At 37.1% G+C, this 55,679-nt stretch overlaps 1 protein-coding gene and 1 long non-coding RNA gene across 2 annotated transcripts; one reads left to right on the forward strand and one right to left on the reverse strand.

Moving 5' to 3' along the window:
* Positions 1–12,781: 12,781 nt before the first annotated feature.
* LOC140815464 (uncharacterized) lies at positions 12,782–14,389 on the forward strand. The gene has a single exon (XM_073174566.1). The coding sequence runs from the start codon at positions 12,782–12,784 to the stop codon at positions 14,387–14,389; it is 1,608 nt and encodes a 535-aa protein (XP_073030667.1).
* A 9,918-nt stretch (positions 14,390–24,307) lies between these two features.
* On the reverse strand, positions 24,308–27,955 carry LOC140814265 (uncharacterized). Its single transcript, XR_012114084.1, has 3 exons — positions 27,689–27,955; positions 25,083–25,262; positions 24,308–24,405 (listed from the first exon to the last, which is right to left on the reverse strand). It is a non-coding gene; the product is annotated as an uncharacterized lncRNA (long non-coding RNA).
* Between the last annotated feature and the right edge of the window lie 27,724 nt (positions 27,956–55,679).

Genomic DNA, 55,679 nt, shown 5'->3' on the forward strand with positions numbered 1-55,679 from the left:
AAATCAAAATAACTTATTTTTTTAACTGAACTTTAGGATTTAATAATGAAAATTTGATAATTGAAGTGGTTAAACTTATTTTTTAATTCAGTGTTTTATCGTGAATACCTCTTGGTTTCAAGTAATTTTTTTTTTGACATTTTCAATGATTCCGGACCAAAATAACAAATTTTAAATTTGATTCGATCTGTTTCATTTTGATAATTAATTTGGTCAGTTTGGTTCGCTCTGGAAAAAAATTTGAGACATTACCAAACTTTTCCTTAGTGGCTTTCGCACACATGGAGATTATTGGTTTCCAGCCTATATACCATTTTCAACTCAAATTGAGCTAAGAAAAAGAGAAATTTAAACTCCAGAATAATAATGAATATAAGATTCTTGTTTGGAATTTTTACAAAACATAAAAGGATTTACGAAAGATATTCCAGAGAAATTAAACAACAGAAGATTTATCGAGGGCCCAAAGAATCATAAATTCATAAAAAATCACCCATAAACGCCTTAAACGCCATTTCTCGGCTAAGCAGGCTGAAGGGCTACAACATGAATTTAATCTTCCCGGATAAACTCGAACCTTGTGTTAATCATTTCCTGGTTCATCTTCTTACCTTATGTTCTAACCAAAGACTCTTATATTACATTAGATTCCAGAAATTTAAATAAATCTTTTATTATATCAATCTGATTCCAAGTTACAAATAAATATAGATCATGTCATAGTAAAGAAAATAATTTAGCACGAATACTTTAGCCTGTCATTCAGGCTAATCACTGAAATATTTAAATTAAAAACAAAAATAAAAACAAAAAATAAAAACAGTAAACTTACAAGGTTGTAAACAGAAACTTCAAACTTTAATTGATAACTTCAGAAGGGTTGTGTACAAGAGAGAGTAGAGAGGGGAGCAAACTCGACCGTGTCCTCCTAAGAACACAGAAATAGCCTATATATAGATAGGAAAGCCGGACATCAAACCCGGATTCCATCTCAAAATAAAAATAGTAAATGCTTTATTAAAGCAAAAGTAACATGGTTACAAAATTCAAAAAGTAAATAGTGATATGCCACCCATTTTTTGTCATGATATGCCATGATGATGTGTTATTCCACCAACTCTTAAATAGTGAGATTCCACTTTCAACGATTCTATTCATCTTTGGTATTATCTTTGAGAGATTTCTTCAAACTTTCAAATATATCCTCAATTTGAGATAATTGAGGAATATCCTCATCTGGATCCTGTGCATCATGCATCTTCATTAGATGTATGAATTGATTATCACTGGAATCTGAAGCCATTGATTGGTCTGATTTTGAATCGGAGCATCCCATATTCTTATAAGATCTTTTTTCATTTCATCAATGTAGATTTCTACCATCTTTTCTTTAGAATAGATCTCTGAATATTTTTGAGTCACAATTTTAAATGGACTCATTGCATCTTTTTCTTTTTGTTGTTGATTCAACAAATCTTTCTGATATGAAGAAATTTTTTCTTCCATTTGAAGTAAGGTGTCATGACCATGAAGTTTTCCAGATACTGGATCTTCTCGTAACATTTTATCCCAAAATTTTGTAGAGCTAGTTCTCCATAGACAAGGGATACCTTCATCTGTATAACCAAATTCTGGCTGCCATTTCCAGATCCATGGAATACCGAATTCCATGAAGAATAGACATAAAGTCTTTCCATCAATCCAATGTTCAGAAAAACTTTTTGTAATAATTGGTGCAACATTCAACCAAGTATCGAATGATTTTATAAAAACCTCTGGCAAAATCTTTGCTGATGGACTAAATATTTTCCACCAAATAAAAAACCAATTTGGGATAGGATAATGGAAAACATTTTCACAAATCTTAAGAAACCATGTATGTTTCCTTTTTTCATTTTCATATAATAAAGTTTTATTAAAACTTTCAATATAATCCCAGAAATTAAATTTAAAACTGGTTTTATGATTTTCTGAGTAAAACTCTTTTTCAACCAATGGAGATATACCCCATTCTTCAATAGATATAATCTTTTTGATAATAAACTTAGAGAAGTTATAACTTCCTTTTTGTTGAGTATTACTGAAAAAGTGAGTAATATCAACACTTTTTGTAGATATGAGAAGATTCTCATAATATCCTCTTTGCTTATAAGCACCATATACATATGATGTATTGGTAAAATATCTTTCCATAATAATCCAAGGAGTTTTTTCCCATTGGATATCTTTTTCTTCTATAAGAAGAATTAATTCTTTATGTTTTGACTCTGTATAAAGAGCTGTATCATTATCATCTTCTTTGATGATATTAGCATATGATGCTGAAGACTGAGAATCAGAATTATTTTTCTGCTTTTGTTTCAAGAATTCTTGAAATTCATTGTATAATTCATTCTGCTCAGTATTACTGGCTGATGAACTTGATAAGTTTTGGGCTATTAGCCTCTGTTTTCCATGTTGTGCTATAATATTAGGGGGTTTTCCCCTACCACCTCGCCCTCTATAAGAGGAATCTCCTCTGCCTCGAGAGTACATATCTGTAGATGAAAACATTAAGATAAATATTCTCGAGTTAAGAAATCTGGTAGATGATTATCTTCACCTTTTTTATAAATGATCTCAAAATCAAAAGGAGCTAAATGAGCCTGCCATCTAGCAAACATTTGCTTAGAAACATCATGTTTAAAATCTTTATTAAACATAAATTTTGCAGATTTACAGTCAGTTTTTATAATAAACTTTTGATTATATAAATCATCTTGAAATTTTAAAATACATCTAACAATAGCTAAGATTTCTTTTGCTACTGTAGAGTAATTTTTCTGAGCATTATTCCACTTCTCAGAATAAAATCTTATAAGATATTCTTGTTTTGTTTGAGGATCTTTTTGTTTTAAAATTCCTCCAAAACCTATATCCGAGGCATCAGTTTCTACAATTTTATCCCATAAAGGATTTGCCAGCATAAGACAAGGAATATTTTTAACTTTATCTTTAATAATTTGAACAGCTTTAGTATGCTTATCTGTCCAAGGTAAAGGATTTTTCTTTAGTCTATCATATAAGATAGCAGAATCTTTAGTAAGATTTTGAATATAAGGAGAAATATAATTTAAACTCCCTAAAAATCTTTGTAACTGAGTTTTATCAGTTATTATATCTGGAAATTTTGAACCAAATTCAATACTTCTTTGGATAGGAATTATTTTCCCTTTTTCAATCATATGACCAAGAAATCTAATATTAGTTTGAAATAAAATCATTTTAGATTTTGAAATAACAAGACCATTTTGAATAACAATATTTTTAAACATTTGTAAATGTTTAAAATGTGTTTCAATATCATTAGAAAACACTAAGATATCATCTATATAAACAATTATAAAATTGCTATAATTATAAAAAATATCATTCATAATTTGTTGAAATTCTGAAGGGGTATTTTTAAGTCCAAATGGCATTACTGTCCATTCATAATGTCCTATAGGAACATTAAAAGCAGTTTTATACCTATCAAATTCTTTTACCTGAATCTGCCAAAATCCTGATTTTAAATCAAATTTTGAAAATATGATTGCATGAACTAATCTGTCTAATAAATCTTTTTTATTAGGAATAGGATGCCTAATCCATTTTAAAACCTTATTAAGAGGTTTATAGTTTATTACTAATCTAGGAACTCCTCTTTCCTGCTTACAATGTTTATTAACATAAAAAGCAGTACATGACCAAGGAGATTGAGAAGGTTTTATTAAACCTTTATCTAACAAAGAATGAATTTCATTCTTACATAATTCTAAATATTCAGAATTCATTTGACAAGGACGAGCCTTGGTTGGAATATTTCTCTCATCAAAATTCTCTTCATATGGAAGAGATATAATATGTTTTTTTCTATTCCAAAAAGCATTTGGAAGATCATTACATATTTCTAATGAAAATTTATTATAAATAATTTTTATTTTTTCCTGTAATTTAGGATTCTGTAATTTTTCATCAATTGTAAGAAATTTTATTTCTTCTTTTAAAGAGTTTATTTGAAAGGTTTTTCTTTCAATCTGTTCTTGTAGTTCATTTAAAATTTTATGAACAGGTTTAGTTATAAACTGAAAAGAAATAGGATTACCTTGATAAGTTCCTATTATACCTTTATCATCAACATGAGTTAAAGGATAAATTTGATATATAAAAGGAAGACCAAGTATAAGTTGGCTAGAAATATCTTTCGCTAATAAAAAACTGGTTTGAATACAGTTTTTATCTTTGCAAATATAAACTTTAGGTAATTTATAATTTATTTCTAAAGGTTCTCCTCCTGCATGAGAGAGAGAATGAGTAGTTTTATGAAAATATTTTGTAGGAATTAATCCTTCCTGTATTACGTTTAAATCTGCACCACTATCTATCATAGCAATGAAATTCTTTTTATAAGAATTATCAATTAATAAAGTAATATTAGTATACCATTTTTGAGATATAATCATACTCAAAACAGATAAATGTTTCTGATTATTATCAGGAAAGGAAATATCTTGAATATTTTCAAAACTTTCAGAAATTGAATTATTATGATTTTCAATGACTGAAATACGATAATTTAAACTATTATTATTATCATGTAAAAATTTTATTTGTTCTTTAAGATTATTAATCTCTTTAACTAAATCCTGTATAGTAACTGGATTTTGTTGACTGTATTTTTTCTGTAAAAGGTTTTTAACTTCTTTCATAGAATAAGCTTGTTCTTGTTTAACAAGAATGTTATTATCATTATTGCTCTTTGAAGCAGTATTTTCCATTTGATCAATAATTGTAGATTTTAATATTGGGTCTTTAATCATTTTAAGGAATTCTAAAATATTATTGTTAGTTAAAACATTAATATTTAAATCTTGAAATTGAGACATAAGTTTATAAAACTCATCATTTTTATTATTATTATCCTCTATAGGATTTATACAAGATTTTCCTTGTATACAATTATTGCATTCTTCTAAATCAGAAATATCTGATTCATTATCCAGAATTTCTTCTGAATTATAGGATTCTGAAGAATTCTCAGTTTCACTATCATAATTATTATTTGAATCCATTATTATTTTAAATAATGTTTCTTTTAGATTATCATCTATATTTAAATTATTAATTTTGTTTTTAGCCCAACATTGATTAGCATAATGTCCTGGCTTTTTACATTTTCTACAAATTATTAATTTATTTTTGTATTTATCTTTTTTCCTATCAGCTTTAGTTGATTCACGAATTTCTTTTCTTTTCTTTTTTCTTTCTTTTTATCTTTCAGACAAATGTCTTTTCTTATAAATCTTATCATCCCTATCTTTAATTTTCTTCTTACCTTTATTAGGTAAGTCCATACCAAATTGATCACAAAATTTACCTAATTGTTTTTTCTCTAGTAAATTCTGTCTTTTAATTTGATTATTTAATTTTAATTCATTACAGAGAGCTAAACCCTCTTGAATACAAGTATTAATCAAATTACCATAAGTATAATTATCATAAGAGATATTTATATCATCTTTTCTTAATACTTTTCTAACCCTTTCAGCAAATAAGAAAGGTAAACCATCTATGAATTTAGCTTTCCAAAGACTATTATTACAGTCTGGAATCTCATAAATTCGAGATAAGAAAGTATCTTTATACCATCTAAAATCAGTAAGTGTTTTACATTTTAGATTACTTAATAAAGTTCTAATTTGTTCACTATTATCAGTGAATTTTCCTGTGAAATGTTCAATCATAGTTAGTATTAATGTATATACTACATTTTCTGATTGAATATTATTTTTCATTTTTATGGAATTAAAGATTTCCTCTTTTTGAGAATAATGTAAATAATTATCCCACCAACCTTTAAGTTGGCCAGTAAATCCTGCTGTTATCATTTTAGCAATATTCTTATCAGTATTACCTGATGATTTACACACAGTACTATACATAAGCATTCTGTGAGCAGTATTATAAATTTGCCTATCACTATAACCATCTATATTCCATTCATAAATATTTTTCCCATTATAGCTATTAGAATAAATATATTCATTTTCTTCAATGAGAACATCTATGGGAGTAGGTTTATTATAGTAATATTTAGATGTAGTAGGTCTATCATCCCATTTAATTTTATTAATTTCATCTTCAGAATGATTATTAATCTTATCTAATTCTTCAAATTCTTCATTAAGAGTATTTAAATTAAGATTTCTAAATTTTTCTTCTAATAATTTTTCTATATCAGAAACAGAAGATTTAAATTTAAAATCCTTAATATCAGGAGGTGATTGAATAGATGAAGTGGCAACAGAAACAATATTATTTTCTGGTTCTTCGATATGAACATCTGGTTTAATTTTATTAATAGCTAAAATAATTTTATCAATACGATCTTTAAGAGAATTAATCTCTTCTCCTATAATCGTAAGATATAAATTTGTATAATTTTGTTTTTCAATTATCTGATTAATATGTTTAACAGTAATTTGTAACATATCATTCTCAAATAATTTTGAAAAAGCAGTAAAATTTAAAAATTTTTTATTCTTTTCTATTATAAAAGATTGTTGAGGAGGATAAACAGATTTTTGAATCTGTCCTGAAGAAAGTTTATAATTTCTTTCAAGAATAGAAATATAATCTATAATAAATGTTTTAAAAAACCAAGGAACAAAATGTATCAATTTATTCTGGTTTTCACAATATTTATAAAATGTGGAGACAATATATTCAAACTCTTCTTCAGAAAAACTTTTAAAGTACCAATTTCTGAAAGATTCCCATTTGGGTAAATAAAATTCTGCATTGATCTTTGCTCTAGCAGAAGATCCTTTAGTAAAATCAATTTTAGATTTACTATCCATTAAATACTGAAATTCATTTCTGAAACTGTATCAATTTCTCTAACTTTTTGAAAGTTACTTTTATGAACAATATTGTTTTGATTTATAATTAAATCATCTACTGTATTAGTAGATTCTAATTATTCTCTAACTTGAGAAGTAGATGCTCTAGAAGTTTGTGGTATATCAACCATATAATCTAGAGGAGAAATAAAAGAATGACTAGATCTTGATCTAGCATAAACAGAAGAGGGTAATAATCTTCTTTGTTCATTATTAAACTGTATTTGAACAGATCCTTCATTAGTTTGTATGACTTGTTATTTTTAAACATTTCTAAATGTTTAAAATGTGTTTCAATATCATTAGAAAACACTAAGATATCATCTATATAAACAATTATAAAATTGCTATAATTATAAAAAATATCATTCATAATTTGTTGAAATTCTGAAGGGGCATTTTTAAGTCCAAATGGCATTACTGTCCATTCATAATGTCCTATAGGAACATTAAAAGCAGTTTTATATCTATCAGATTCTTTTACCTGAATCTGCCAAAATCCGGATTTTAAATCAAATTTGGAAAATATAATTGCATGAACTAATCTGTCTAATAAATCTTTTTTATTAGGAATAGGATGCCTAATCCATTTCAAAACCTTATTAAGAGGTTATAATTTATAACTAATCTAGGAACTCCTCTTTCCTGCTCTGAATGTTTATTAACATAAAAAGCAGTACATGACCAAGGAGATTGAGAAGGTTTTATTAAACCTTTATCTAACAAAGAATGAATTTCATTCTTGCATAATTCTAGATATTCAGAATTCATTTGACAAGGACGAGCCTTGGTTGGAATATTTTTTTCATCAAAATTCTCTTCATATGGAAGAGATATAATATGTTTTTTTCTATTCCAAAAAGCATTTGGAAGATCATTACATATTTCTAATGAAAATTTATTATAAATAATTTTTATTTTTTCCTGTAATTTAGGATTCTGTAATTTTTCATCAATTGTAAGAAATTTTATTTCTTCTTTTAAAGAGTTTATTTGAAAGGTTTTTCTTTCAATCTGTTCTTGTAGTTCATTTAAAATTTTATGAACAGGTTTGGTTATAAACTAAAAAGAAATAGGATTACCTTGATAAGTTCCTATTATACCTGTTTCATCAACATATGTTAAAAGATAAATTTGATATATAAAAGGAAGACCAAGTATAAGTTGGCTAGAAATATCTTTCGCTAATAAAAAACTGGTTTGAATACAGTTTTTATCTTTGCAAATATAAGCTTTAGGTAATTTATAATTTATTTCTAAAGGTTCTCCTCCTGCATGAGAGAGAGAATGAGTAGTTTTATGAAAATATTTTGTAGGAATTAATCCTTCCTGTTTTACTTTTAAATCTGCACCACTATCTATCATAGCAATGAAATTCTTTTTATAAGAATTATCAATTAATAAAGTAATATTAGTATACCATTTTTGAGATATAATCATACTCAAAACAGATAAATGTTTCTGATTATTATCAGGAAAAGAAATATCTTGAATATTTTCAAAACTTTCAGAAATTGAATTATTATGATTTTCAATGACTGAAATACGATAATTTAAACTATTATTATTATCATGTAAAAATTTTATTTGTTGTTTAAGATTATCAATCTCTTTAACTAAATCCTGTATAGTAACTGGATTTTGTTGACTATATTTTTTCTGTAAAAGGTTTTTAACTTCTTTCATAGAATAAGATTGTTCTTGTTTAACAAGAATGTTATTATCATTATTGCTTGTTGAAGCAGTATTTGCCATTTGATCAATAATTGTAGATTTTAATATTGGGTCCTCAAATCATTTTAAGGAATTCTAAAATATTATTGTTAGTTAAAACATTAATATTTAAATCTTGAAATTGAGACATAAGTTTATAAAACTCATCATTTTTATTATTATTATCCTCTATAGGATTTATACAAGATTTTCCTTGTATACAATTATTGCATTCTTCTAAATCAGAAATATCTGATTCATTATCCAGAATTTCTTCTGAATTATAGGATTCTGAAGAATTCTCAGTTTCACTATCAGAATTATTATTTGAATCCATTATTATTTTAAATAATGTTTCTTTTAGATTATCATCTATTTCTAAATTATTAATTTTGTTTTTAGCCCAACATTGATTAGCATAATGTCCTGGCTTTTTACATTTTCTACAAATTATTAATTTATTTTTGTATTTATCTTTTTTCCTATCAGCTTTAGCTGATTCACGAATTTCTTTTCTTTTCTTTTTTCTTTTTTTTTGTCTTTCAGACAAATGTCTTTTCTTATAAATCTTATCATCCTTATCTTTAATTTTCTTCTTACCTTTATTAGGTAAGTCCATACCAAATTGATCACAAAATTTACCTAATTGTTTTTTCTCTAGTAAATTCTGTCTTTTAATTTGATTATTTAATTTTAATTCATTACAGAGAGCTAAACCCTCTTGAATACAAGTATTAATCAAATTACCATAAGTATAATTATCATAAGAGATATTTATATCATCCTTTCTTAATACTTTTCTAACCCTTTCAGCAAATAAGAAAGGTAAACCATCTATGAATTTAGCTTTCCAAAGACTATTATTACAGTCTGGAATCTCATAAATTCGAGATAAGAAAGTATCTTTATACCATCTAAAATCAGTAAGTGTTTTACATTTTAGATTACTTAATAAAGTTCTAATTTGTTCACTATTATCAGTGAATTTTCCTGTGAAATGTTCAATCATAGTTAGTATTAATGTATATACTACATTTTCTGATTGAATACTATTTTTCATTTTTATGGAATTAAAGATTTCATCTTTTTGAAGAATGGGGTATATCTCCAATGGTTGAAAAAGAGTTTTACTCAGAAAATCATAAAACCAGTTTTAAATTTAATTTCTGGGATTATATTGAAAGTTTTAATAAAATTTTATTATATGAAAATGAAAAAAGGAAACATACATGGTTTCTTAAGATTTGTGAAAATGTTTTCCATTATCCTATTCCAAATTGGTTTTTTATTTGGTGGAAAATATTTGGTCCATCAGCAAAGATTTTGCCAGAGGTTTTTATAAAACCATTCGATACTTGGTTGAATGTTGCACCAATTATTACAAAAAGTTTTTCTGAACATTGGATTGATGGAAAGACTTTATGTCTATTCTTCATGGAATTCGGTATTCCATAGATCTGGAAATGGCAGCCAGAATTTGGTTATACAGATGAAGGTATCCCTTGTCTATGGAGAACTAGCTCTACAAAATTTTGGGATAAAATGTTACGAGAAGATCCAGTATCTGGAAAACTTCATGGTCATGACACCTTACTTCAAATGGAAGAAAAAATTTCTTCATATCAGAAAGATTTGTTGAATCAACAACAAAAAGAAAAAGATGCAATGAGTCCATTTAAAATTTTGACTCAAAAATATTCAGAGATCTATTCTAAAGAAAAGATGGTAGAAATCTACATTGATGAAATGAAAAAAGATCTTTATAAGAATATGGGATGCTCCGATTCAAAATCAGACCAATCAATGGCTTCAGATTCCAGTGATAATCAATTCATACATCTAATGAAGATGCATGATGCACAGGATCCAGATGAGGATATTCCTCAATTATCTCAAATTGAGGATATATTTGAAAGTTTGAAGAAATCTCTCAAAGATAATACCAAAGATGACTAGAATCGTTGAAAGTGGAATCTCACTATTCAAGAGTTGGTGGAATAACACATCATCATGGCATATCATGACAAAAAATGGGTGGCATATCACTATTTACTTTTTGAATTTTGTAACCATGTTACTTTTGCTTTAATAAAGCATTTACTATTTTTATTTTGAGATGGAATCCGGGTTTGATGTCCGGCTTTCCTATCTATATATAGGCTATTTCTGTGTTCTTAGGAGGACACGGTCGAGTTTGCTCCCCTCTCTACTCTCTCTTGTACACAACCCTTCTGAAGTTATCAATAAAAGTTTGAAGTTTCTGTTTACAACCTTGTAAGTTTACTGTTTTTATTTTTTGTTTTTATTTTTGTTTTTAATTTAAATATTTCAGTGATTAGCCTGAATGACAGGCTAAAGTATTCGTGCTAAATTATTTTCCTTACTATGACATGATCTATATTTATTTGTAACTTGGAATCAGATTGATATAATAAAAGATTTATTTAAATTTCTGGAATCTAATGTAATATAAGAGTCTTTGGTTATAACATAAGGTAAGAAGATGAACCAGGAAATGATTAACACAAGGTTCGAGTTTATCCGGGAAGATTAAATTCATGTTGTAGCCCTTCAGCCTGCTTAGCCGAGAAATGGCGTTTAAGGCGTTTATGGGTGATTTTTTATGAATTTATGATTCTTTGGGCCCTCGATAAATCCTCTGTTGTTTAATTTCTCTGGAATATCTTTCGTAAATCCTTTTATGTTTTGTAAAAATTCCAAACAAGAATCTTATATTCATTATTATTCTGGAGTTTAAATTTCTCCTTTTCTTAGCTCAATTTGAGTTGAAAATGGTATATAGGCTGGAAACCAATAATCTCCATGTGTGCGAAAGCCACTAAAGAAAAGTTTGGTAAAACAATGCCATGTATCATATTCCTCTTTGATTCCAAGCCTCAGATGGTATCATAATTATTTATATGATAAAATATTTAATTTTATATTCGACAAAAATTGACCAAATCAAAGGCATGTCACATGATCATGCTACGATGGTCATAAAACACTTCCACACTTAGAATTATTTATTTATTTATTTTCCAAATACCACTGGAGTCAGAGGTTTGACTAACTATTTATCAGAAAAAAGAAATATATTAAATAGAGGATGGGATCAAAAGCTCTCCAGAAAGCAAATTACATGAATTCAAATTTTACCCGATAAAAAAAGTACCATTTATTCTGTCTAATTTACAGAGGACGCTTTGAATTTATTGAGCGAAACAGTGGACAAAAACGAGATTTCTCACTTCTCGTTTTTTCCACAAGTTATATGATACCCCTATAAGGATATGGGTTTGTTCATCTGAAACCCATGTGTACAAACCGGGGTACCGGGTAGTTTTGTGAATGTCCGGGTAAGTTTTCCCTTCCCGGGTGTGATGGCTTCATCCGCAGTCCTTTACCAGTAGCCTGGGTCCTCATAGAGTTGGCCGGGTGCTTCTCACCTGTCCAGGTAATGTTCTCGGTTGGATACCCACTTGGGCAACCTCGAGAATAGCGCTACCTCGATAAATGAGCCACACTCGAGTGTAATCATTACAGGCAATCTAATCCGCCAGAGCAACTTGGGTTTGGAGTGTCCGAGAAGTCATCAGAAGCTGGTATGGTAAACCGACTTAGTAGGTGACGCGGGAATCGAGGTAACTACCCATTCCTCTCCTATAAATAGCAGGTATTAATGTCATTAAAGGAGGCTGAGAAAAAAAGAACCTTTGAACTTTAAGCATTCTACATATTTTTCCTCAAATATTGTTCGAAGTTCATCATCATACAACCTGCTGATTTTATCATCGGAGTGGCTACGTCGGAAACTCCTCCGGCGCCCATTCACGAGTTCTTTTTATTGTTTGCAGGTGTTGTTCAAGCCATTGTCTTCGTTCAAAATTCCCAAACATTATAAATTGTTGATCTGATCAGTTGGAGCTCCTTACCCGGCTCACCCATTTCAACAGGATCACATCATTGGCGCCGTCTGTGGGAAATTATATTGAGCTCGAGGCGTTGATATGGCTCGTACCAGAAGAACAGACCAAGATAACTCCCGGGCCCAGGCGGACGGGGGACAATCTTCAAGACAAGTAAACGTTAATAATACCGACCAGAATCTCGTAACCATGACCCGAGAGGAATTAAAAAAAATGATGGCTGATGCAATGGTTCATGCTATGGCCCGGAAAGAAGTTTCTCGACGTAACACACCACCAGATCAGGAGCAGGAGCAAGAGCAGGAGCAAGAACAGGAACATGGGCGAAAGGAGGAGGAGGAAGGGAGTGAAGAGAATGTAGATTATAGTGCCGGGTCGAAGGCTCCGACTACAGCAGAGGAGTTGAAAGATTTAAAGCAGAAAATGAAGGTCCTAGAAGGACAGCTGGAAAGTCGCAGCTCTGCCCGAGCCGCGTCAAAGGGATGTCCATTTGCCGATATCATTGTTCGGGAACCTCTTCCTGGAAACTTCAAGTCTGCCAAAATAAAAGATTATGATGGCAATGCGGACCCGGAGGAGCATTTAGCCATATTCGAGAACATGGCCATGTTACACTGCTATACTGATAGAATCAAGTGCAAAGTGTTCTTGACCACTTTGGTGGATTCCGCTCAAAGGTGGTTTGAAGGTTTGTCCCCCCAAAGCGTGCATTCGTTCCGATATTTCCAAAAGGTATTCCTACACCACTTTAGTAGTAGTAAGAAATACAAAAGGACCGCCTTCAGTCTTTTTGAGGTAAAGCAGAGCCCTGAGGAGAGTTTGCGGGCTTACATCAGAAGATTCAACAGAGTGGCTCTGGACGTCCCGTCTTATGCCACCGAGACCAAGACTACTACCTTCACCCAGGGTTTGAGAGAGGGTGAATTCTTCAAATCACTAACCAAAAAGGTGCCCGGGGATTTTGAGGACCTGTTATCCAGGGCAGAGAAGTACATAAATATGGAGGAAGCCCAGAAACAAAAGAGGGAAGCGGTGAGGAAAGAAAAAGGAGACCGGGTATCTAAGCCCGAGAAGAGGGGACAAAAGAGGGGCAATTCAGGGCATTTCTCTCATCATGTGCCTCTGAAGATTGCCCAAGAGAGGGAGGTGCAGGAATGTAGTAAGGATTTAGCCCCGGATCATCAACTGGCCCGGCCAGAGAAAAAGGGATTTTGTGCGCTTCACAAGTTAGGCTACCATAACACTGAGGATTGCAAAGTTCTGAAGGGAAATTATGTTGCGCCTTCCCTCCCAAGGCCCATTATCAATACCCAGATGTCTAGGGTGCCACCATGGACATCCCGGCAGCCCGGATCTAGTTCCCGGGGAGGGGGTGTGAGAAACAATCCTAGAATCGAACCCGGAAGGAGGAGGGGGCCTGAACCCGAGCAAAGAAAGAAGTCACCCCCGGTTGTAGGGACGATTAAAATGATATCCGGAGGCTCTACTGATGGAGACTCCAATCGAGCGAGGAAGTCAAGGAGTAGGAGAGAGTGTTTGGAGGTGGAAGGATCGAGGAAGAGTGAAGCAATCATCAGTTTCGGCCCGGAGGATCTAAGAGGGGTGAATCTACCCCACAACGATGCCTTGGTGATCCAAGCCCGAGTGGCGAATTATGACATTCTGCGGGTTTTCGTGGATTCAGGCAGTTCTGTGAATGTAATTTTCAAAGATGCCTTTGAGCAGATGGATTTACAGGGCTATCACCTTGAAACAGTGGAAACTGCTTTTTTGGCTTCGCCTGGCACGTGGTTTATCCGGAAGGGGAGATTATTTTACCTCTGACCCTGGGCTCTCACGATCTCAAGAGAACAGTGATGACTTCCTTCACTATGGTGGACTCCCCCTCATCGTATAACATCATCCTTGGGAGGCCGGCCATGAATGAGTTAAGGGCTGTAGCGTCTATCTACCACCAGAAAATAAAATTTCCTGTGGGAGCAAGGGTAGGAGAAGTCCGGGGAGATCAACCCTCCTCTAGAAAGTGTTATGTAGAAGCGGTCCGGGCGGATCAGAACAGATCCAAGAAGGAGGGGAAGAGGGCTAAGATAGGTGAGACATGAGGAAGGATAGTGGAGGAAGGGGAGATACACTTTGTGGCCGAGGAAGAACAGGAGGAGGTGGAGATTGGGCCAGGACAGCAGATCCGGGTGGCTCGGGATCTCAGCACGACCACCCGGGTAAGTTTAATTAAATGTTTAAAAACTAACATCCATGTGTTTGCCTGGTCCCAGCAGGAACTTACGGGGATTTCCCCCTTTATATTGGAGCATCATTTAAACATCCTCCCGGGGTCTCACCCCGTGAAGCAGAAAAAGAGGCACTTTGGTCCTGAAAAGGACAAAGTCATAGCAGAACAAGTCAAGGAGCTCCTGAAGGCGGGGCATATTCGGGAAATTCAATTCCCTACTTGGCTTTCCAATGTGGTTTTAGTACCTAAATCCACTGGCAAATGGCGCATGTGCGTAGACTTCCGCGATCTAAACAAAGCGTGCCCCAAAGATCATTATCCGCTGCCCCGGATTGACCAGCTGGTAGATTCCACCTCGGGCTATGAGCTGTTGAGCTTTATGGATGCATACCAGGGGTATCATCAGATTCCCTTGGCCAAAAAAGATCAAGATAAAGCTAGCTTCGTCACCTCGGGAGGTACATTTTGTTATATTGTAATGCCTTTCGGGTTGAAGAATGCAGGGGCTACTTATCAGCGTCTTATGGACAAAGTGTTCGAGAAACAGCTGGGGCGGAACGTGGAGGTATATATGGATGATATCTTAAGCAAGACCCGGGAGGTCACTACTTTTATTGATGATCTACAGGAAACTTTTGCCACCCTCATGCAACATGGGATCAAGCTTAACCCGGCCAAATGTATTTTTGGCGTAAAAAGTGGCAAATTTCTGGGATTCATGGTAACAGATCGGGGAATTGAGGTAAACCCGGAGAAGGTAAAGTCTGTCTTGTGTATGCCCTCTCCCCAGTCTGTAAAAGAGGTGCAAAAGCTGACAGGAAGGATTGCTTCCCTTTCTCGATTTATATCCCGATCAGCACACATAAGTTATCCTTTCTTTCAAGTCTTGAGAAAGGCCAAGCACTTCGGATGGGACGATAAATGTGAACAAGCCTTCCAGGACTTGAAAGCCCATCTTGCAGAGCTCCCGGTATTAGTAAAGCCCGAGCCCGGGGAGCGATTATTCCTGTATTTATCCTCTACAGAGCATGCTGTCAGTTCAGTGTTGATCAAAGAAGAAGGCTCTGATCAGAAGCCTGTCTATTATGTCAGCCACGCTCTAAGAGGGCCCGAACTCCGATATACAGAGGTGGAGAAGATTGCATTGGCTTTGATCGTGACTGCTCGGAAGCTAAGACCTTACTTCTTATCGCATCAAGTAGTGGTTCTTACCAACAGCCCTCTGGGTAGAATCATGACCCATGCGGAGGTATCCGGGCGAATGATTAAGTGGACGGTGGAATTGGGGGAGTACGATATCGAATACAAACCACGAGTGGCTATCAAGGCCCAAGCTTTATCAGACTTTTTATCTGAGATGATCCAGCCTAGCAGAGAAGAAGTGTGGAGAGTTTTTGTAGATGAGGCGTCTAGCCTTGCGGGGTGCGGAGTAGGAGTCGTGATGATATATCCCCCGGGAGAAAAAATCAAATTGGCAATAAGGATTGATTCACGTGTAACTAATAATGAGGCCGAGTATGAGGCTGTGCTAGCTGGAATACGAGCTGCTCGGGAAGTCGGGGCTTCCCGAATAATTATATATTCTGATTCACAACTCGTAACACAGCAGATAAAGGGTGTGTATGAAGCTAAAGATGATAGGATGCTGAAATATCTACAACTTATCAGAGCTCGAGCAGAAGGCTTTTCGGATTGGAGTATCGAGCAAATCCCCCGAGAAGAAAACGACGAGGCAGATATTCTGGCAAAAATGGCAGCATCCCTAAGTGAAGTAAGCACCCGGGAGGTATTGCATGTCTCCCGCTTGATCCTCTCGATGGACGAAGAAGGAACACCCGATCCAGAAAGCTCCTGGATGACGCCCTTAATCAGATTTATTGAAAAGGGTGCACTACCCGAGGACAGAGGTCAAGCTCAGAAGATCAAGAGACAAGCTCCCAGGTTTGTGCTCTTAAACGCAATCTTTTATAAAAGATCATTTCAGGGGCCTCTTTTAAAATGCTTGCCTAAAAAGGAGGTAGATTATGTACTCCGGGAAATTCATGAAGGATGTTGCGCGGAGCACCTCGGAGGAATGTCTCTAGCTCGAAAAACCATGCTTGCAGGATTTTGGTGGCCAACCCTTGGTCAGGATGCATCTCGGGTGGTTCAAACCTGCGAAGGCTGTCAACATCATGCAAATTTCAAACACAGCCCGGCTGCTCTTATGAAGCCTATTTGGGCATCCTGCCCTTTTGATCAATGGGGCATGGACATTGTAGGTCCTTTCCCGCTTGCCCGAGCTCAGAAGAAATTTTTGTTAGTAGCAGTCGATTACTTTTCCAAGTGGGTGGAAGCTGAGCCTTGGGCAAGAATTACTGAAACGGAGGTACTGAAATTCCTGTGGAAAAATATTGTATGCCGATTTGGAGTGCCCCGGAGATTAATCTCAGATAATGGCAGACAATTTCAAGGCAAAGGAATTGTTGCATGGTGCCAAGAAATGAAGATCACTCAATCCTTCACCTCTGTGGCTTATCCTCAAGCAAATGGCCAAACAGAGGTTGTCAATAGGATCATTGTACAGGCGTTGAAGACGAGACTTTAGGGTAAGGGGAAGGATTGGGTTGAAGAATTACCTAGTGTTCTTTGGGCCTACAGGACTACTCTGCGGATACCGACTCAAGAAACCCCTTTCAGCCTCGTATATGGCTCTGAAGCAGTTCTCCCAGTTGAGATTGGAGAGACTTCTCCTCGGGTAGAATCTTACCCACACGATAATGATGAAAGCAGAGCCAGGGAGTTGGATTTAGTCGAGGAAAAGAGAGACCGGGCATTTATCCGCATGGAAGCATACAGAGATCGAGTGATGAAATCTTACAATAAGAAGGTCCGAATCCGAGACTTTCAAATTGGAGACTTAGTCATGAAAAAGGTCAATCCAGCAGGAGAGGTGGGAAAATTAGAGGCAAAATGGGAAGGGCCTTACAAAATCACTCGGAGAGTCAGCTCCGGATCTTTTTATCTAGAGGATGCACAAGGACGCCCTCTCAAAAGACCTTGGAATGTATTTAATTTAAAGCAATTTTATACTTGACAGATGTAATCTATTCGCCAAAAGACGTAAATGAAATATTTGTTTTTCTCAGAAGTGTTGTGTTATTATCTCCCACATTCCGGAAGAAAAAGCCCAGGGCACTACACCCTGGCTCGGGGCCACACACCTCGACCATTCCCAAGTCCCGGGACATGCTCCCCGGCCCAAGGCTCCGCACCTTGGTTCTTAAAAGCCAAGGGCACTACACCCTGGCTCGGGGCAACACACCTCGACCATTCCCAAGTCCCGGGACATGCTCCCCGGCCCAAGGCTCCGCACCTTGGTTCTTAAAAGCCCAAGGCACTACACCCTGGCTCGGGGCCACACACCTCGACCATTCCCAAGTCCCGGTACATGCTCCCCGGCCCAAGGCTCCGCACCTTGGTTCTTAAAAGCCCAGGGCACTACACCCTGGCTCGGGGCCACACACCTCGACCATTCTCAAGTCCCGGGACATGCTCCCCGGCCCAAGGCTCCGCACCTTGGTTCTTAAAAGCCCAGGGCACTACACCCTGGCTCGGGGCAACACACCTCGACCATTCCCAAGTCCCGGGACATGCTCCCCGGCCCAAGGCTCCGCACCTTGGTTCTTAAAAGCCCAGGGCACTACACCCTGGCTCGGGGCCACACACCTCGACCATTCCTAAGTCCCAGGACATGCTCCCCGGCCCAAGGCTCCGCACCTTGGTTCTTAAAAGCCCAGGGCACTACTCCCTGGCTCGGGGCCACACACCTCGACCATTCCCAAGTCCCGGGACATGCTCCCCGGCCCAAGGCTCCGCACCTTGGTTCTTAAAAGCCCAGGGCACTACACCCTGGCTCGGGGCCACACACCTCGACCATTCCCAAGTCCCGGGACATGCTCCCCGGCCCAAAGCTCCGTACCTTGGTTCTAAAAAGCCCAAGGAGTTACACCCGGGCTCAAGACTCCGTATTTAGCAAGGTTCGCGTTCTTTAATTTCCTATCAAATATAAAATATTTGGTCCGCTAGAGATCAAGATATTGCGCAAGGAAAAATGATTTTTATAGCCAAAGCCCGGGGGCAAGAATTACACAAGGAAGTATGGAAATCTAAAGAAACAATCTTAAACTAAAAATACTACAGCAGACTATTCTCCTGTCTTTTCAGGAGCCTTTTTAGTCTCCTTGTCGGCATCATCATCCTTGGGAAGGGAGTCAATGGCTCGATCTATGTCTGGAAAGCCCTCCTTGTCTGCCGGAATCAAGCCCTCCTCCTCAAATTGCTCCCGGCATTTCGCAAAGCCAACTTTGAAGTAGTTATACGATCTATCTTCAACAGCCGGTTGGAAATCCGAGGATCGGAGGAAGACAGTCTTCCATTCCTCATGAGTGAGCTGGAAAAGCTTGAGTTTATCTTCAGCAGCCACAACCCGGTGTTGTTGAAGAGTGGCTTCTTCTTCAAGAAATCGAGCTCGGGATTCCAGAAAAGCAATTTGCCTTTGAGAGGCTTCTTCTCGAGCAAAACTCTCATCTCGAGCACGTTGAGTTGAAGCCAATTGTTGATTGGCTCTTTCCAAAGAAGCAAGGAGCCCGGCAACTTTCTCCTCGTGCAGCTTCTCGGCCCGGGCGATCTCCCCTCGGAGCTGGTCATGAACTTCTTGAGACGTCCTAGCCTGTCTATTCGTCCTGGTGGCCACTGCCACCACTTCCTCAAAGGCCGAGACCATCATTTGAGCCGCCTGGATAGAGACAAAAGTCAGGAAAAATAGGTTGGTATCAATATTAAGCTGTAAGACGAAGAACTTACCGAGAGAAGCCGGTTTGATCTTTCCAAAAATCTGTTAGTGGCAGGGATGCTCTTCAAAAATATTGCTTCAGTGGGGCTGAGCATTTGCTTGAAGCGTTTGGCACCACTAACAGTAGCTCCCTCGAAAAAAATATTGTTGGAAGGGAGCTCGGAGGTTGAGGCCCCAGTAGTTTGGGGGGGCGGCCGGGGCTGTGCAGGTGGGGAAGTGCAGGGATCACCCTCAGATGGGCTTTCCAGAACAACCAGCTCGGGCTCCGCCGTGGCTTTTCTTTTTCTTTGACTGAGAGGGGCGAGATCTTCAACATCCTCTACAGTCTCATCCATTTCCCGAGAAGTATCTTCCCGGGGAGGATCTTCCCCAGTAACTGCCACTCCTCGAGACACCTCCTCGGTAGCACGTTTCTTTTCTGCTTCGGTGGCTGCACGGCGCGCCGCAAGCTCCTGTTCCCGGGCGATTTTCTCAGCTGCTCGTCTTTTAGCAAAAGCTGCTTGCATCTCGGAATTGTCTGGACAAAAAGGAATAATGTTAAATAAATCAAGGAGGGAACAAGGAAGGAGGCGGCAGGAAAGAGGGGCGAATTACCGGGTTGAGAGCCCGAGCCTGCCACCTCATCAATAATGTGATCTTCGGGATCCTCAGCCCGGGGACTCAACCCATACGCGGTCAGATTATCATCAGAAATTAGTGTGGAAGATGAGTATCTGCGCCCCTCCACCAAATCTTGGCTCACAATGAAGGGTTCTTCGAATTTGTAAGTGCCGGGGAGGGAAGGTTGTGTAGGCAGAGAGGAGAGAAAACCGGTCAAGCAGGGAAGATCTCCCGGGAGTCGAATAAAAAAGTATCTTCCTTTCCACCCTTTTTGAGAAGAGGGTATATCATCAAGGAAGCGAGTATTGTGCCGGGCAGTCAGGGAAAAGGCATTGTCCCCGAAACGGCAAGAAAAGTAATAGTGAAGGATGAGGGGGTTAATAAGAAAATTGTTCATATTAAAGAGGACATAAGTGGCAGCCATTATTCTAAAAGAATTAGGGTGGAATTGGTTAACTGGTACGCCAAAAAATTTGGCAACTGCAATGTAGAAGGGGTGAATCGGAAACCTAAGACCATTCTTAATTTGGTCCCGGAAGAAAGTAGTATACCCTGGAGGGGGGTTTTTTGCCCTGTCAGAGGACCCGGGTATTAGGATAGAAAGATTGGAAGGAATGTTACCCAAGGTCCTAAGTTCCTCATCCGCCCCTGAGCGCAAGGTGCTACTCAAAGAGGAGAACCAGGGAATTCCCAGGGCCTCGGTGGGAGGAGGGCCCGTGGCCCGAGCTTTACCCTTACCTTTCTTCTGGGCAAGAGCTCGGGAGTGACTAGGAGGGAGGGGTTTAGAGGAAGATGGTACGATTGGAGAGGCTACTGGTTTCTTAGCGGGTTGGGTGATAGAGCGACGGGGTGGGGGAGATTGAGAAGCATCGGAGCGTAACGCAGCAGATTCGTCGCTAGGCGAGCCTCGCGCGTTGGCCCCCGACGTGGAAGAAGTAGAATTAGACATTTTAAAAGAAGAGTACTTACGAGTAAATAAGAGAGACAGCGGGGAGGTCGCCGGAGGAAAATGGTTGTACACGCCGAAGAAGTAGAGAAAACCAAGCGCGAAAGTTCCTCTGAAATTTGAATTCAATAGTGATTTTGGCAAAAGAGTACACCACTATTTATAAAGGGAGGTGCTTGATCTCTACCGTTGATTTGCATCTAAACAGGTGGTCGAGATAACCCTCGGGAATCGGATAGTACGTGAAGGGACACGCGCAATCATTAAAGTGTCAGGCCTACTGTTCCTCGGAATACGAAACAATACTGACCGTTGGAATAGAGTAACACGTGTCATTATGATGTTGTGTGGATAGGCCGGGAGGTTTTGAATGCCTCGGTGGGTTTGTTTCGTAGCTCGGGAAGCCTAAAGACTAGGGATGGTGATTTCTAGGACCGGGTAGTTCGATACCCTGGTATGTTGTTACAAATTCAAAGATTTGACTAGCTCGGGAGTATGTTCTAAGTGCAGGAGATACCAGATCCGAGGACCATATTTTCACCAAATATGTCACAAGTGTAATTTCAGTCTTAAAGATTGGGTTATCCTAATTTATGGTACGTCTGTTACTTCAGTTCGCATTAATTTGTACAGGATTTGTTTGCAACAGAATAACGAGGCAAGAAAAATCAATAAAACTTCCATTACATACGATGACGACGAAGAGTTATGGGATCCATTATATCAGATACAGAATCCTGCCACTCCGTTATCCAATTAGTTAACTCGTGAATACGGAGGTTGACAAAGGATTCATCCTTCATTATCTTGTCCAAAGCACGCCATTCTTTCCACAACATCATGTGCAGCAGAACCTCATCACCAACCAGATCTGTTACCCGGTTTACTGCAAACTCTCGGATATACTTCCTTGCTCTTGTTCTTTGTACTCGAGTAGGGGCGAGACGATTGCGGTAGGTATAGTCCAGGTCATAAACCTTGTCCCGCACGGCCATGAACTTCGCCCATATGCGTTGTTCAATTCTTCTCTTCAGCTCCTCCACATGAGGACGCATTTCCGGAGTCACCAGGACATGTGTACTGCTGCAGGCACTGGAACCACTTGAGCTCGACATTTTGGATTAAGGTTCATTTTGCATTTGTATCCTCTTATTTATAGGCAAGCAAGGAAGTCCAAGAGCCTCAGCAAGTCGAAGTGTCTCCTTTATTATTCAAAGTCAAAAGTTGATCGAAACCATTGAATCTGGACAGGTAGACGATCAGGATGCCCCTCGTAAATTGCGCTGGGCAGACGAAAGGGTCTGACGGTTAACAAAACATCAAATCTGATGTACCCCGGAATACAGAACGTTTTCGTTTGGCAGGAATTTAATAAATCGCATATCATTATGACACCACGTCAGCAGACCGGAGGATTCTTGGTCCTGGCTTATTCCTTTTCCCGGACTACAAATTCGGGACTCGGGCATATTGATTGATAGGGCGGGATTTCAAAAAACTCAAGCATTTGGTTTTTAGGTCTGAGGAGTATTAGTCGTGTTAATCTTCGTTATTTACTTATTGTTAATTTGGTTTTGACGTTCTACCAAATACATGCAATAACAGAGCGAAAAAGATATTTTATTAATTAAAAGAAGTGAGCAGAGAGTACACGAAGATGTTCCTTTTCAACAAACATCTTCCATTTGTGTAACCAGCCACTGAGATTCCCGGTAGCGGTCTTGCCAAAGCTATCTGACCCGGATATATCCTCCAGGATCTTCAGCTCCCTTTGTAGCATTAGTGCGTAGACACCATGGTGAGTAAAAATGTCCACGTACTCCGCAACACCGAGGCGTCGGCGATATTTCCGCATAAGAGCCACGTTCTCAGGAGTAGGAACCCCCTCTACATACTGAGAGGATTCCAGCTTGTATAATTTTTCCCAGAAGTGAAGTATTTTGTGAAAGACTTCGTCCTCCATAGTCGTTTTTCTTCTCTCTATTGCAGATGCCATGAGCTCTTCAGCCATATCCGGAACTTTCGAATTGCTTGAACATGCCATTGCACTGATGATACGGAAGAATAAGCAAGGTCATTATTTATAGGGAAGAGAATTAATCTCCAACCTCGATTCAAATCTAATCGGACGATCATATGACGCCTAGGAAATCGTGCGTACAAGTGAAGAGACGTGTGCGGTTATCGAGAGAACAGACTCATCATTACCTTGGAAAGCGAGTAATTTTCAGTAAAATCCTCGTTAATGTATACGTAATGATGTGTTCGATCGATTCTCTCGAGAATAGTAATTATCAGATTTTGAGGAGTCGGGGGTATGAGATGCAAGACGCTTAGAAAGTTCCCTCACTCGGTATTTATTCGCACTTGCAATCCGGGAGAGAGCAGGAAAGATTGAATCGGGACAGCGAGGCAAGCTCTAGCCCGACTATTTTAGGGATGGGTGGTGATACCCCTATAAGGATATGGGTTTGTTCATCTGAAACCCATGTGTACAAACCGGGGTACCGGGTAGTTTTGTGAATGCCCGGGTAAGTTTTCCCTTCCCGGGTGTGATGGCTTCATCCGCAGTCCTTTACCAGTAGCCTGGGTCCTCATAGAGTTGGCCGGGTGCTTCTCACCTGTCCAGGTAATGTTCTCGGTTGGATACCCACTTGGGCAACCTCGAGAATAGCGCTACCTCGATAAATGAGCCACACTCGAGTGTAATCATTACAGGCAATCTAATCCGCCAGAGCAACTTGGGTTTGGAGTGTCCGAGAAGTCATCAGAAGCTAGTGTGGTAAACCAACTTAGTAGGTGACGCGGGAATCGAGGTAACTACCCATTCCTCTCCTATAAATAGCAGGTATTAATGTCATTAAAAGAGGCTGAGAAAAAAAGAACCTTTGAACTTTAAGCATTCTACGTATTTTTCCTCAAATATTATTCGAAGTTCATCATCATACAACCTGCTGACTTTATCATCGGAGTGGCTACGTCGGAAACTCCTCCGGCGCCCATTCACGAGTTCTTTTTATTGTTTGCAGGTGTTGTTCAAGCCATTGTTCAAAATTCCCAAACATTATAAATTGTTGATCTGATCCGTTGGAGCTCCTTACCCGGCTCACCCATTTCAACAGGATCACATCATTATAGTTTCAAAACTAAACTTTATACAGGATTGAATAGAATAATTTGATCAGCAATGTCAACAGGAATCATGGTGTAACTTATCAAGATGTCAAAATCTGACACGACCCACCAATCCGACACGATTCGACGCGAAAAAAAATCAAGTTTGGATTTGGAGTTTTCGGATTCAGGTCAAATCAGATTGGACCCGATAGCTGATCCGGAAAAAAGTGATCGGGTTGGGTTCAGGTCAACCCGAGTTGACCCTTTTAATATTTTTTAAAAAATATATAATTAATAAAATATTTCTTACATTTTTTTATATATTGTATGTCTAAAAAAATATTTATTGTATATTTATATCATAAATTTTCATAATTAAATATTTATTTTAAACATTTTTTATTTTTTAAATAATTGTTTATTTAATTTAATAAATATATTTTATTTTTCTACAATTAGACTTTCAAATTTAAATAATATATATTTTGGAGATTTTGTATTATGTTTTAAATTTAAATATTATTATTATTATTATTATTATTGAATTTTATTTTATTTTCTTTAAAAAAATTCAAAATCGGGTTATACGGGTTGATTAGTTGATCGGATTGATTCGGGTTCAGGTTCGGGTTGGACAATTTTTGAATAGTACTATTGCTCAACCCGACACAACCCCCCAAATTGACACCCTAGTGTAACTTACCATGGAAGAAAACGAGTGTGGAAACATAATAACTTGTATAATACATCAAAAATTGACACCCTAGTGTAACTTACCATGGAAGAAAACGAGTGTGGAAACATAATAACTTGTCTAATACATCAAAAAGTCTTGGTGATATTGTCTTTGACACGAACACACAATGAAAACAAAAAAATTCTTTTATAAATAAACAAATAAGAATAGCCCTTCTCGTTTCCCTCTCTACCAGAAACCTTGCACCACCGACCCGGCTGCTCAAGAGCTTGTCTGAAAACCACAACATGATTAGAGAAATCAGAACGATCGCTAGTGCTTACTCTTGATTCTAAAATTGGGTTTCATGAACCCTTTCCTACTGCTCATATATCAAACACAACTTCTCATCATTGTTGTAAAATTATACTTCATCACATAAAGTGTTTCCTCATCTTTTATTTCTTCCGGAATCCCTGAAAATTCATACAAGACTTTCACAATAATTTAAGAAAATTAATTCTATAAATTCGATTCACATGTTTGTTTCCTGGGTTCTCGCCAAAAGCCGGCACACTGGCCCCCTTTTTATTTTATTTTTTTCACCAAGTACTTGTCTCTGCTGATAACATACTCCTACAAAAATTTGTATATACTGCTATACTGTATCTACCCGTCAAGTTTCGTGTGAGGAGTCAAAGTTTCAACACATATGGAGCCAAATGACCTACTGGCCCCGATTACAAGGATATTGTGGTCTGTAGGTGGCTGATAGATCATTGTAATTATCAAAATGTTTGGTATATAACCTTTTTCAAGACATTGTGTGCACCACAATAGTTATAAAGCAGTCATTGACACTAGAATAGGACCAATTTCAACACACATGGCATTGGCATTGGCATTGGCATCTATGCATTAAACCAAGACAAAGTGACTGATCCCAATCACAAGGATATTATAGTCTAGATGCTGGTGAATAGGGCATTTCTATACTGTCTCTACCGGTCAAGTTTCAAGTGAGAAGTCAAAGTTTCAACACATATGGAGGCAAATGACCTACTGGTCCCGATTACAGGGATATAGCGGTCCGTAGGTGGCTGGATAGTCGTTGCTATTATCAAAATTTTTTGTATAGAACATTTTTCAAGGCATTGTGGGCACCATAGTAGTTATAAAGCAGTCGTTAACACTAGAATAGGACCAATTTCAACACACATGGCATTGGCATCTAGCATTAAACCCAGACAAAGTGACCTACTGATCCTAATTATGATGATATTATAGTCCTATGCTTGTGAATAGGGCGTTTTTATTTTCAAAATATTTTATAAAGTGATACTACTCTTAAAAAAAAGTATTCACTTGCAAAGCTGGTTAAGATTTTAACTTCCTTGCAAATGTTTTCAGCAACACGTATTTGCTTAAGCAGTCGTAACTGCCCCGAAAACATAAGCAAAAAACACGAGGAATTTGGCATGAGGAATATATGGATGCATAAAATAAGAGAGATTATATACAAATTTGAAGGTTTTGCATTCATTTTGCTGCTGTTTTTTTTTGACCCGGAAGGAACTTTATAGAAGCTTTGATTCTTCAAAAACCGTTTACAATCACTCCATTCAAATTATGCGACTGAAAGTCCGACACTCTTAGCCTTATGCTCTTATACCTCGGTCAGATTAGATCTAAGTCGATAACTAACAAACAGATTCCACTTCGACTATGTTAAAGTTATTTAATGCTTAAATAACTGAGTCACAAGCCTCAATGATTGCTCAAGTTTACAACTAGGAATAGCAGACAGAAATATTAGTCACAGAAATTTATGTTCTTAGAATCTTCGTTATCATACACAATGTAGAGCGGCAACAAGAATACTAATCTGTCGGCTTTTCCCCTATTCCCCTGAAAAACCAAAACACGTCTTACAAAGTCGCCAGAGTACGACAAACCTCTGCATTTTATATGTCCGGTATTTGCCATAATTCACATGAACATTCTTTACTCATTGTGATAGGGGGGAGGTTGAAGGAGATGTGAGTTTTTCTCTCTAATTTTCCGTAAATAATATTTGACAGCAAGATAGTTGTTAACTAGTAATGCACGAGAATGTTTAGCATCGAAAGTTTCAAACCATCGGGTATTTTTCACCTCTTGAATGCAATGCCAGTAATTCCAGTCCATTTCAACTAAATCCACCTCCAAAATTATATCCTAGAATCTCAAATTTAGATGATATGAAAGTTCAAGCAATGTCACTACGATTCTCAATCCGAATAATCCCTTATGTCTTTACCTTAAAAGTTAGACAAAAACTCCTTTTCTTGGTTGATTACTATAGCTCCTGGACAAACATTCTTTGCAAAACTTCTTTGCGAATTTCATTTTGATAACTCGGTTGATTATCAATTCGTTAATCTTGAACCGGTTGTATCATAACTCCAAAAACCAAAAAAAAAAAAAAAAAGTGAATTCAACAAGACCAGATTTGCATTATGCCTTCCCAGGTTTCAGACAACTACTGTAGATTTATCCGGAACCTTTGATTCTTCTTCTCCGCGACACACAGAAACAAACATCGAAACAAAGAGGAAGAGCCGAAAATTAAAGACATACAACTACATAGTAGAAGAAAACCATAAATTGATACCAAAAAAAAAGTGGCATCAACCAAAAGTAATGGGCACAAAATGAGAAATGGGTTGTCGGAAAGTTACCTTTTTGAATCAAAATCCGGCCATTTTGTAGAGAATGAAGCCGAGGAAACCGAAGAATATGAACAGGAAAAGGTAATCTACGAAGACAAAGAATGTGGGTGACCCATGATATTTCTTCGCCGCCGATTTCAGATTCGCTTGATGGTTCAATATTGGTCCCTCTTCATTTAATCCAACGTTCGCCATAATGATTGTGCAGAGCAACAATGTAGATCTCTCGTCGTCTCTCCGGCGTCCGGAAGTAAATGCAATTGATCTTGCAACATATAAAACGAAAATTCATTAAATTCTTAATTTATGAATTTCTTATTATTATTATTATTATTTGAAGAAATATTTATTCTCATTATTTAATTATATCAATGAATATTTATTTGTAAAAAAAAATAAAATTCTTCTAATTCTTAAATCTGAGTATGTTTGGTTGGTGTGATTAACTAATGATAAATATATAATCACACTTTTATCTAATGTTTGATTCAACTTTTAAGATAGATTAATAATCCTTTTGACTTGGTTTAAAATCTAATTTTATGATTAATTGTTTGATTATTAATCTAATAAATTAGGTGGAATAAATTATCATCACATCACAAATGACCTTTTTCTCCTTCTCTTATTTCAAAACCCTACTCACGTCGTCTAAGGCAGCTGAATCTGGTATCTCTCGATTTACCTCAATCGATTCTTCATCTTGGTTTTCACCTCAATCGATTCTTCAATTACAGGTACTCGATTGTTTATTTTGTTTAAATAACCCTGTTGGCTGTTACAAATAAACGCTGAAAACAATTTATTTGATAAATGTTTGCGTTTTCTGTTCAATCCTCGTTAATTCTAATCTTGTATTATTGTTGGCATTCCAGCACAATTGAATGCCGCTTTTTCAAATATGAATGCCACTTCAACTGGGGGTCCAAGAATTATGATATTTTAGGGAAATCCAGAGAGCGCAATTGCTTTATTCTTGATTATCTGGGATTATTATTTCTGTTTTTAATAAATGTAAATTATAATTACAAATATTTAATTAGCTATCCAATTATTTTAAGAATATATATTTAATTAGCATTTGAGGGCATTTTTGGTCATTGTAATAAAATTTACAAAATTAATCCATCATTTTAAAATAATACCAAACACCATGTTATTTATCCCACCATACTATTAATCTATATATCTCATTTTTTAATGACTCTAATTATTAATCATTCACTTATCCTATCACACCAACCAAACACACTCTACATATACTAGCAGCCATACATACGCATTGTGCGTGAAAATTTCAAAAAATGAGCATTTTGTATTGAAAAAAAATCTATGTGAGAAGAATCTTTTATTTGGGTCATTTATGAAAAAATATTACTTTTTATGCTAATAATATTATTTTTTATTTTGAATATTGATAGGGTTGACCCATCTTACAGATGAAAAATCTTGAGATCGTATCATAAGATGCCTACTTTTTTGTATTAACAACATGGCAAATAGACAAGGGAAACTAAACAAACACGCCGAATAATATTCAAATTTCAACCAACTAAATTCGAACACTAGTACTGGGCACAACACAATGTTCATCAAGCAGAAAGAAAAACTTCATGGACATTACAGTAATAGTAACATTGTTTCAACTAATTTTGTGACCCAAAAAAAAAACCCATCCATAAAATATATTTCATACACTACTAAACTAAATAAAATATTAATATAAATAATTTTTACTCTTTCTAAAGATGGGTTAGAAAAAAATACAAATGTAGAAGAAAATTGAAACATATGAATTAACAGAAAAATCATTGAACATAATTATCGAAAAAAATAAACAATTCCTGAATTACACGTATGCAAGAAAATCGACAAGTTGGTGTAGATGTCTCAAGCTTAATGATTAGTAAACAAATTATAACGGCCCGAAAATTCATGTTTGTAAATTTGCAGAAAAATTTGAAATTTTCTTTTGAAAATAATATAATCAAAATTGCTTCATTCACAAAACCAACTGATAAATCAAGTTTAAATGTTCAAAATAGCAGCGGAAGAAATTATTGCTTGCCAAAATAACAAGTTAATGTATTCAACAACTGATAAAATATTTGAGCATCAAAAATAAAATGGCAAGTGCTGAAACTGAGGTCCTCGGGTGTCACTACTGCCGACCCAAGCTAGCTCACTGGTCCCCGCCCTCGATCCCGACATCATCAACACCTACAACAATCAAGTCTAGTGAGTCTAAAGACTCAACATGCATATATCGTAAATAACGAGTAAATAATATAGTAAAATTTGCATGGGATAAAAATATCATGTCATGAGGCATACGTGAAAATAACTTGTCATGAGCAATTATAATACGTGTATAACTGAACTGAAAAATCATAGTAAAAATGTTTGCTCCTTGGAGCCCTGTACTGAAATAGCTAGTAATAATTTTCTGGTAAGATTATGGTCTACGCAAGTGGTCCCTGAACTGAACTAAACTGAGCTGACGGATACTGGGGACCGGACCGGTAACTGGTGACCGGATTTACGTCTGATCAGACTACTGCCACAGTATACTGGGTGAAACAACTGAACTGACCGGTAACTGGTGACCGGACCGGTAACTGGGGACCGGATTTAATCATGATAGTAAAGTGACCACAAGCAATATCGCATAAATCTCAAAATGAATATTTTTGCACGTAATATAATTAATGTCCACAATTAAATATCCTGTAATAATTTTACTGATGGATTGGATCGTTCCTAGGCTCGCTGCAACCTAAATATGCCATGAAAATATGCAATAGCTTTTACTTGACCAAACTATGCAACTAAATCCAAAAACTGAGACAAATGCGCCTAATGACTTCGTATTTAATCATGACTCCGAACCAACCCGAGCCAACACTGAAACATTATATAGTCATGATTAAAATACGCTTAAAATGATGAATTAATGCTCCTAAAATAGTTAGGACCGAAATCTAGGTGGATAGAGGCCAAAACATGAAACGCTCTTTCGAGAGTCAATTTGGCACATCGCACCGTAAATTCTCGTACGACCTCAAAAATGAACCGAATTACGAACGGTCAAAAACATGACCTTCCTAACTCAATGAGGCACTGTCCAGTCCAAGGCCATAGGCTAAAAGCCAACCTAGAACTCGAACGAGCCACTGAACCGTCACAGCAAGTTGCTGTCCACATAATACAGCAGCTGTGCTTTGGTTTCCTTGCGTCGTTTGCGAGGCTAATAGCCATTGGGGCTTGAACCACCGACCAGAACCTCTTACCAACATCCCAAGGAATGATTTGAACCATGGCTATGGGCCCTAGACCAGCCACAATTCGCACCACACCAGCACCAATCCGAAAAGTTCACCCGAGAGCACCTTCGCATGCGCGTGAGGTGTTTCGCTTTGATTGCTGTCTAGAGTCGTTCCAGCGGCCATTTGATTGACCATGGCACGATCTAGACATCTTGGGGTATGGTATGAACCGTGGCTAAGGGCCATAGGCCAAACAAGATCCACACCATTCCTCAAATCCAAATGTTACACTTGCTGAATTCGAAAGGGGCGAAGGGCTGTTCTTGTTGTTTGATTTAAAAACCGATTCAACCATGGACCAAGCCTCAAAAGGGCGACTTGGTCACATCTTAGACATCACTAGGAGATGTTCTAACCATGGCTATAGCCCTTAGGGCAGCCAAGATCAGATCCATAAACCTTTGACATCAAACAAGAAAATCGAATGCAAATGGTGACATGATTGGAGAGTTGCTGTCATCTCGATTTCCAGCAAGCATGGGGGCTGAAATAATGGACCAAAGTGTTCCTTATCCATCCTAAAACATGTCTAGATGTAGCCTTGGGAGCCTGAAACCGAACCAATACCTGAAACCCACAAAACAAAGCAACCCGTGAAGAGCATCATGAAAGCCGAAAAATTCTGCATGTTTTATTTAAAAATGTTCTTGACACATTTCGGTTTTTGCATGAAATGATGGTCATGTAATATAAAAATAATGATAGTAGGATTTGATTGAAGAGTCAAGGAAGAATATATGCATGACTGGTTTCGTTTGAAAGAAAAACGAAAGAATTAGACGATCCGGCGCGGAGGAGACGGAGTGATATACCTTCCTTCCTTCTACTCGATTTTCTCTCTATTTTTTCTCTAGTGCTAGCCACGATTTTTCTTTCAAAATTACTCCGAATTTCGTGAATGAGGGTGGGGGAATGATTGTTAAGAGAGTGAGGAGAATGGGTGCAAAATATAGAGAAAAAATCAAGACCAAGTCTCCACCTTTTTTAATTTTGAATTACTTGATATCAAATGATTTCTTTTGGAGGGTTTAGGGGTGAGGTGGCCGATTCCTCATGCTAATCTAGACTAGGATAATGTTCTAACATTACTTAAATGGTACTCCATAAATAAAGGATTATCCTACTTATTAAATAACAAAGAAATAGTCAAAGGTGTTGAGTTGGTAAAGAATGATCTAGCAATTAAGGGTGGCCGAAAATATGAAATAAATGTGAAGGGAAATATTGATTAGTTACTAAATTTATAACCCTTAAAAGCCTTACCTATCTTATTAAATAATTTAGTGAACTAATCTCTTAATTAAGGAACTTAAATGAATTTATTTTCTACTCACCTCAAGTTGCTTAAATAAATCCTCAAACCTCATTTTTAACTTAAATTAACTTACTTGCTAGCTAAAAATAAATTCTGGAAATGATTTCTAAATCTTAGATTTTATCTCTAAAACTCCAACTCCAGTCCGGCCTCACTGAAATAACTGAAATGATAAAAAATTAAACTACTACGTAAAATAATTAAATTTAAATACTCATGCAATAAAATCATTTTAATTTTAAATACGAAATTATGCATGGCTTATATGCGGTCCAATTTACGGGTTCTACACAAATACTAACCAAGCAACAGCATAAACACATTCATTCAAGGTGAAAAATTGATACATTGTTTCGTTAAATATTTTTGACAAAAAACATTTATTTAAAATATTAAAGTGCAATCATTGTCCTCCTTATTCGTAGATTACTAAATATTATGTCCTAATGTTAAGAGTATCAACAAAATCATCAAAATGTGTTTCAATTGTAACATGCAATGAATTAAAAAATTACCTTAAAAAATAGATGCCTTTCATCTTCTTCCAAGTTCATGAATAATATCTAAAAACACAACACAAAATAAGTTATTTTAGTTTTAAAACAGTATGCTGGCTAAGTCATAGTTCTAAGCAAAAAGATTGTTTTTTGTTTTGAAGTATGCTGGCTAAGTCATAGTCTGTGGAACAACTAATAAACAGATAAATTAGCAGTAAATAATCAAAATAATAGCAGTCCTCAAACAAAATAATAGCAGTCCCTAATTAAACATTATAAATAGTATATATTTCTCCCAAAGTATACAACTCAAATAGAGCAAATAAGAAGAAATGTATCTAATGACTTGTACATCCATGAGTATGTTGGTCTCAGGTGCGGCATATTGAGATATAATTATAAAAATAAAGAATAAAATTAGATATCGAGATTCATGTAGAAAACCGCAAAAAATTATTAGTGTAAAAACAATGGGCAAGATGAAAAGAATTTCACTATAATATTTTATGGTGTACAATCACTAACTGTATTTCCAAAGAGAACACATTCTCTTAATATAGGAGAACAAACACTTCACAAATATTATAGAACTAAGTACTCAAATGCCATGAGATAAGAGAAAAACTCAAATGGGATACACTGAAATGAGGTAATGGAGCACTATTTCAATGAGGTAATGGAGCTCTATATATAGAGCTCCATTATCTATGTGAAACATCGTGTTTCTTTCGTCAATTTTGCTATACAAAGCTACCGAATCATTTCACTGTATAATGATGGCATCCAACCACATCCATCAATGTGTTGTCTTCTAATTTTATCGACATTTCTCCCACTTGGAGATTTGATTGATAATCAAACGCATCTCCACACATCCTTTCAATCTTGTGATTACTTGTTGCTTACGTTTATGCTAGGCCACTTGAGGATCTACATCATTCAAACTTATCTGTATGAAAGGGATCGAATAAGGTGACCGAAAACGCAACGGAAGCTACAAAAATTTTCGAAAATCACATTTTCTTTGAAGGAAATTTTCGGCCACCTTGTGTACTAGTGTAGCATATACAAAAATCTCAACTTTCATGCATAGGGTGTTGAGAAAATTTTACCTATCAATCACAAGGATTGATGTATGGCTCCAACTAAAGTATAAACACTTTAGCTCTTGATGGATGAAGATCTACAAGCTCATCCTTTCTTTTGGACTCCTTTCTTCCAATCAAGCCCACCACCAACTTAAAAGATCCACCTTACACTTGTACTAGAAAATATAGGGCATTTTTCTTTGAGAAGTGAGTTGTTGCTTCAACAAATTGAAGAACAAAATTGGAGGAGAAAGGGGGGAGAAATTTCGGCCATGGTGAGGGGAGGAGAGAGGGAAGAGCATTTTCTTGGTTGAGGAAAAAGTGTGTTCTAGCATGTGCAAGACATGCCTAGTTTCTTGCAAAAGTTGTCTCCCAACCTTTCACCTCCCCATGTATATAATGTATGGTTTTAACAAATTAAAAACCATGGACTAAATATAATTATCTCAAACATATTTGAGACTAATTAAACATTACTTGAATTTACCCAAGTCACACTAGTTAAATAATTATTTTAATTGAGCTCTACAAGACTCAATATAATTTAATTAATCCAACACTTGAATTAATTTAATTATTTGGACTCTACTAGGTCCACTAGTGTTTAATTAATTCAACACTTGAATTAATTTAATTTAGTCCACAATAATGTTTATGAAAATCAAAATTTTCAAATACATTATTTACTTGGCCAAATTTTAATTTAGGAACACTTCCATAAATTAAAATTTACATTTCTCTCATAGAAGTCATACTTCTATTTCATTTACACTTATAAACTCATTTATAAGTCGTTCAACACATTGAACTAATTTCTCCTTTATAGAAGTCATACTTCTAATTTTCCTCACGCTTATAAACTCCTTTATAAGCCGTTCAGCACATTGAACTATTTTTACTTCTCAACGGGATCTAGAAAGCTAGTACTTGTGTGGCCCTCAATGGTTCATTGATACAACTAGCCGTGGGTTCACATCTCTATGTGATTCGGACTAAACATGTCCATATATGAGCATACCCCAATTGCTCCATTCTTATTTATCAACACCTTGATAATAAGAACGTCAGAACTCAAGTCTGATAGTACCCAACCAATCACGTTAAACGCCTAGCAACATCGCTTACGTGATTCCCTAGGTATCACATGATAGTGCCTGCAAGAACCATTCAATTATGGTTAGCGTACAGTACGGTCCCTTCAACTCATATATCCCGATCGATTCGACAACCATTGGTTTATCGAGAGTTGTCAATGAATCGATACTATGTGTCATGTCGTAGTTGCATCGATGGTGTAATCTATGAAACCCTTTCATAATTACCACCATACTCTGGCCAGAGATTTCGATCTACATACACATGATAACACATAGGATATCCATACCCGAAGGTAAGCGGTGAATCCCCGACTACAATGCATCGACTCCTATGTGTTTCGACAGAACACCCAACCTTGCCACCTAATGACCCCATGAGAGTCGGTAAACAAGTCAAAGTGTAATTCTAGCACATAGAGTCTCAATGTTGTCCCGGGTCATAAGGACTAATTCTGTACAACCATAAACTAGGACATTTCCACTCGATAAGTGAGAACCACTTGGAAAGTCCTTTTATGGAGGGTTGTTCAGTGCACTCTACAAGGAGCACCTATCTGCATGCTCGGACATCACAATGTCCCCTACCAATGAAACATGGTACTCACATCGCAGATACTAGTCTCTAACTCGAGCGGCCTATATCCTTCTTAGTGGCGGCTGAATCGACTAGGAACCGTTTAGAATATACAGTATTACAAATATGAGTTTCATGATACTCATCATATGAGCATCTCATATTCTTTCTACTATTTGTATATTCAAGGGCTTTATCTATGCAACTAGCATGGGTATACAGATAAAGATGTGCCAAAGTAATAATTTCAAATATTATTAAAATAAAGATTGCTTATACATAGAGTTTCATTGTGAACACTCGGCCAACACTTGGCTCGACGGGCACCTACTCTAACAATCTCCCACTTGCACTAGAGCCAACTACCCATATGCTTTAAACCCATTGATTCGCGATGCTTGTCGAATAATGGTCTAGGTAAAGGCTTAGCTAGTGGATCAATCAACATTATCGACGGAGCCGACTGTGTCAAAAGACACTTCTCCTCTTTCCACAATCTCTCCGAGGATGTGATACTTTCTCAATACTAGTTTGGATTTCTGATGAGACCTAGGCTCCTTTGCTTGAGCTATAGCTCCCGTGTTGTCACACAACACCGGGATAGGAGCAACTCCATTAGGAATGACGCCCAACTCTTGGACGAAATTCCTTATCCAAACAGTCTCCCTTGCTGCATCTGATGCAGCAATGTATTCGACCTCTGTACTGGAATCCGTAATATTGTCTTGCTTGGAACTCTTCCAAGAGACTGCAGCACCATTGAGCATGAATACAAAACCAGAGGTTGACTTCGAGTCATCGATATCGCTTTGGAAGCTAGAGTCGGTATAGCCTTCCAATTCTAGTTCTCCTCCCCATAGAACAAGAACAATTTATTGGTCCTTCTCAACTACTTGAGGATGTCTTTCACAGCTTTCCAGTGTGGAAGACCAGGGTTCGATTGATATCTACTCACTACACTTAGTGCGAAAGCCACGTCAGGATGTGTAGATATCATCCCATACATGATACTACCAATAGCCGAAGCATACGGAATGCGTGTCATCGCCACTATCTCTGCATCAGTCTTGGGAGACAGACTTGGATAGGGACACGCCATGACACATTGGTAGGTGTCCTCCCTTGGACTCATCCATCGAGAACGGCTTCACGATGGTATCAATGTATGTGGACTGGGTGAGACCAAGCAATCTTCTCGATCTATCTCTATAGATCTGTATTCTCAATACAAAAGATGCTTCACCCAAGTCCTATAACGAGAACTCACTTGCTAACCATATTTTAGTTGATTGCAACATTCCTACATCATTCCCAATGATTAGAATGTCATCAACATAAAGCACCAGGAATGTCACAACACTCCCACTGACCTTCTTATACACACAGGGTTCCTTAGGATTCTTAGTAAATCAACTCTTTGATTGTACTATCGAATCTAAGGTTCCAACTCCTAGATGCCTGCTTTAGACCATAAATAGATCTCTGAAGTTTGCATACCATATGCTCACTTCCGATAGATGTAAACCCTCCAGGTTTGAGACATGTAAATCTCTTCCTTAATATTCCCATTAAGAAAGGCTGTCTTGACATCCATCTGCCATATCTCATAGTCATACCATGCAGCTATGGTTAGCAAAATCCTTATGGACTTGAACATTGCAACTGGAGAAAAGGTTTCCTCAAAGTCAACTCCTTGTCTTTGAGTATATCCTTTTGCCACCAATCGCGCCTTGAAGGTCAATACCTTCCCATCCGCCCCAAGTCCCTATGGGAACCGTTCTCTCAGGTGGATCCACGAGATCCCTCACTTGGTTCGAATGCATGGAATTCATCTCAGATTCCATTGCTTCAAGCCACTTGGATGAATCGGCATCAGATAACGCTTCCTTGAAGGTCCTTGGATCACATCCATGGTTAGGCTCATCATGGCCCTCTTCAAGAAGCAGACCATACCTCATAGGTGGTCTCGAGACTCTCTCGGATCTTCTAGGAGCTTGTATCTCCTCTCTTGGCTCTTCGGGTGTGGGTTCTACAATTGTGGGTGTCTCTCGAACCTCTTCGAGTTCTATCATCTCCCTTTTTCTATCCAATAGAAATTCCCTTTCAAAAAGGTCGCATTCCTAGAAACAAACACTTTTGTTTCTTGGGGATGATAGAAGTAGTATCCAATCGAATTCATTGGATATCCCACAAATTAGCATAAAATGGATCAACTATCCAATTTATCTCCCACTATCTGCTTCATAAGCAGGGCACCCTCATATTCTAAGATAAGAATACTTAGGAGGCTTATCCATCCATATCTCATATGGTGTATGCCTTTGAATGGACATTTAGTGGAATATCTTTCAATTTTAAGTTATAGAGATCGTTTTCAAGTTCACCAGTACCAATCAAACATTCATTCATGTAAATGTTGCAAACACATTTGCAAAATAAACAAGAATATCCATTTTTATCAGCATAGAAATGGAAACAATGTTTTACAAAATTAGGTACAAACAAAACATATCATTAAATTAACTTAAACTATTGTTCAATAATAAGTAAACATCTTCAATAGCCTTGGCAGCAACTCTTGCTCCATTGTTCATCCTCTAGAAGGTCACACCTTCCTTAAGCATTCTACTTCTTCCCATCACCTATAACTCATTATAGAGATGTGAGTCACAACCGGTATCTAATACCCAAGAAGTAGAGTTAATTGAAACGTTTACTTAAATTTAGAACATACCGTTTCCAGAACACTTCTGGGCCAGATATTCCTTGCAATTTCGCCTCCAATGTCCAGGCTTCTTGCAGTGATGACATTCATCAGCAGTCTTGTCAGCCTTAACTGGTGTGGCTGCCACAACGGGATTCGGAGATTGCCTCAACAAGGGCACGTTCTTCTTGGGACGTTGGAAAGAACGCTTCTTTCCATTCCCATGCGGATCAATCTTCGTACCAGATGAAGAACCCACATAAAGAACCAACTTCTCTTTCTTGATGGTTGATTCAAACATAACAAGCATATTTACCAACTCCTCAAGGGTCGGCTCTATCTTGTTCATGTTGAAGTTCACCACAAAAGGATCAAATGAGCTAGGCAGCGATATGAGCAACACGTCGGTGGTCAACTCCGAAGGCAAGATCAGATCCATGCCAACGAGCTTGTCCACGAGCCCGATCACCTTTAGGCCATGCTCATGGACCGAGGCCCCATCTTGCATGCGTAAAGTGATCAGCTCCTTGACGGTAGCATGCCTAAGAGGACGTGTTTGCTCTCCAAAGAGCTCCTTGAGGTGCAAATGAATGTCAGCAGCACTCTTTGCACCCTCAAAACGCCTCTGCAGCTCATCATTCATAGAAGTCAGCATATAACACCTGGCTATCAAGTCATGGTCACACCATTCCTTGTAAGCCTGCAATTCCTCAGGATTGCAGTGAGTCGGAGCCTCAACAGGGGGCGACTCAGTCAGTGTATATGCTACCCTTTCCGAATTCAAGACGATTTTTAGGTTTCTTAGCCAAGTGAGGTAATTAGGTCCAGTTAATATGTTTTTGTCGAGTATTACGGATATTGGATTGCGAAGCGATGACATTGTCAATTTGTACTGTAAAGTAAAAACAGATAAATGTTGATGACTATTTTAAAATATTTAGTAAGATATGAAGTTTGGACTTTTACTTCATAAATATTGGCTCCCACTGTTTTGACATCTTTCACTACCCTCTAGTGAAAGCGGGAAACTCCTTTCCTCAGTAGGTACGTAAGGTCCAATTAGCGAATTATGATCCCGAATAATATCAGCCAATCACAATTCCTAAAAGGTAGTTTCCAATTGCATCACAATGCAACCCTCTACGTAAACTTTTGTCTCACGTTTGATTAGGACCCAATAATATGACGTCGTTCATCTTCACGTGTCAAGCCTTACCCATCGATGTTGAACCTTAATGGACGGTCGCCATGAGTTCCCTCAATAATATGAGCCGAAATCATGGGAGTTCTACGTAGTTCACATCACCATGTCAATGGATGTCACAGCTTTCCCGCACCCAAAGCTCCCCCAATAATATGAGCCGAGCCCCGAGTACGGGTAGCGTTCATCATGCATCCATTGTCGATGGAAGACAAGGAAATTATAAACAAATTTATAATTCCCCTTTTCGGGCTTGATATTAATTTTGAATCTTATTCAAAATGAGGGTTTTTAATTTTGAAAGATCTCATCATTAATTTTATTTTAAAAGCTCGCCATGTTTGATCGTATGTTTGCCGGATTCATGCAACTTTGTTATTATCATAATAATAACCCACATACTCATTATTTATAACATATCATGCATATATTATAAACAGTAAACAAACAAGGATGATCAATCGCCCCAATACTAACGGTCCGTGTGAGCTAAAAACGGACCTAGGTCCAATCCTAGGGTAAATGCACGGGATGCAAATGCAACCACATTATTACATTAGCATCCAATATTACATGTCTTCGATCTTCATAATCACCAAGGCCACCATCTTCCAATCTTGATCTTCCACTATTCTAATATTTACAATTAAATATCCATGGCACATAGGGATACATCTCATGGGGGATGAGAACGGGCCATAAACCAAGCCCACTTTAAATTGATAATTATTACAATCATACAACACAAATATCCTAGCATACACCTAGCAAATTGGGCTTGGGCTTTTGATCATCCTTCATGCATAATATCACATATCATACACCATCAATTAATTATCACAATAATTAATTGATCCAATATTATATATCTTGAACCAATCACTAACCGCCACGATTATAAACTAAATTAACAAAGTATACAAACACCTTTGTCTACTTTCAAATTAATTTATTTTTAACCGAATTTCTTGTAAATCACCATTTACTATAAATAATTAAAGTCCAACTTCAATTATTTATTTCATGAGAAAATATTTGCAACTTTTGTAATTTTAAACTTAAGGGCCCAAAACTTTATTTTTTACTAAAAACATTTTGGCCCATTTAAAATTCACAAATATGTTGACCATCAAATGACCCAACAACATCAAGGCCCATGACACTTGGATAGTCCAAAACACTTTTGGAAACCCTAGTCGTCATCGCCGTCGCCGGATTCCGGCCAACCAAAAAATTTTTTTTTTTTATTAAAAGATAGGGGCGTTCGGGCAGCCCCTCGGGCTGCCCTTGCTGCCCGAAATGGGCAGCCCACGGGCAGCCCGAGCTGCCCTAAATGGGCAGCAACAAGCTGCCCAAATTTTCCCCTCAAGACCTTGATTTTATGTTGCAAATTTTCATCCTCAATCGGTTAGAAATCGCCCTCAATATAATATTATGTATATGCTACAAAAAACTAGTAACCTTAGCTCATGATACCACTTGAAAGGGATCGAATAAGGTGACCGAAAACGCAACGGAAGCTACAAAAATTTTCGAAAATCACATTTTCTTTCAAGGAAATTTTCGGCCACCTTGTGTACTAGTGTAGCATATACAAAAATCTCAACTTTCATGCATAGGGTGTTGAGAAAATTTTACCTATCAATCACAAGGATTGATGTATGGCTCTAACTAAAGTATAAACACTTTAGCTCTTGATGGATGAAGATCTAGAAGCTCCTCCTTTCTTTTGGACTCCTTTCTTCCAATCAAGCCCACCACCAACTTAAAAGATCCACCTTACACTTGCACTAGAAAATGTAGGGCATTTTTCTTTGAGAAGTGAGTTGTTGCTTCAATAAATTGAAGAACAAAATTGGAGGAGAAAGGGGGGAGAAATTTCGGCCATGGTGAGGGGAGGAGAGAGGGAAGAGCATTTTCTTGGTTGAGGAAAAAGTGTGTTCTAGCATGTGCAAGACATGCCTAGTTTCTTGCAAAAGTTGTCTCCCAACCTTTCACCTCCCCATGCATATAATATATGGTTTTAACAAATTAAAAACCATGGACTAAATATAATTATCTCAAACATATTTGAGACTAATTAAACATTACTTGAATTTACCCTAGTCACACTAGTTAAATAATTATTTTAATTGAGCTCTACAAGACTCAATATAATTTAATTAATCCAACACTTGAATTAATTTAATTATTTGGACTCTACTAGGTCCACTAGTGTTTAATTAATTCAACACTTGAATTAATTTAATTTAGTCTACAATAATGTTTATGAAAATCAAAATTTTCAAATACATTATTTACTTGGCCAAATTTTAATTTAGGAACACTTCCATAAATTAAAATTTACATTTCTCTCATAGAAGTCATACTTCTATTTCATTTACACTTATAAACTCATTTATAAGTCGTTCAACACATTGAACTAATTTCTCCTTTATAGAAGTCATACTTCTAATTTTCCTCACGCTTATAAACTCCTTTATAAGCCGTTCAACACATTGAACTATTTTTACTTCTCAACGGGATCTAGAAAGCTAGTACTTGTGTGGCCCTCAATGGTTCATTGATACAACTAGCCGTGGGTTCACATCTCTATGTGATTCGGACTAAACATGTCCTTATATGAGCATACCCCAATTGCTCCATTCTTATTTATCTACACCTTGATAATAAGAACGTCAGAACTCAAGTCTGATAGTACCCAACCAATCACGTTAAACGCCTAGCAACATCGCTTACGTGATTCCCTAGGTATCACATGATAGTGCCTGCAAGAACCATTCAATTATGGTTAGCGTACAGTACGGTCCCTTCAACTCATATATCCCGATCGATTTGACAACCATTGGTTTATCGAGAGTTGTCAATGAATCGATACTATGTGTCATGTCGTAGTTGCATCGATGGTGTAATCTATGAAACCCTTTCATAATTACCACCATACTCTGGCCAGAGATTTCGATCTACATACACATGATAACACATAGGATATCCATACCCGAAGGTAAGCGGTGAATCCCCGACTACAATGCATCGACTCCTATGTGTTTCGACAGAACACCCAACCTTGCCACCTAACGACCCCATGAGAGTCGGTAAACAAGTCAAAGTGTAATTCTAGCACATAGAGTCTCAATGTTGTCCCGGGTCATAAGGACTAATTCTGTACAACCATAAACTAGGACATTTCCACTCGATAAGTGAGAACCACTTGGAAAGTCCTTTTATGGAGGGTTGTTCAGTGCACTCTACAAGGAGCACCTATCTGCATGCTCGGACATCACAATGTCCCCTACCAATGAAACATGGTACTCACATCGCAGATACTAGTCTCTAACTCGAGCGGCCTATATCCTTCTTAGTGGCGGCTGAATCGACTAGGAACCGTTTAGAATATACAGTATTACAAATATGAGTTTCATGATACTCATCATATGAGCATCTCATATTCTTTCTACTATTTGTATATTCAAGGGCTTTATCTATGCAACTAGCATGGGTATACAGATAAAGATGTGCCAAAGTAATAATTTCAAATATTATTAAAATAAAGATTGCTTATACATAGAGTTTCATTGTGAACACTCGGCCAACACTTGGCTCGACGGGCACCTACTCTAACACTGTATTCACAGACTTGGTCAGAAAATCAGATACATAGTTTTTTGTATGAATTTTCTGCATATCCACACCTTTTTCCTCTATTACTTCTCACACAAAATGAAATTGAACTCCAATTCCTTGCAATGTGTAAGGCACTCTGACTATCACAAAACAAAAGAACATTCTTTTGTTCGTGTCTGATATACTCCAATAACCTTTTATTTCATATTGTCTTCTTGCAAGTTTGAGTAGTTGTCATATATTATGTCTCTGTTGTTGATATTGCCTCAACTGTTTGCAATTTTAAAACCCAACTTATTGCTCCATCTGCAAGTGCAAACACATAACCAGCGATGTTAAAAAAACTAATCGAAATTGAGAGATAAACTCCTAATATGATCTATATGTTCAATAAAATGTAGGAATCTACAAAATATTAACATATACAAAAATAATGTTGCTGAAATATGAAGGAAGATGACTTGGTCATACTTGACCTATCAAACCTGCAAATTTTGAACTACTGAAATCTTGAATGAAAACTATGAAAATGATTGACTAAAGCTATGAGAATTCTGCAGGAAATTTGCTAGAATTTGTGCAAGGGATGCATGTCCTTTTCTACTGCCTATGATCTTTTTTTTTTCTTCTGAACACTGGGCGGTTCTCTCCATTCTCCCATGACTCACGATCTTCTTCATTTTCTTACCACGATCTTCTCATGTTTCAATGCTTCATGATTTATCTGAATCAATTTGAATTGATGGAAATTCATCTAACGTGTCTGCATGATGGTTTAGACAATTAATATAAGGCTCAAAATGCGATAATATAATCCAACTGCATGCAAATCTATGGAAAATAGAAAATGTCTAATTAAATTATTTTAATTGCATTAATCATATGTGGTGGACATGTTTACATGTTAAAATATGGTTTTCTATTAGAATGCATAAAACTGTGTTTTAAAAGTTATTCGAGACGCGACCGAAAACCAGATACCGGTGACCGTAAAGGAAAAATATTTTTATTAAATTATTGTTTTTAATTATCTGATATGTGGCATATGAAAAATATAAAAATTTCGAAAATGGTGTTTTTTGATATGTTTTTACATGTCAAGTAGTATTTTAAACAGGTAATCATTTTTGACGAAAATAAGGACTTTTTGGAGTCTCTGTTAATATTTTCAAAAACTTTCCTAAACGATGATACTAAGTTTTTTGGACCTAAGGTTCTAACTTATTATTTATAACCATAGGAAGTTTCCGAAGCCCAAAACTCTTCAAACCACACGCCTCAAACAATTAGAAACCTAGGGTTTCTCTCCCCTAGCAACACAAGCACACACCTACACGTCTAAGGCCACTTCACGTTGGTTTTTGAAAGAAAAACGCAACAAGGATCTTCCCCGTCTCTCCAGCAACGTCCCTGCGTGTCTAGAATTGAATTCTCTCTGCGTGAATCACACAAATGCACGTATTATTCTTTCTTTTCTCATCTTTGATACCATATTATATGCGAATATGTGTTCTTGCATTAAAAATCAGATATCTCTCTTTATATTTTTGTTTTTATGAAATATACATGCCAAAACTTGGATTTTCTTGCCTTATAATTCATGATATTGATGCATACAAGGGGATGCCAGGTTAGGGTTGTTAGGAGCTTGATTTAAGGGCTGTTTATGAGCCCTAGATGGGGCTTGACAAGGGCTGGACAAAAAGGAAAAAGGGGCTGCATGATTTTGGGGTTCAAGGAAAACTAGGGCATAGTTTTGGTTTCTTGAAGGGTGCGGCTGCGTGCTGCGGTTGGGGCGTGTACAAGGGTCCTAAGAGGGTTGCCATACGGTCCGAACAAGGGCTAAAAGGGTAGTCGCACAGCTTGGCCACTCGAGCTCTGCCGCGCACAAGACATGTTGAACCATGGGCATACTCATGCATGGTTCTTTAGGGTTGGTCCAGCAGCATGTTAAGGGTTTGGTTAGGGTCCTAGGATGGCTGGAAAAGGTCCTAGTCACGTTGGATAAGGGCTAGGGTCGAGGAACTTGGGAATTGTTTAGGGCTAGGATTTGGAAGAATTGCGTAGAAATTCCCAGCAGGATTCTATGCATTTTCGAGGGTTCTAAATGGCTTGAATTTGGTTGAAAAATGGTTGGTTATGTGTTATTAAGCTATAGTTAAAGTTTGGTTAAGATTCGAGTTGATTCGGGTTAAAACTGGGACTTCAGTTCAAGTTTTAGAATGAATTACGAATTTAGTCGATGTACCTAATTTTAAGTATAAGAAATGTTCGTGGGTGTGTTTTAAGGTATTATGATAAGTTTGGATGGATTCGGGTCGAAGTTTTAAGATCTAGGGGTAAAATGGAAAAGTTAGGGTTTCAGGGGCAAAACGATCATTTTACACCTGAAAAAAATTAGGAGTCCTGGCAGTGTCCTGAATGCTGTAATGAATTTTAAAGTGTTTATTTTGAAATAATAAGGAATTTTATCATGGAAAATGTTAAATACTAAAAGACGTGTTGTATTCTTGGTTTAAAATGAAAAATGATATCTATGCATGTATTTTTATAAAAGTGATGGAAATATTGAAAATGTTTTGAATGAAGTGACTTAATTGTGACTGTAAGAGAATGGAGATTTGTGAGGGACTAAGCCCAGTTGAACTCGTTTACAGGACTAAGCCCCATGGGAATCCAATACCGAATTTCCATAGGCCATGGGCGAGTAACAGAAAAGTGGTTGCTGGTGTCCCTGCCAACTATAGGCTAACGCACATAACGAAAATGTAAGGTCTAGGAAATTCGAGCGCAATCTAGGGTTTTACTAAATATGTGTTTAATTATTTTAAAGTATTAAATGCATGATTATTGCATGAATATGTAGGTTATTTCATGGTTTATTAAAATTTCACGTATTAGGGCTTTTAGTAGTATTTCGCACTCAAACGAAGAACGAAGACTGGGGATAATTAAGGAAATTATTTTAATTAAATAATTATTTAATATATGGTGTAACTAAAGGTGATTTTTGAAAATGGGCCTCGGTAGAGTATTTTTAGTCGTCAGGTCATATTTTTAGCCGGTAAGCAAATTTTATCAAGTCGGTAGACTTTTGAGTGTTCGGGCAATATTTTCAAAAACGTAACTAAACGAAATATTTTTTGAGAGTGTTTTTGGGCTTAATGAGATTATTTTATTGCTTAAGGGGCCTAAAATCTTTTTAATCTCTTTATTTTTAATTAAACGTCCATTAACACTTAATATTATGACTTAATCCTACACTTAAACCCTAAACCTATTTCCTAAACAACTCGGCCGCCCCTCCAGAATTTTCAAAAATAAACCAGCAGCCACCTTCGAATTCTCTCATGTTTTTGCAAAGAAATCCTTCCCCGTCTCTCCAGTGCAAGTTCTACGCGAATATCTCCAAGTTTCGAGCGTATATACGCAAAGGCACGCCCAAAATCTCATTTTTGTTATCATTCACATCATTATATGCTAATTTGTGTGTTTATGCACGAGAAATTATTAAATCGATTATGTTTCATCGTTTTTTCAAGGTTTGTCATGAAAATACCGTTTTACATATTACTCACGTTTTTCCATGGCTTCGTTCAAGGGATGATAGATCTATGTCCCAAGAGGCTAAACACATAGAGATATAGAAGGATAAAGGGTCGAGTGCACGTCGGGTCCTGGTTAGGCAAAGAGCGATCGGATCTTTCTTTGTTGAGGGAAGCTAGGGTGAGATCGGGTAAAGGGTGAGAGGTGGCCATGCAAGGGTCGAGCAGGGATATGGTGCAGACCCTGGAGGGTGCGAGCTGTGGTCCATATGCGCTAGAACGTGGCTGTCTAGGTCTAGGTTAGGTTCGAAAGTCATAAGGGCTAGCGGACGCGCGTTTGAGGGTATTTCAGGTGAAATTGCGCAAGGCTGCATGCATGGGACCTTAAAGCTGATTTAGATCTATCCAGGGGGTTCGAGCGTGTGCTGAGGGTAGCTGGTCAAGTCTGGGCCGAGCTGGTGTGGGCTAAGATTGACTACGGTGCTAGGAGTGCAACTAGGGCTAGGGTTTTTGGAGTGCACTGACTTCCAAATGAGCTGGATTAGTGTTGTTTAGTGTCTGGTAGGGTGTGATTAAGTTGTGATAAAAAATTGGGAAAGTTTGGTTAAGTTTCGGGTTGATTCGGGTTAAAACCGAGACCCCGGTCCAAGTTTTAAAACGAATCGTAAAAGTTATGGAACATGCTCAAGGTTACGTCTAGGAAATGATTATAATTATGTTTTGAGATGTTTTGAGGAGTTTGGTTGGCTTCGGGTCGAAATTTTGAGGTCCAGGGGTGTAATGGTCAATTAGGGTTTCAAGGGGCAAAATGGTCATTTTGCACCCGGGTCGAGTTAGCGGTCCTAGCAGCGCACTGAAAACTAAAATTGCATGTTTAAAATGTATATGATATTATGAACATGAATTTTTATGAAAATACGAAAAATACGTCGCATGCTTGATTTTAAGAAAATTTACGTATATGCATGATTTTTATAAGTGATGAATATGATGACAAGTTTTTGAAGGTAGGGAGTTGGTAGTGACTAATATGAACATGAGCACGAACATGTAAGGCCAAGGCTCAGTGGATAGGTAAAACTGTCGCTGATGTCCCTGTCGTCGGGTACTGCGGTTATACGTAGATGGATCCATCGATTAGAGCTGATACGAATGTCACAACTAATGATCTGAATTTAAATAAAGAAAATGAACACGTATATGTTGATGATGAGATATGTTATGAACACGTTATGGTTTGACATGCTAGGTTTAAGTTCATGCTTTTAAGATCGGGCAATGTATGTTAATTACAGTACTTTTCACTGTTGCATGTTATGTATATGTACTTGCTGTCACGGTTCATGTGTGTTGAGTCTTTAGACTCACTAGGTATGACTGCTGCAAGTTAGCACGTTGAGTTTGAGACCGGAGGCACCGAAGACTGAGTAGGCGGAGCTGGGGGTGCGCACGATGACCCGAGGACCTTGCATTTTTCCGCACTATATGTTTATGAGTCATGGATGAACATTGTTTTTTTTATACATTATATATCTTTTTATACGTTGATGATATGACATGCTTTTGATTGTTGCGTTTGAGCTTTTTGAAACAGTAGTCTGGGAATTTGATGATATTTAGGATTTGTTTAACTCCAGTTATTTTTATTCAGTGATTAATAAATTTTTTAATACGCATGGTGGACTATTTTCATTCGCATCATGTGTATGAGCATTTTAGAAATCAGCTTGTAAAGAAAAAAATATCTAGTAGTATTTTAGTAGTAGACGTTTTAGGAAAAGTGTTTATTGTTTCCCTGCTGACTGGTACCATGGTTACAGCTGATATTGATCAATCGACCGAAAGATGAAATGATGGTCACAATTAATGAATGGATTTCACCCAAAAGGAAATGTATATGTTTATGATGAAAGAAAAGTTTATGATGAAAGGAAAAGTATATGATGAAAGAAAAGGTTTAAGTTTATGCATATCATGAAAAAACCATTTTTATTAAAAGTATTTTCGCGGTTGCATGTGGATGTATACATATTACTTGTTATTATGGTTAAGGCTTGCTGAGTCAATCGAATCACTACATGTGAATGATGCAGGTGAGGATTTTACTGTTGAGAATGGATGGTTGGATGATTGAACTGGCTGGGAGGATGGTGCACTAACCCGAGGACCTTTGCTAGTTTTCCTGCACAGTTATGCTTTTACAGTACTTTAAAGATTTTGATGATTTTTAGAAGTAAGAGTGGTTTTTGAGAGGATTGATAACGTTTATGCTATTTTTGAAAAAAAAATGCTAGTTTTTATGTTTGGTTGACGTATATATATGTTTCGGCCGAAACCTAAGAAAATTTTCAAAAAATAAAATTTCTAGTATATTTTAAAGTAAAATGTGTTAGAGACATTTCAGTTGATATCAGAGCAATGTTCTTATAAGAGTTGTGCCACTGGCAGTTCCAGAAAGCTCAGTCGTCAAGCCTCAATTCTGTAAGTTTAAATCATTTAATTGATTTTAATGATGGCACATGCATGTTTATATGATTAATATTACAATAAAAATAGTTTCTCGCAGCGCACTATTAACAGCGCACAATAAAGGCACGCTGTTAATATTTTATTAACAACATGCATGTTTATGTGCGATGTTAATAGTAAAAAAAGAATTTAAAAAAACGTGTCTAGACATTAACGGCGTACATTAATCGCACGCCGTCAATATTATTATTCACGGCATGCATATTATTGCACGATGCGAAAAATGAGAGACCAATTTCATTTGATTCACGGCATGCATATTATTGCACCCTGCGAAAAATGGGCTGTATTTAGCGATGGTTAATGAAACCGTCACAATTTTAAATTAGCGACAGTTTAATAAAACACCGTCGATAATAGCGAAGATTACACCAAAACCGTCACAAATTGTTTATATATATCCGTATTTTTAAGCAATTTTCTTCCACACCGCTTCAAAACACTTCAAATGTTTCTCAACACTTAAAATTTTTCTTTCTTGTAAGACTTTTAGTTTCGATTTAGGGTACGTTTTATTCGCTTCAATTTTTGGTAAAACACTTAGCATAATCAGATTTTAAGTTTTTTTAGATTTATTAAATTATAAAAATAATTTTTTTTATTTTACTAAAAACACTAGCGACGAATTATGACTATACCGTCGTTAAATTTAGCGACGGGTTTTGTCAAAGTCGTCGCTAATTAGCGAAGGTTTAAATTTATGAAAAATCGTCGCTATTTAGCAACGGTTTCATGAAAAACTGATATAGGTGGATTTTATGTGTTTTTCATATTATGTGATTGCTCATTGTGTTGCACATATCATTTAAATTGCATGCATTTTGTGATATTTTTTACATATATTATGTTTTTATGATTGCTCATAGGTATCGTGGTTGAAAATGCAAGCAATTCATGCATAAACGGAAGAAAAGTGGTCGATTTGCGAGAGACCTCTGCCCGGGCCAACACTTGGATTCACCCATGCACCTAAAAGGAGGGGATTGGAGAAAAAGACCACATGACATCCGCCTGGGCAGAAACTTATGTCTGCCAGAGCGCCATTGATGGAAAAATTAAAATATTATTTACGAGGGACATCCGCCCAGGCGGAAACTTAGGTCCGCCCGAGCGCACAAGAGTTTTCGGAATGATTCTTGGCCGATTTCTTCCCTTATTTCTGAATGGGGATGATATGGCAAGGGGATTTGGATGAGTTTGAGGTAGTCAGACATTATTGGGAGCCAAGGAGCAGAGAAAAAATGAGAAAATCTTGGCGCAAAGTTTGGGGAGTTGAAGATTATCGAGATTCCAAGCATCGTTCTTCGCATTTTTCGTCAAATCTAGTATTTCTAATTTAGAATTTATTGTTTAAACATTGTTTTGCCCCTTTTCACTATGAATTCTAGTAGCTAAACTTTCGTATTTGGATTAAGGGGATCCTACTCTGAACGTTGATTGAAGTAATTTATGTTTCGATTATCGATTTATTCTTGAGTATGATACTATTTTTCATTAAGTTATTAAAGCGTAGCTAACTTTAATAATCATTTCATATCGTGAGTGAGTTCGAGAGAATATCTTGGGATAGGAATGAGTAGCATATTTCGTTGATCTACAATTGTGGGGCCCTTAGTTCCTAATCGTTATTACAATGCACTCTGATTCGGGTTAACTAATTACATACAAACATCTCATATCCTCGGGACATGCCCCGGTATATAGATACATATACATATATACTGGGAACAACACATAACCATGAAACCTCAGCTCAAACTGTGGCTCCATCCAGAAGTACCCTCTCCGGTCTCCTGATATCCTGGAGTACCTGCCATTGTCCACACACAAAGACAACAACAGCCCCCCTTGGGAGTGAGCATAGCTCCGTATGGAACAACCAATCATATATACCACAGATATCTAAACAATGATATATGATATGCACTGCATGTATGTCGTGGAGGTAACAGGTCAAATGCCCATCCACTGAGCACATGTCAGAATCAAACGAATCGCTATCAAATCAATGCTCGAGCTGACACACCGGCCTCAATAAGGGATACTCGTATGATAGCGTCGACAAAGCGCCATCAAATCCCAAATCTCATATCCAATCATCGGGGCCACAAATGTCTATGATTTACGGGTCATATAATGCCAGCATAGCAATTGTGTTTACAAACCCCAGAATCCAATCAAATCATATCAGGGTATCCAAGGATCATAGCTCAACGTGCATGTCATGTATCGATGTATGCATCAAATGATGTGTGTTAACAAAACATTTATTTTATACATCGATATTCAAATCTCAATGTCATGTATGCCACATCAATCAACAAATAAGGCATATAGACACATATTCTCAATCCAATCAATCCAACATATATCATATAATACAGATACCTGTCGTATGTTACCCGGTCGCAACATACCTCAATTCTTCGTTTCCAGTTGATGTAGACTGAAGATATTGATATTACACTTTATCTACATAAATAACATATTCATTCCAATCAATAACATACTCCAAAATCATTAATATGAGTTTCAAATATCATTTGAAACTTCAAAAATTCATATCAAATCATAATCATATCATAATTAAATTCCGACTTCGAATATGAGTTTCTTATCGGTTATTCTACTACGTACAGGAAATTCAACTTCAAATACATGCTATTTCAGCACTTTGATATTTAGAGCTGCTGAAACTAGAATAAATTTACCTCAAAAGGAAGCTCTCGACGCGAGGATTCCGAATATATAATTTGTTCCAAGTTTGGACAAAGTTTCGAGGTGATTTCGTACAAAAGAAATCAATTTTCTTCCCTTTTCTCTCGAAGGTTCAGCAAAGAAATGAAGGATTCTGTTCAAAAAATCATCCTTATCATCTTTATAACGTGTATTACAGAGGCATTCGCGCATATGCGCGACCAAACTCGCGCATATGCGCGCATGGTTCTGCCCGCACGCGCAGTTCTGCGCAGGTGCGCACCTTGCTCGGACCGAAACGCTATTTTAGGCTTCAAATTTGCAAAAAGCGGTTAATATGAAAGTTGTAGCTCTATGTCTTAGATTTCATTTGCCACCAACCTCACTCAATTTGGATAAAGTATGCGAGAGTTATGCTCATTCTACCAAACTGTGTCAGTGTAGGAACTGCAACGCACACGATACACTTCGGGATGCTTTTTCTCCTATTTCCAAATGGATTTGGACAAAACTCAAAACATGAAACATCTCTATCTTTGAGTTTTCTATGTCATATCCAAATCTCGAATCATTTGAACTTCATATGACAAAGATATGTCAATATTTACTATTTTGCCATTAAAATTAATTCATTATTTTTCAACTTATTTACGAAAATGCCATCAAAATAAATTGAATATTTTTTAAATTATTTACCAAAATGCCATCAAAGCTATTTTAGTCTCGGGGTCTCACATTTCTCCCCCTCTTAAAAGATTTCGTCCTCGAAATCTCAAACATCTCTATATACATAACATTGGCAAACATATAATATGTCACCAGTTATAGTACATATCAAAACTAAAATCAGTAAACGGATCAGAATACATCGAATAAAATGGAACAAATGACATAGAATCAAACAAATGCGGATACGAATCTCGCATTTTGCTTTCCAATTCTCACGTTGATTCTTCAACACCATGTCGTGTCCATTGCACTCGAACCAAAGGGATCGATTTATTTCGCAATATCTTTTCCTTTCGATCCATAATACGAACAGGTTGTTCGACATAGGAAAGAGAAGGATCAAGTTCAACCTCATCAGGTGCAAGTAAATGTGATGGATCTGGTTCATATTTCCTCAGCATAGAAACATGAAACACATCGTGAATAGCAGATAGAGTTGGTGGCAATGCCAATCGATACGCAAGATCACCAACTCGATCGAGAATCTCGTATGGACCAACATATCGAGGAGATAATTTCCATCGCATGCCAAATCGAACAGTGCCTCTAAAGGGAGATATTTTAAAAAACACTCTGTCGCCTTTCTGGAATTCCAAGGGTCGTCTTCGTTTATTCGCATAACTCATTTGACGAACCTGACCAGCTTGCATCCGCTGCCGAATTAACTGAACCTTATCGTTCATTTCCTGTATCATTTCAGGTCCAGTCAATTGTCTCTCACCAATCTCATCCCAGAATAACGGTGACCTACATCGTCTCCCATATAGAGCTTCAAACGGTGCCATACCGATACTCGTCTGAAAGCTATTATTATAAGAAAATTCAACCAATGGTAAGGCATCTTTCCATCCCATTCGGAAATCCATCACTCTTGCACACAACATATCCTCTAAAGTTTGAAATGTACGCTCGGTCTGGCCATCAGTTTGAGGATGATAAGCGGTACTCATAGCCAAACGCGTACCCATCGCTTCCTGAAAACTACCCAGAATTTAGAAGCAAATCTGGGATCACGATCAGATACAATTGAGACTGGCACACCGTGCAGTCTCACGACATTCTCGATGTATAAACGGGCCATTCTCTTATAGGGATAAGTCCGTTCATACGGAATAAAATGTGCAGATTTCGAAAGCCGATCAATAATAACCCAAATAGCATCACAGCCCTTGGGCGAACGAGGTAAATGAGTCACAAAATCTATAGCAATATGTTCCCAATTCCATTTCGGGATTTCGAGACTATGGAGTATTCCTCCATGTTTCATTCTCTCGACTTTCACTTGCTGGCAGACAAGACATTTTGAAATAAACTCAGCAATGTCCTTCTTCATACTTTTCCACCAGAATTGAGGTCTCAATGTCAAATACATCTTTCGGCCTCCAGGGTGAAGACTCATTTGCTACAATGTGCTTCTTGAAGAAGGGCAGATTTCAAATCAAAATCATCAGGAACTACCAGCCGACCATTAAGTCGTAAAGAACCATCAGAAGAAATCTGGAATCCAGACTGATGTCCAGCAGATACAAGTTCTTTCGACTTTTGGATCTGAGAATCGCTTCGTTGGGCCTTTCGTATTTTCGAGATCAAGTTCGGCTCAATTTGCAATGCTGAGACAGTGACAGAATTCCAATTCAAGTGAAAAGTCCAACCATAAGTACAAATATCTTCGTGTACTTTGGCGACATTGACAGAAGCTAACACAGAATCATGAACTTTACGGCTCAGGGCATCCGCAGTAACATTCACCGATCCAGGGTGATATTGAATCTCACAATCAAAATCCTTCAGGATATCCATCCACCTGCATTGCCTCATATTCAAATAAGATTGAGAAAAGAGATATTTTAGACTCTTATGGTCCGAATAGATAACAAACTTTTCTCCGTACAAATAATGGCGCCAAATCTTCAAAGCAAACACAATGACAGCCAATTCGAGATCATGAATAGGATAACGTGTTTCATGAGATTTCAATTGACGAGATGCATAAGCAACCACTTTGCCATGTTGCATCAGAACACAGCCCAAAACTTTACCAGACGCATCTGTACACACCACAAATCCTCTGGTACCTGAAGGAATAGTAAGCACAGGTGCTGTGGTCATTCTCGTCTTCAATTCAAGAAAACTAGCTTCACATTCATCTGACCAAATGAATCGCTGATTCTTCTGTGTCAGTTGAGTGATAGGTTTAGCTATCTTCGAAAACCCTTCAATAAAACGATGATAATATCCAGCTAAACCCATGAAGCTACGGATCTCAGGAACATTCGTAGGTCTCGGCCAATTCAATACAGCTTCGACCTTCGCAGGGTCAACAGATATGCCATGTCTCGAAATGACGTGGCCTAGAAATACCACTTTGTCCATCCAGAATTCACATTTGGATAATTTGGCATACAAATGACTAGAACGAAGAGTTTGAAGTATCAGTCTCAGATGTTCAGCATGCTCCTTCTTCGATTTCGAATACACAAGAATATCATCAATAAAGACGATAACGAATCGGTCAAGATAATCTCGGAAGACACGATTCATTAAGTCCATAAAAACAACATGAGCATTCGTGAGACCAAAAGGCATAACCAAGAATTCATAGTGGCCATACCTCGTACGAAATTCATTTTTGGGCACATCTTCGTCTCGAACTCGTACTTGATAATACCCAGAACGAAGATCAATCTTCGAGTATACAGAAGTACCCTGAAGCTGATCAAACAAATCATCAATACGAGGAAGTGGGTACTTGTTTTTCACAGTAGCCCGATTCAGTTGCCTATAATCGATACACATTCGCATAGTACCATTTTTCTTTCGAACAAATAAAACTGGAGCTCCCCAAGGCGATACACTCGATCGAATATATCTCTTATCGAGAAGATCCTGTAATTGTTCTTTCAATTCCAGAGGTGCCACGCGATAAGGAGCTTTAGAAATAGGCGCAGTTCCCGGTACAAGATCAATACTAAACTCAACTTCTCGATGAGGAGGAAAATCAGGAATCTCATCGGGAAATACATCTGGGAACTCTTTCACAACAGGAATATCAAATAAAGAAGGCTCCTTCTTAG

Source organism: Primulina eburnea, chromosome 15 (genome assembly GCF_022965805.1).
Source record: "Primulina eburnea isolate SZY01 chromosome 15, ASM2296580v1, whole genome shotgun sequence".
Taxonomy (NCBI): Eukaryota; Viridiplantae; Streptophyta; class Magnoliopsida; order Lamiales; family Gesneriaceae; genus Primulina; species Primulina eburnea.

Bases quoted from the DNA above. Each gene is read 5' to 3' on its own strand.
- LOC140815464 (XM_073174566.1), top strand. From the start codon at position 12,782: ATGGCTGATGCAATGGTTCATGCTATGGCCCGGAAAGAAGTTTCTCGA.